The sequence below is a fragment of the Panthera leo genome, chromosome F3 (assembly GCF_018350215.1).
Source record: "Panthera leo isolate Ple1 chromosome F3, P.leo_Ple1_pat1.1, whole genome shotgun sequence".
NCBI lineage: Eukaryota > Metazoa > Chordata > Mammalia > Carnivora > Felidae > Panthera > Panthera leo.
The window spans coordinates 11948409-12020497 of record NC_056696.1 but is presented as its reverse complement, the minus strand read 5'-3'; positions in this window follow the sequence as shown (position 1 = coordinate 12020497).

Sequence of the window (72089 nt, the reverse complement as noted above, 5' to 3'; positions counted from 1 at the left end):
GTTAGCATGTATAACTTTCTCCATCAGTTTACTTAAAACATTTTTTTAGTTTGAGAGAGAGAGAGAGGGAGAGAAAGCAAGCAAGGGAAAAGGCAGAGGGAGAGAGAGAAAGAGAGAGAGAGAGAGAGAGAGAGAGAGAGAGAGAGAGAAAGGATCTTAAGCAGGTTTCACGCTCAGCTCAAAGCCCAACACAGCACTCGATCCCACAACCCTAGAATCATGACCTGAGCCAAAACCAAGAGTTGCACGCCCAACCAACTGAGCCACAGTCACCCTTCCATCCATTTACTTTTAACCTATATTTGTCTTTATATTTAAATTAAATTTCTTGTAGTCAATATAGAGTTGAGTCTTGTTTTTTGGTCTCCAACGGTCTGTCTTTTAAGTGGTGTATTTAGACCATTGATGTGTTCTTTATTTGTTGCCCCTGTTCTTTGTTCCTATTTTTGTCTTCCACACATTTTTTCCTTTCATGGTTTTAGGTCGGCATTTTAATACACACACACACACACACACACACACACACACATATTTAATGTTTATTTGTTTTTAAGATAAAGAGAGACAGAGCGTGAGTGGGGGAGGGGCAGAGAGAGAGGGAGACACAGAATCCGCAGCAGGCTCCAGTCTCTGAGCGGCCAGCACAGAGCCTGACATGAGGCTTGAACTCGCAGACTGAGAGATCATGACCTGAGCCGAGGTCGGTTGCTTAACCGACTGAGCCACTCAGGCACCCCTTAAATCAGTATTTTATAGGATTCCGTTTTCTCTCATTTCTTAGCCTATCGTTTTGTTTTCTGTTTTTTGGTTTTTTACTGTTCTTAGTGATTGCCTTAGACTTTGCAATATACATTTATAAGTAATCTAGGTCCACTTTCAAATAACACTCTACCACTTCATGGGTAGTGCAAGGACATTATAATAACAACATACAGCTTCTTTTCTCTTACATCATCGCTGTCGTTCATTTCACTTATATGGAAGCATACAAAATTGACTATATTGTTGCTATTATTTTGAACACACTGTTATCTGTTGGACCAATTAATAAAAAGAAAAAGAAACTTTTTTATTTTATCTTCGCTTGACCCTTCTCCAACGGTAACTGCTGCCACCATGACAGCTCTCCTTGATCAATATCGCCATTGCCTTTTTAGGCCACAACCTCCTCACTGACCGCTGTAGATACTAAGCTACTCAGAAGCTAGAACAAGAGACCCCTCATCTTTTAATGCCCAGTGCTTAACCCCGTGGCTGTACCATTACACGTAAATATTTGTGGAATGAGTTAGATGAAATCAAAGTAACTAGACTACGATAATAGTTTCTTGGTTGACACTTACGGAGTCCTTTCTATGCATCAGACACTGAGCTGAGCGCTTTAGATACATGATGTCTTTTAACCTTCCATAGAAACCCAATGAGATAGGTACTCTAATTATCCCTATTTTGTAGATGCGGGAATTGAGGTTCAGAGAGAGGTTATACAATTTGCTCAAAATTACACAGTAAATGACAAAGCGTACTTAGTTTCATATCCCAGCATGTGTAAATCTACAACACTAAGGCTTACCTCTCAAAATGTGGACTGACGTCTTCTCAATAGCTAATTTCTGACAGTAACCCCTTCCCCTGCCCCATCAACGATCCCCTAGATTTGAACACCGATTACTATGTTGTCACCCATACAAGGTTGTTTCTGCATCATGGAAGCCCTCAAACAATCCTTACCAAATCAGTAAAACTACAAACGAGAAAATAAAATTTTCACCAGGTCTGAATTTAGCGGCCTTATTTCTGAGTCATCCAATATCCTTGGGGGCATTATGAGAACTAACATAAAGAAATGCTCCTGCAAATGCTCCTCAAGATCTAGGTGTGAATTAGACTCTTGGAGACAGAACCTGGACTATTTTAGGCCATTGTGTAGGATGTTGGAAGCGAATTCTTCAGACTGCTGATTGAACATAACGATGTATATTCTATAGGTACCAAAAAAAGCAAAGGCGTGGAGTATGGTGGTCTCCTTTTTCTGAGACGATAGCGTGGACCAAAGCCTGACATGCAAACCACAGGGGAATCTGATTTGCAGGCAGGCGGTGAGTAGCCCCAAGAGGTTGCTGAATCCTTCCTCCAGGTGTTGTGTTTGCCTTATGGGCCATAAGGTGTGCACAGAGCGCTCCCTCGGAGGCCTTCTCAGTGCCGAGTGGGAGCTTTCATCACTGGAAAACACATACACGATGCATACGATGTGCATCTGAGGTTCAGCAGGGACACAGACACTGTTCCTGGGCAACCTTTTGGATGCGGTCTCATCCTGCAGCCTGGAAACACCCTCTTTAGCTTCGGCTGCCAAAGCAGCGAGGGACAGGGGGCGGGAGGGGCTACCGCATGGTGTCCTTCCAGCGTGTCCTCGTCTTCATAGGTTACTCCTTCCAGATTCAATTCCTTTCCGTTCTAGCTCCAGCCTCCCTGGAGTTTTACTTCCCTCAACCAGAAAGTCAGGAGGTGGACAGCAGGGATGGGAGCTTCTCCTCTCCGAGTGTGAATGTGGGAGGGCTTTGTACATGGAGAGATGCTATGCAAATACTTTCGTATACATTATTATTTGAAGGGCAGATATAGACGTGCAAAGTAACGACCCATGGTTCCCTGGAATGGTGCCTGTGACAAAATCAACCATGCAAAATTAGCCCTGGGAATTTCAGAGAGGCAAAGAGAATTTAGAAATTGAGGCTGAAATGAAAGGAAATGAGAATAAAAATAGGTTTGGGAGACTAGGAAGAATGCATTTTCATTTTTATTGGTCGGAGGGTGTTAACCCATGGTGATACCAACAATTTGCACAACTGGCTGTTTTCTTTTAAAGCCCTTTAACATATCCCTCATCTGATTGGATCCCCGCAGTAACCCTAGCAAGAGAGCACTGTAACCCTTTTGTTCAAACGAGGAAATAGATTTCCAGGTGTCGTCTATTGTCTATTACCTGTTGTCCGTGGGGAGTTTGGGTGAGGCTAAGACTCACTCTTCTGGTTCCAAATCCTTCGTCCTTCTGCTGCAGTGTAGAATCATGATCTAAACTCCCCAGGTACACTTGGAACCCAATGTTATTATTAAATCTGTTTCCTTTCCACTCTGCTGTACCTTAGACAAAGAGGGAGAGGGGTGCGGTCAGCCAAGTTGTATAGGCTTGAGGGGCTTTTGCCATTGGCTTGGAGTCCTTGTGTAGAGTCACATGCAATCATCTCTGGGGTCATGTGTCATCAAGAGACTGTGATCGTAGGTACGTCCCCATGCCCGGAACTGCAGATTTCCGCAGAGGCAAACGCTGCCCCATAACTCGGCCTCACTTTTCCTCCCCCACCAGTGGGACAGCAGGTTTGGTCGACACGTGTGTTTGGGGCCACGGTGCTGGGCCCCTCTGGGACTGGAGGGGAAGTTTGCTACGAGATCTTTGCTCCCCACAGCCTGAAATCTAGACAAAATAAACGCACACACAAACAGGCGTGTGGTGCCAGCTCCTCTTCAAACGGCATTTCAGAGAAGGGAGAGACCGGGGAGAGCAAGGGTGCTTCAGGAAGCTGCAGGAAGGAGGTGTCATTTCAAACAAGCCAGACAGAGCTGAGGAATTAAACAGACCAAAGGGGGAAGCACTCGTTTCCAAATGGAGAGACACCAAGAGCAAAAGCTGAGAGGCCGGAAGAGCCAGGGTATGTGCGTTAAGACAGCGAGGAAGCCATGTGGACGGGGCAGGAGGGCGAATCACTCATCCCATCTCGCGCGGGAGGAAGAACACCGAGGGCCAGGCCAAACCAGAGGCAGGAACAATGAGAAGGCAGCTAGCTTTGGTGACGGTGTAGCAGGGACTCCACCCCCTCCTAGCTGTGTCTGTAATGTTGACCAGGATGACCCGCAGGAGTAGATGTGAGTTTTTTGGAAAAGGGGGGTTGTAGGGGACAGAAGAGAAGGAGAGCGCTAAGGTGAGGGTCGTGTAGGTTTCCACGTGAGCACCGTGCCCCACAGGAAAACGTTTTCCACCAGATCAACCTCCTTCCTTGTCTTTGCAGGTTGATCCCTGCCAATAGTCTTCCTTTGGGAGAGGTCCCGTTTTCTCTCCCCTTCCCTGCTTGGTACATACTTTTTCTTCTTATGGCGGATTTTGTATTTTTAGCCCAGGCAGTTGCTGTGGCAACCACTAGAGCTGAACATTTTGTTTCCCAAGAACAAATGCGCGTTTAAATATTCAAGCAATTTTTTCCGTTGTTCAAAAGAACTGAGATTTCATGCATATTATTCAGACTGTGTGAGAGAAATTGGATTTTTTTTTCTCCTTTCTTTTAAGGGTTCTCACCGTATTCACGCTTTTCCGGAGTCGGGACGGAGGTCAGGATGCATGTTTACATCAAATAGGGCAATCTCTTTGGGGAAGTATAATGAAGAAGAGTGAGATGATGTGTTATTCCCCTCTACAACTTTTTTTGAGAAAATCTTAACCATGAGTGCTCCAGACAAGGGGACAGGGAGCTCATGTCGTCCCTCCTTGGGCAGGGAAGGTGCAGAAAGAGGAATTCTTTCGATAAAGGGATGCCGTCACTCCTGTCTAACTACCCCCGACGATGCTGGCATGGCACTGGCTTTTGTTCAATCTTCTGACCTTTCCCTACATTAAAGAAATGGTAGAAATTGCATTTACTGTGTCTGCCTATTCTTTTCTCCCTCAGATATATGTTATAGATGGCAGATTGCAACCACGTCTCTGTTTCAGTCATTGAGTTTCCGAAGCTTCTCCCGGCCTCCAGATTCCTGTCAAGTATATTGGAGTAAGAAAATGGTTCTCCCACACCTCTAGACAAGGAGTTCTTAACCTTCGGTCCATGAACTTGGATGGAAAAAAATCACACCATTGCCTTTGCTAACTTCTTACTGGGATTTGTCACCTCGCTCTATTAATGATTCCTGGTAACAAACCACAGATAACCACCAGAACCCCACGGTTCTGACAGTTGTTGAAAAGTTATATCAAAATGCTGTGCAGACTCATCACAACTTTGAAGTTATTTTAGTCATTAGACACACAGGCCAGCCCAATCCTGGTGTTTCTGGAGTTAGTAAAGAATATATACGTGGGGCGCCTGGGTGGCTCAGTCGGTTGAGCGTCCGACTTCGGCTCAGGTCACGATCTCGCCGTCTGTGAGTTCGAGCCCCGCGTCAGGCTCTGGGCTGATGGCTCAGAGCCTGGAGCGTGCTTCCAATTCTGTGTCTCCCTCTCTCTCTGCCCCTCCCCCGTTCATGCTCTGTCTCTCTCTGTCTCAAAAATAAATAAATAAATGTTAAAAAAAAAAAAAGAATATATACGTATATTCATTCCTATCACAGATTCGATTTTTAGGACTTTGAGAACTATATTTCAGCTGCTTTCCTTTATAACAACTTAGGTTTCATTTTATGCTTTCAAAACATTATTCTGAGAAGGGGATCTGTAGGTTTTCCAGCCTGCCGAAGGGGTGAACAGCACCCCTTTCATTTTAATGAAAATTAAACAATGTCTAACCTACATGTTTGCACCCAGTGCTATCATTTTCGTACCTATGTCTAGCTGGGCCTTAAAGAAGCGATTTGCCCCATCCTTTTCATTTTATTTATTAAAAGCCCTTAAATATGGAGCCCTGTTCCCCCGTAGCACGATTTAGACCCTGTCAAGGAAACCCTGGCTCTTTTCGAGAGCAGGTGATTTCCTCTTGTTTTGTTGCTGTTGTTGCTGGTTTTGCTTGCGTGTGCGTGTTTGAGGTTTTAATTTTAATTCCAGTTAGTTACCATACAGTGTTATATTAGTCTCAGGTGTACGATATAATGATTCAGTAATCCCACGCATCGCCGTGTGCTCATCACAAGTGCTCTCCTTCATCCCTGTCACCTATCTAACCCATCCCTCCACCTCCTCCCCTCTGGTAGCCATCAGTTTGTTCTCTATAATTAAGAGTCTGTTTCTTAATCTCTCTCTCTCTTCCTTTCCTTACTTGCTTTATTTCTTAAATTCCACATATGAGTGAAATCATATGGTGTTTGTCTTTCTCTGACTGACTTTTTCCGCTTAGCATTATACTCTCTGGCTCCATCCACGCCATTGTCAATGACTAGATGTCATTCTTTTTTATGGATATATATATATCCATTCACCAGTCTAGGGGGACTTGGGCTGCTCCCATAGCTTGGCTATTGTAAATAATGCTGCTATAAACATCAGGCTGCATATATCCCTTTGAATTAGTGTTTTTGTATTCTTTAGGTAAATACCCAGTAGCGCAATTGCTGGACCATTAGAGTAGTTCTATTTATAACTCTTTGAGGGACCACCGTACTGTTTTCCAGAGTGGCCGCACCAGTTTGCGTTCCCACCAACAGTACACGAGGGTTCCTTTTTCTCCATGTCCTTGCCAACACCCGTTGTTTCATCTGTGGTTCTGATTTTAGCCATTCTGACAGGTGTGAGGTGGTATCTCCTCATGGCTTTAATTCATATTTCTCTGATAGTAAGTGATGATGAGCATCTTTTCACGTGTGTGTTGGCCATCTGGATGTTTTCTTTGGAGAAATGCCTGTTCACGTCTTCTGCCCATTTAATTATTTGTTTTCTAGATGTGAAGTTTTATAAACTCTGTAAGATACGTCATTGGCAAATATCTTCTCCCGTTCAGTAGGTTGCCTTTTAGTTTTGTTGATTGTTCTCTTCACTGTGCAAAAGCTTTTTATTTTGATGTAGTCTCAATAGTTTATTTTTGCATCTGTTTCCTCGCCTCCGGAGACATATCTAGAAACAAGCTGCTATGGATGATAGCAAAGAAGTTACTGCCCGTGTTGTTTTCTAGGATTTTGATGGTTTCCTCTCTGATGTGTAGCTCTTTCTTCCATTTTGAATTTATTTTTGTTTAGGACCTAAGAAGGTGGTCCCGTTTCATTCTTATGCGTGATGCTGTCCAGTTTTCCCAACATGATTTGTTGAAGAGCCTGTCTTTTTCCCATTGGATATTCTTTCCTGCTTTGTCGAAGACTAATTGACCATATAGTTGGGGTTTGTTTCTGGATTTTCTAGTCTCTTCATTCGATCTGTGTGTCTATTTTTGTGCCAATACCATACTATTTTGATCAGTACAGCTTTGTAATAGAACTTGAAGTCCAGAATTGTGATGCCTTCAGCTTGGCTTTTCTTTTTCAAGATTACTTTGGCTATTCGAGGCCTTTTGTGGTTCCACACAAATTTTAGGATTGTTTGTTCTAGCTCTGTGAAAAATGCTATTGGTATTTTGACAGGGGTTGCATTAAATGTGTAGATTGCTATAGACACTTAAAAAATATTTTTCTTCCAATCCATGAGCATGGAAGTTGTTTTCTGCATGTGTCTAGATCTCTTTCCAGTTCTTAGTGCCTTCTTCAGTTTCTTTCATCAGTGTTTAATAGTTTCAGAGTACCGGTCTTTCGCCTCTTCGGTTAAGTTTATTCCTAGGTATCGTATTTTTGGTGCAATTACACATGGGATTGTTTTCTTAATTTCTCTTTCTGCCGATTCCTTATTGATGTATAGAAATGCAACAGATTTCTGTAGATTGACTTTGTATCCTGTGACTTTACCGAAGTCATTTATCACTTCTAGTAGCTTCTTGGTGGAGCCTTTCAGGTTTTTTGTATATAATATCACATATTCTGCAAATAGTGAAAGTTTCATTACCGATGTGGATGCCTTTTATTTCTTTTTGTTGCCTGACTGCTATGGCTAGGACTTCCAGTACCATTTTGAATAAAATTAGTGAAAGTGGGCATCTCTGTCTTGTTCCTGACCTTGGGGGAAAAAGCTCTTATTTTTTCCCCATTGAGGATGATGTTATCAGCTGTGGGTTTTTTGTAAATGGCCTTTATTATGTTAAGGTATGTTCCCTCTAAACCTACTTTGTTGAGAGCTCTTATCATAAAAGGATGTTGTACTTGATCAAATGCTTTTTCTGCATGTATTGAAATGATCATATGGTACGTATCCTTTCTCTTATTGACGTGAGGTATCATGTTGATTGATTTGTGAATATTGAACTACCCTTGCAACCCAGGAATAAATCCCACTTGATCATGGGGAATGATTTTTTTTTAAATGTATTTTTGGCTTTGGTTTGCGAGTATTTTGTGGAGGATTTTTGCATCTATGTTCATCAGGAATATTGGCCTGTAGTTCTCTTTTTTTAGTGGTGTCTTTATCTGGTTTCGGTATCAGGATAATGCTGGCTTCATAGAATGAATTTGTCATTTTTCCTTTCTTTTCTATTTTTTTTTTAGAATAGTTTAAGAAGAACGGGTATTAATTCTTCTTCAAATATTTGGTAGAATTCTCCTGTAAAGCCATCTGGTCCTGGACTTTTGTTTGTTAGGAGTTATTTTTTGAATTACTGACTCAATTCCTTTGTTGGTTATCAGTCTGTTCAATTTTCTATTTCTTCCTCTTTCAGTTTTGGTAGTTTATATGTTTCAGGGAATTTACCCATTTCTTCCAATTTGTTGGTGTGTCGTTTTTCTTGATATCCTTTTATGATTGTATTTCTGGGGTGCTGGTTGCTATTTCTCCCCTCTCATTTGTAATTTTATTTATTTGAGTCCTCTGTCTTTTTTTCTTGATAAGTCTGGCTGAACGTGTATCGATTTTGTTGATTTTTTTTCAGAGAACTAGTTGTTGGTTTCATTGACCTGTTATATTTGGTTTTTAGTTTCTGTATCATTTATGTCTGCTATAATCTTTATTACTCCTGTCCTGCTGGTTTTAGGTTTTGGTTGCTGTTTTTGCTCCTTTAGGTGCAAGGTTAGGTGCCTATTTGAGGTTTTTCTTGCATCTTGAGATAGGCCTAGAGTGCTATAAACTTCCTCTTAGAACCACTTTTGCTAAATACCAGAGGTTTGGGACCATTGTATTTTCATTTTCATTTGTGTCCATTTACTTCTTTATTTCTTCTTTTATTTCCTGGTTGACTCATTCATTATTTAATAGCATGTTATTTAACCTTCACGTATTCGTGGTCTTTCCAGATTTTTTCTTGTGATTGTTTTAGTTTCATAGCATTATGGTCAGAAAAGGTGCATAGTATGACTTTGATCTTCTTGAATTTGTTGAGGCTTGTTTTGTGTCCAAATATTGATCTATCCTGGAGCATGTTCCATGTGCACTTGGAAAGAAGTGTATTCTGCAGCATGAGGACGGAATGTTCTGGATATATCTGTCAAATCCATTTGTTTTAGTGTGTCATCCACTGTTTCCTTGCTGATGCTTTGTTTAGACGATCTGTCCATTGCTGTAAGTGGGGTGTTAAAGTCCCCCATTATCATTGTATTATTATTGATTCACTCCTTTTTGTTTATTATTGACTGTTTTATATATTTGGCCACTCCCATACTGGTTGCATAAATATTTACAATTGTTATATCTTCTTGTTGGATTGTCTTCTTTATTATTATATAGTGTCCTTTGTCTTTTGTTGGTTTTTCTTTTAAAGTCTATCTTGTCGAAGTAAGTATTGCTACTTTAGCTTTCTTTTGGCATCCATTTGCGTGATAGATGTTTCTCCATTCCTTCACTTTAAAAAAAAAATTTTTTTACATTTCTTTATTTTTGATAGAACACAAGTGGGGGAGGGGAAGAGGTAGAAGGAGACACAAAATCCGAAGCAGACTCCAGGCTCTGAACTGTCAGCACAGAGCCCGATATGGGGCTCGAACCCACAAATTGGGAGATCATGACATGAGCCGAAGTCGGACGCCCAACCGACTGAGCCATCCGGGCGCCCCTCCATTCCCTCACTTTTAATCTACAGGTGTCTTTCAATCTGAAACGAGTCTCTTATAGGCAGCCTATAGATGGCTCCTTTTTTTTTTTTTTTTTTTGGTTCATTCTGTCATCCTACGTCATTTGATTGGAATGTTTAGTCCATTCACATTCAAAGTAATTATTGATAGGTAGGTATTTATTGCCATTTATTAATTGTTTTTGAAGATTTTCTCTGATCTCTTCTTGTCTTTCATGGTTTTCTGGTTTCCTTTAGTGATAAATTTGGATTTCTTTCTCTGCATGTTTATTAGTGGTTTTTGATACATGGTTACTATTGGGTCTGTATATAACCTCTTCTACATATAGCCGTCTATATTAAGTTGATGATCATTTAAGTTTGAACACTTTTTTTTGCATCTTTTTGCATCTTTTTCCCCCCTTTCTTTTCATCAGGTATATGTTATTATATTTTATGTCATTTTTTTTAGTTCTTTGACTGATTTTTTACATAAATATTCATTGCCATTGTGTTTGTGTTTCCTACCTTTTGCTCTTTCTTTTCCGCTCAGTGTCCCCTTTAATATTTCTTGCAAAACTGGTTTAGTGGTCATGAACTCCTTCAGTTTTTGTTTGTCTGGGAAACTCTTCATTTTTCCTTCTATTCTGAATCATAGTTTTGCTGGGTAGAGTATTCTCGGCTGCAGAATTTTCCCTTTCAGCATTTTGAATATATCATGCCACTCCCTTCTGACTTGAAAAATTTCTGCCAAAAACTCTGCTAGCCTTATGGGTTTTCCCTTGTTAGTTAATGAATCCTTTCGTCTTGCTGCTTTTAATATTTTTTTTCTTTCTCCCTATTGTTTGCAAGTTTATTTACAATGTGTCTCAGTGTCGGTCTACTCTTGTCAATTAAAAAAAAACGTTTTTAATGTTTATTTATTTTTGAGAGAGAAAGAGAGATGGAGCACGAGTGGTGGAAGGGCAGAAAGAGGGAAACACAGAATCCAAAGCAGGTTCCAGGCTCTGAGCTGTCAGCACCGAGCCCGACATGGGGCTCAAACTCACGAACTGGGAGATCACGACCTGAGCCAAAGTTGAACACTTAACGAGCTGAGCCACCCAGGCGTCCCTGTTGGTTTTTGATGGGAGTTCTCTGTGTCTCCTGGACCTGGGTATCTGTTTCCTTCCCCATATTGGGGAAATTTTCAGCTATTGTTTCTTGAAATACATTTTCTGCCCCATTTCCCCTATTTTCTGGGACTCTTATAATATGAATGTTATTATATTTGATGGAGTCATGGAGTTCCGTGAGTCTATTCTCATTTTGTGTAATTCTTCCTCTCTTTCGTTCGTCTTGATTAGTTTCCATTACTCTGGTCACTAATTCATTCCTCTGCGTCTTCCACCCTGCTATTCATTCCATCAAGTGTGTTTCTCATTTTGTTTACTGAGCCCTTAATCTTGAGCAGATTAATTTTTTTTTTTTTTGAAGGAGATGTTTGTGTTGATTTGCCATCATCTGGGACACTTTGTACACTCTGTTTATTGCCTTTGAATGCATGTGTGTAATTGATCATTTAAAAACAACCTTATGGAATAAAGTTATCAGCCAGGGCAGGGTCAGCGGTCTGAGCCCGTTCTGGGTATTTCAAGTAGGAAGGGATTTAATATAGGGAATAAAGGCTGGGGCTGGAGGAGCAGAGGTCATGAAAAGCTACTATCGGTGTTTCAGAAATCAGGAAGCTCGAGGAACTTTCCGAAGCATTGCTGATAACCTTTGCTGCTGCAACACCGAGAAGCACGTTTCAAACGAGGATGGCTGGAAGCTGCCAGTGTCACATGTACTTTCTTCTGAAGTTCACACAACTTACACAACTGGCTGTTGCCGCGGCAGGAGAACTTAATGGCTCTGCTCCTCCTCTGCCTTCCAGATTTTGCACCTGCCTTTCTGGAACCTAACTCAGAACCTCACGGGTTGGGATTCTGAGAAATGTAGATGTTGGGCTTCCAGCTTCTGGAAAACAGAGACAGCGTAGGAGTGGGGGGGTAGAGAGTAGGGAGCAGAACCAATGACATACCTCCCAACGACATCCAAGCCAGATGAAATGCAGGTTTGGATGTTGTGATATCTGAGACCTAACCCTGGCTGTGTGACTTTGGGTAACACACTTGTCTGTTCTGGGACTTAGCTTTTACATTTTCAAGGGTTTAATTTTTAAACTAGACTGCATTATGATTGTGGACTATGGACCACATCATTCAGATGTTCAGTCCCGAGTCCCAATGGTTCTGGGAATGTGGCTGTGTGGAATCCAATACCTTGATATGAAGATTGGCTTCTCTGTTCGTGGGCACTGATGATGGGTGGGCCTGTGAAGACAACCTATCAGGCAATGGGCCAAAGAGTTCTCGAAGGATTCTTAAGGTTTGCTTTTCCGGTAGAGAGAGACTGCTTGTCCTTCCCAGTGCCGCCTTGTACACCCGAAAACCCCACCGGCAGTTACGTGCTAACATCGTCCTCTACGTAACTTGTCTCCACGTTCTCTACGTACCTTATCAGCTGGGAGGCAGCAAAACTAATTCCACGAGCTGCACCTGAGGGCTTGACTGATGTATCTGAGTCTCCTCATTTTGGTGTATTCCTATGAGAGTGTTTTAGAGATCATTTCTTATTAACCCAGAGGTATCTCTGTGGGATGTAATCAACCACCTTGAAGAGCTTCTTGCTAATCGTGTTCATATTCACCTTTTCCACTTTCCCCCCTCACTCCACGTCCTTTCAGTCTTGCCTAGGGAGAAAAAAAAACCCAGAAAAGTCTCAAAAACCCTGCCATGCTACAACCAGTCAAGTTAAGGCCAGAGGGAGGAGGTTTCGAATGGCCAACATGAGTTCTCCGAGCTTGTACCTCCCAAAGTGAAAGGATTATATGTAGCTGAGAGAACTGGTTCAGCAGGACTTTTCAGTCATGAAGGGACTTAAATAGTTGATTTCATGCCTTTACAAAGGGCAGACCTTAGTTTCTACAGCGAGTCAACCATTCTGCTCTTGTCTTGAGAGGGGAGGACCTCTGGGGAGATGTGGGGCAAAGCCAGAGGTCCAGGCTTCCTGGCATCCTTGGCTCTATTGAAAGAAGACAGGTGGCTGGATAGTTGAGAGGGAATGCGATTTGGGGGATCTCTGCTTTACCTTGCCTATTTGCAACCCTGGAGTCACTAAGAGGAAATCAATCCAATTCACGTTGAAAAAACATCTCTAGGGGCACCTGGGTGGCTCAGTCAGTTGAGCGTCCGACTTCGGCTCAGGTCACGATCTCACGGCTCGTGAGTTCGAGCCCCGTGTCGGGTTCTGTGCTGACAGCTCAGAGCCTGGAGCCTGCTTTATATTCTGGGTCTCCCTCTCTCTCTCTCTCTGCCCTCTGCTGCTCACGATGTCTCTCTCTGTCTCTCAAAAATAAATAGACATTAAAAAAAATTAAAAAGCATCTCTTGATGACCTATGTGTAAGGATCAATGCTCGAGCTGTTGGGGATTCAGGGGTGAAAAGCACATGGTTTCTGACCTCAAGATTTCATAAGCTGGTTAAAATGACTATCACATCTAAATAACAGATATAACTCTGTGGTGAGTGTTAAAGTATGCTTACGGGAGAGAAGTTGTTCTTCTGTGAATCTGAAGAGACCTCTTGGAAAATAGAAGATTTGAGGGGACCCTAAAGGAAATGGAAGAATTTAATAAACAAGCAAGTGATGGAGAAGATTAGCAAGGAAGTAAAAAAACATTCCATGTAGAAGCCAAAACTTAAACTGAGGCCCAAAGAAGAAGAGTGAAGGGCATCGTATCAGAAATAATGTGGATAAGTCACTGACAGTTTTGCTGGTGGGGTGGAGGACACAGAATGACATAGTTAGAAAGCGGCCTGTCAAAGACTGGGCCCAAGGGTGTGGAATTTATCCCGTAGATGGTACGGGGTCACTAAGGCTTTTGATCAAGGCAGTGACATGATCAAAGCTGTGTTTAAGGAAGTTAGTTCTGGCGGAAATGTGTGGATTCACACTGGTAAAAGGTAAAAACTGGAGCATGAACTAGAAATGGGTGTTATAAATGGAAAGAGGGAGACGGGTCTGAAAAGCGTCATAGACATAGAGTTGATAGGACAAGAGGATTAGCTGCCAGAGGTTAGCCTATCTAATCCGGGAATTCACAGAGTCATAGACTTGTCTTGTGAACTATGAGAGATGACGCAGTCTTCGAGATAATCTAGTATTTGCTTCATTTTTCAGATGGAGAACTGAGCCTCAAGAAGTCAAGTGCCAAATTAGAACGCATTGTAGCAAAACTGTTTAACTCTTCATATCAATTCTTCAAATAACTTGGAAAGGTAATGGCTAATTCAAAATACACTCTTGCTTGATAAAAAGCCTACCTGAAGCATGAACAGATGAAAATGGGGTTTCCGAGCAGATCCAAGGTATCCAAAAGTGTTCCCCTTCTGCCGTATCATCTCTCAGTGCAGAGAAAGATCCGTTTGGTATTTAGACGTTAACGACAACTCTCTTCCCTATTCATTTTCCTTTCCCACCTTGGTGTCTACTATTCGGTGTTTGACTGTGTTCTTTTTTACCCTAATACATATTACGGCGCAAAACTTGGGCCAGCTTGTAGTTGTGGCCTATTTAATTCCACATGTCCATGGGTACTGGAACATTTCAACTCTTGGCAAAGGCAGAAATAAGGACATCTTGAAAAAACAAAACAAAACAAAACAAAACAAAACGGTTCTCATCTGTGTTTCCAGCCTAAGGAGGACACGAAATTTAAAGGCAAAGAGAACTAGTGAGAATGGAAATTCATTGAGACTTCAAGTTTGTGGCATGGCCTTAAAAACGTGACAGAGATTAAAGCCACAGAGCAGCCCAGAAATGCCCTTTAACCTTGTAAGATATACCAGTAAAAATTGCTGTAGTTTATATTTGTTGGGCACTCATCATCAGCCATGAGGCTAAGTTTTTGTTCTTCTCCCTGGGTTTTTTTTAGCTTGTAAATTTGTTTAATTGATGTATAATGAACAAATAAAATGACACGGTATTTGAAGTGTACAACGTCATTCCCAAGTATAGTTGATTTTGATTATTGCTGGTTCCATACTTGCAAATTCACGTATTCATTAAACTCTGTTTGGAACTCCAGGATCAATATTCATGCCTTCCCGGTCATCCATGGACCTTCAGGGCCAAAAAACATTTGAGTCGTTCAACACACATGTTCTCCAAGATCACACATTCCTTGAGATCAAACGACGGGGTGCTCTGCCTTTTTCTTTTAGCTCTGATACTGTACGTGTGTCCTTTTTGCTGCATATTTATTGCCATATTTTTTTTTGTTTTTTGCATTTTGTGCTTTTTGCTGGTGGTTTCACCGTTTAAAATGCCCCAGGCACAGTGTTGCAATACTGTCTGGTGTCCCTGAGCACGGGACGTTGGTGGACCTCCCAGAAAACACACATAATACGTTGGCTGACTTCATACGGGCACGAGTTATAGTGCCATTGGCCATGAGTTTAATGCTAATGAATCAACGATACGTATTAAATAAGGCATCTTTAACAGACACACACACAAAACAAGGTGACGCATTGACTGGTTGACAAAATTGTGACCAGAGGCTCACGGGGACCTAACCCTGTGTCTCCCCCAAGAGAAATGGGTTCGTGTTCCATAATTCACTGTTTGCAGAGACAGAACACAACTTTGGTCGATGACAAGAATCAACTGTGTTCGTCATCCCCACGCTGGACAATAACAGGACCAAGAGCTACATTTAATTCCTGTGCGCCGTGTGTCGGGCATGGTGGCAGGTGTCAGAGATACAGTCGGGAAAGAGAGACATAGACACCGTCCCTTCTCTCAAGGGGTTTATGGCTCCCAGGGAATATGGATACTAGTCTACCCACTACGAGAGCAATGAGTGCGATGACAGAGGAAATACGGCATGTGGGAAATATGGAAAAAAACTAATCTACAGGTAAGTTCTATGATTGTCCCGTGCTTGGGGGACTTGGAGGCACAGCATGGCTAAATAACCTGTCCCAGGCTCCCTCCTTCCCATTTTGTACAACTGCCTCTAAGGGTAGAAGAGGTTGTGGGGATCAGGAGAGAGAAATGACGAGTAGCCTCACTGTTAATGGAATCTTGCTTTTACTGCGATTCGCTTTAAATATCCGGCAGAGCAATGCAAAGTGTCCGAAGTCACCACAAATGAAAATGGACATGAAGGGCCCACCGGGCTGCAACGGGAACAGGTGTCTGTGAGACGCGCGTCAGTTTTCAGGGCATTTCCCCAGTCACTACTTTTTGGATAAATCTGCTACATAAAGCCAGGTAGTTCTGTGCAGATCCCTTTCTCTCTCTAAAATAGGAAGTTTGTCATTCTCCTTCCTCCTTGCTTTCCCTCCTTCTGTCTAGCACTATTGCTCTTCTCTGGGGACCCTGGTTTCTCAAGCGAGCGGTATTCAATTTTATGATTCAGTTCTGTATCGATATTCTCTGGTTACCAAGAGGAGGAAGATAGAGGAAAGACAAGCCCGGAGTGAATGGTTTTCGCTGCTGTCACTCTCACTTCCCAGAGACTGCATTTGTCTCTGGTCATGGGCCACGACTCTTCAGAGACCTTGGCGACGCCTACACTAGAAATGGAAGAATCTATAGGGAAACACTTGTTTTCCTTGCTTAGGTGAACACGACGGCACCTCCCTGGCCTTGCTTACGAGAACACGACAGCTTGAAGGAGGTGCTGCTTCCCAGCGACAAGGTACAGACGCCAGCGAGGGAGGAAATGCAAAATTCTCCAGCAGGCAGAGAGCTTGGGGACAAGGAGAGGGCAGCTATTGGGTGGAGACCTTTGTGAACAGCCTGGCAGAGTAGCCCCATGTCCAGGCCAAGAAGGACCCCTCCAGAGTCCTCCAAGAGGGCACAGATTCAATTCAACTCTTCCAGGGGCTCACGCCCCCGTTCTACTTTTTGTGTTTTGGAAATCTTCGTTGTTTCCGTTGCGGTCCCGGAGACTCATCCATTTGTACCTACTCTGTGGCTCCACTTGGTGGTACCGCAGTCCCTCGAGCGGGTGGGAATGATTACCCATAGATGTTCTGATGAGAAACAGACCCTTGGAAGAGAAAGGTATTTTTCCAGGGCTCTCTCGCCAGTAAGTGACATAGCCGTGACTTATAGCCTATAACCGTCAGAGGCCACAGAGCAATCAGGAAACACAGACAAGGCAAAGTCCCTCTCTGAACACGAGCTTTCTAATTCACCCTGGGCCGAGGGCTCCGTCACCTTTCTCTTAAAATCAGCTGCCTTAAAGGACGTCTGAAAAATCCTACACTCTACTGTTGTCAACTGTAAGCGTGGTTCAATCTATAGGAAGGACAGATGAAACAAAAATCACGTCTGGAATCCAGTCGCAGGAAGGAACCATTTGATTTAAAAATTCCTCTGCCGCGAACAGAGATTCTATAGGAAAATATAGCTGAGCTGAGCTTTCGGGTTTAAAAATAGGACCCTGGCAGAATCAGATCTCCACATGTGTGGGAGAGTTTTCACAAATGACTATTGCTGTTCAAATGAGAAGAGGTGGATGGCAGAATGCCCAATTAAATTTGAATTTCAAATACACAACCAGTTATTATTATTTTTTTTTTGGTATAAGAATGCACCAAATATTACATGCGCCCAAAATTGCATGGGACATACTTAACGCTAAAAAAAATTATTCATTGTTTCTCTGAAATTCAAACTGAATTTAACTTTAATTTAATGTCCTGTGTTTTTATTTGCTAAATCTGACAACTCTAATCCAGTGGCTGAAAATCAACAGCTGAGTCTGGATATCAGAAATGTAAATAGTATCATAAATATAATGCTTTCCAAAAGCATTTGCCCAATAAATAATTACACAAGCTAACTCAAGTCGAACATCTTCCTACCTAGCAAATATATCTATTTCACAATAACTCTACAAAGGAGTTGTTTTCATCCTTATTTACATGAGGAAACTAAGGCTCAGAGGACTTACCTGAATTTTTCAGGGTCACACAGTTAGTAGGAGGCATTGATGGCATAGTTATCAAAGGTCTTTCTGTCATCAAAACCCATGACTTTCAATCCAAAAATCCAGAAGCTTTGAGACATCTTAGAAGTTAAGGGACAAAGGTTTTAATGTGATTAAATCAACTTTGCCACAGGGACTGGAAACAAAGCTAGCTCACCGGGCCAACTGGAGGTTCACCCTGGAAACTCAGGGTCAACCATCGATTCGGAGAGCTGGGGCAGAGCTTCAAGAGTGCCACAGGTATTTCTTTGCCTGTACTTAAAACCCACAGGCAACGCACCGAGGTAGAGTGCTGCCCAAACTGTAGTTTGAAGACAACAGAAATTTACTTGAGGGAACTTCTTCGTTCTCCAAACATAGGACATTTGGATAAAATACGCCAACGGAAGTTATATTTCTAAGCTCAAAAGAAGGAGAAGTCCGTGGTAGCAGAAATCAAGAGAAGACAGAGAGTGATAGCTTGTAGCTACAGGGGCTCAGGGAACCACTGGTTTGGAGACAAGTTTTAGGGGACGGGGAGTGGCCTTTTTACGTTCACAGAGGCTAGGCGATTAGATCTGAAGCCATTTGAGATGAGCTGTTCTAATGGAGTCTTTTATTCATTGCGAAGATTTTTGAAAGCCCATACCGTCCGTGGAAAGGGGTGAATTAGGAAAACTACACTCACCCAAGGATCTGACTCAAGGAGCTACCCTCCCGCTGAGGCCCTGGAGGGGAAAAAGTGTCCACCATGAGAATTCCGGATCTCAAAATTACATAAGGAAGGGGTGAAAAGTCTAAATTTACCCTACCCATGTGGTGCCTGAATCCCAGATTGAGAAATCAGCGCAATGCTCGTCCAGCTCCGGCGAAAACCCTGAGGTCCCGGCAAAAGCGAATGGGACAGTGCTTTGTAGGTCCCCTGCCACAAGTCAGTACAACAGACTCCCCACTGAGAACCATCTCCAGGAACAAGGAATTCCGGGGATAAAATCACCATGAGCATCAGCAAGACGTAGCAACCACATGCACAGGAACACAGTCACTTGGGAAAAAGGGACTGAGGACACAAATGTATTTAGAACGTGCACCTTAGAACGTTAAACAAAGGCGTAGAAATCAGAAGACAGAAAAATAGGATAACAGAAGAGGCAAAAACACATCGAATTTCTAGAATTAAAAATTTTAGCCATCAGATTAAAATCTCAAAATATGGATTAAGCAGTAAAAAAAGAGAGAGAGAGAGAGAGAAGACGTAATATCTATCAGAAAGTAATGGAGATGAGATTCCAAAAGATACTGAACTGAACTGAAGAAAGGTTTGAGTCCTCGTATTGGAATCGCCCAAGCAATCACAAGCAGGGCGAATTTCATAGTGAAACTGCAGAACAACAAAGACAAAGAAAAATACATTTGATAAGGCATTGGAAAGAAAAGACAGATTATCCACAAAGAAAACTAATGGCCCCTCACCTACTGCAGGAATAATAGAAGCCAGAGCAAAATGGAATAATAGCTCTACAATATTAAACGAGGTTCCCATTGACAGGTATGGCAAAATAAAATTATTTCCACCAAAAGAAGACTGAGTTTACTATGCACTGAAAAAAACCACGACAAGGTGAACCTCAGAGGAAGGAAAACTAATCCAGAAGGAAGGCGAGAGATGCGAAAAACAATAGAAAATAAAGAAATTAGCAAGCAGGCTGGAAAATCAAAATTGTTGATGGTATAAACAACAACAAAAAGATTATTTGGGCAAGTTTAAAAACAAGGTGTTGCTGATATAGAATGACAAAATGGAGGAAGTCTGGAATTAAACCATGCTAAATTCCTCCCATTGGTCAGTAAGGGATATTGATTAAAACTGGCCTTGGGGCGCCTGGGTGGCTCAGTCGGTTAAGCGGCTGACTTCGGCTCAGGTCGTGATCTCACGGTCCGTGAGTTTGAGCCCCGCGTCGGGCTCTGTGCTGACAGCTCAGAGCCTGGAGCCTGTTTCAGATTCTGTGTCTCCCTCTCTCTGACCCTCCCCTGTTCATGCTCTGTCTCTCCCTGTCTCAAAAATAAATAAAAACGTTAAAAAAAAATTAAAAAAAAATAAAACTGGCCCTTATTTGGGGCGCCTGGGTGGCTCAGTCAGTGAAACATCCAACTTTGGCTCAGGTCATGATCTCGCGGTTTGTGAGTTCGAGCCCCGGGTCGGGCTCTGTGCTGACAACTCAGAGCCTGGAGCCTGCTTTGGATTCTGTCTCCCTTTCCCTCTGCCCCAACCCTGCTCATGTTCTGACTCTCTCTGTCTTTCAATAATAAATAAATGTTAAAAAATTTTTTTAAAAAAGGGCTTTATTAGGTTTCCTCCATGTTAAGGAATGGAAATGAAATACACATATATTCAAAAGAATACATTAATAAAGGTGAAAAAAAGAAAATGTGATAGTATAGAGTACAAGAGAAAATAAACCGTTAAGCAGCTTGGAAAATAGAAAGCATACAAAAAAGATAGAAATAATTAGTCCAGATACAGCAGTAATCACAAGTAGCAAGGGATTTGACTCACTGATAAAAGGCAGAGCAATTCAAATTGAATCACAATTATCCATTAGTCATGTAACAAAGAGGTAAGAACAGAAAACATTTTATTTTTTATTTATTTTTTAATTTTTTTTTAACGTTTATTTATTTTTGAGACAGAGACAGAGCATGAACGGGGGAGGGTCAGAGAGAGGGAGACACAGAATCTGAAGCAGGCTCCAGGCTCTGAGCTGTCAGCACAGAGCCCAACGCGGGGCTCGAACTCACGGACCGCGAGATCACGACCTGAGCCGAAGTCGGCCACTTAACCAACTGAACCACCCAGGCGCCCCCAGGAAACATTTTAAAATACAAGAGGTACCAGGCAAAAAGAAAGGTGTATTGCTAGTGGACAAATTTAGATTTTAAGATACAACCATTAACACTTGTCAAAGGGGTTATTTCTCAATGATTGAGAGAATAATTCATCAGGAAAATACAATACTCATTACATATGATAAAGAGAAACTGACAAGTACAGCAAATAACAGCCGATGAAAATAAAAATATCTTAATATTGGTGTTAACAAGCTTGATCTCATAAACACGGAGAGAACACTCGAGCCATCAACCGGAGAATTCAACACATACTCTTCATGTATAAGGAGTTTTCCGGAGAAAAGTGAGGGAAAACTCCCCACACCAACTCATGAAACTATCTTCACTTGAACAGTAAAACAAGAAAGAACAGTCTCAGAAAGAATAATTGAGAGCAAACTCTCACTCGTAAATATATATATATATATATATATATATATATATATATATGAATTTCATGCAAAACTGAACTGACCATTTATTATTTTTTAAAAATCCATCATGACCGAGAAAAGTTTATTCCAGAAATTCAGGGATATATTCCCATTAAGAAATCTATCATGGGGGCGCCTGGGTGGCTCAGGCGGTTGAGCATCCGACTTCAGCTCAGGTCATGATCTCGCGGTCCAGGAGTTCGAGCCCCACGTCGGACTCTGTGCTGACAGCTCAGAGCCTGGAGCCTGCTTCGGATTCTGTGTCTCCCTCTCTCTCTGTGCCCTTCCCCCGCTCATGCTCTGTCTCTGTCAAAAATAAATAAACGTTAAAAAAAAAAAAGAAATCTATCATGTAGGGGCTCAGTTGGTTGAGTGTCTCTTGATCTCAGCTCAGGTCTTGATCTCGGGGTCACAAGTTCAAGCCCCGCGTTGAGCTCCTTGCTGGGTGCAGAGCTTACTTAAAAAAAGAAAAAGAAAGAAATCTATAATGCAACTTGTCGTATTAATAGACTCAAGGAGAAAAATCAGAAGAGCAACTCAATAGGCATGGAGAAGACATTTGATTAAAATTCAACCACTGTGTGGTTAAATACAACCACACTTGGCAAACTCTAAAAGAAACAGAAGCTCCTTAACTTGATCAAGAGACTCTAACCAACGTGGACAGTGGACGTCATCCCTCTGGCAACCTGAAAACCTTTTCCTCTAAGGTTGTAAGGACAGCAAGGTTGTCCTAAGGTTGTAAGGACAGCCTGCTAATGCTATTTCTCTCCATCATCGTACTGGAGGTCGGGGGTGACACAAGGAGGCAAGGCAGTGATACCATCAGGATCAGTTTGGGAGAAACAGAATTTTCTAGACGTAGACAAGCTGTTGGCACAATGACGTGAGATACTTTGTAAGTTATAAGGGCAAGATTAGGACATCTCGTTAGAAGGTGGGGAGAAGGAGCCTTTTTCAGGCGGGGGGGGGCGGGGTCTCACTGTGCAGACATGTAACGGTCTGAACACCCCCCCCCCCATTCCCTCTGTCCCTGCCCCACACCCCTGTTTAGTTTGGTTCCTCTCCGCAGTCTGTCATGTTCCGTGATGGATTCTTTCTCCGGTGAGGTTCCCTGCATTGGGCACTGAATTGTCTGTTTCCCTAACACATTTCTCCCTGTTCTTTTACTTACAGAGGTATAGACTCTGACTGCGGCCCGGGCTGTCACAGAATTTGGGACACTGCAGAATTCCCTGCTTCAGCTAATCCCTACTGTGTTCTTCCGTGAAAGCAATATTACTGAACTTAAGAGGAGGCTCTGTGTGTTTAGGATTCCCTAACGAGGACTACCGCTGGAGGAGGCACTGACAACACATCTTATCCTACTGTGAAGCTTCAGGCAGAGGACCCGGAGAGTGAAATTTATTTGCTCTGATACCTGTGCCGATAGGATGACTGTCACAGCCGGAATGATGCGCGGCGGGGAGAAGACATCACTGTCCCGGGAGGGAAACGTAAATAGATATCACATAACACTGAATTCAGTCCCTGCAGACTGAGGTAGCTCATAGGGTGGGAGGATTTTTTTTTTTCCTGCTCTTGAGAGTGATTTTATCTGTTTTCTCCTAGATTTTCTTATCTTCTTGGTGGCCTTGGGAATACCTGCTTCTGCAAAGTAGCCTTCAGATGCTTGCAAGCCAACAAATCCCAGACATTTACAAGACGTCTTGTGGTTTACAAAGCAATTTCTCCTACGGTATCTCATCAGAGGCTCACAAGATCCCTGGGCGGGCGGGGGGGGTGGGGGTGTCATTCCCATTGGGTGAGGTTACTGACTTTCCTCAAAGTCACGCAGCTCCTTTAGTGGCCAGGCCCGGATTCAAGCGGGTAGACTGATTCCAAATTTAGCGTTCTTCAGCCATTCCTTGGAGCTCATTGAATGACACGGCCAAACAGCAGTAGTCAAGAGATCAGTAGCCATAGGTTTGAGGGAATAGCTTTCCTGGAAGCCCAGATCTCTTCAAGGACAGAGGGACAGAAAACTACCTCTGGGCCTTTCCATGGGTTTCGCCCACTGCCAAGAGCTCTAGTCGGGTCTCTTGGATTTAAGCCTTGACGCCCACAGTGTTTGAAATCTTGGACAATTTATTCAATCTCTCTGATCTCAGTTTCTCTGTTTATTAAATATAGTTCATAACAGTCACCCTATGAACATCAGGATGGTTGTAATTATAAAGTAAAAACTAAACAGCATCTCAGAGACCTTAAAGGGCGACGTAAAGACGAGAAAAGTATTATCTGTGGTCAAATAGCGTAAAGAACAGCACGGTAAGCCTTGGCCTCAGTTAACATTTGACATATGTTCATGGGTCCCCAGGTGAATAGTGAAGCAGCTGACAGGCATCACATGCACTTATTTCCTTAATCTGAAAAAGTAAACCACCGGCATATCAATATAAAAATCATGCCTGTTCCTAATACTGAAAATTGATCTAGAGCAAGACTTTAAGGTCTCCTGAGCTCCTCTGCACTTCCCTTCCCTTTGGCCTGTCGGCCTGGCCCTCAGAGGTCATCCCTGGGCAAGTCTTCTAGTCCCCTTTCCTTTGCTTCCTTGATTTTCATGATGCGTGCTACCCTGAAAAATAATATCGCAACGCAAGTGATGGCCGCACCTTAACATCACGCGGAGCTTTAGTTCATGGTTTCTGAAACACTGGCTTGAGCACGATCTCCTCTGAGAGTCCCTGAGAAGCCTTTATTGTGGCCTTCGTGTTGCAGTGCTGACAGGCCAGCGTGATGATCCTGGACTGAGGGTGCCCTGTAAGCCCCATGCCGGGCGGGCCGTGAGCGCTGACGGAATCATAGTTTATGAAGGGAGACCAAAGTGATCTATCTCGACATCTCTGCGATACAAAGCCGTACAAAGCACAGGGAGACCACAGAAGGTAGAGTGACCCAGTTCTGTCTGGGCCTGGTAGAAGAGAGAACTCGGGAATATTTTCTGTAGGAGATTCTAAGAAAGCCCAATTTTGAACGATATTAGAATCCAGAGAAGCAGCGCTCACTCAAGGTCAGACCGCTAGAAATGACTCCAACTCGGAGAGGGTGGTTCACGTCCAAGGTTTCCTCTCCCCGCGCTCTCCCGCGCAGTCGAAGCAGGTGTGTGTTATGTAATGTTCAACCAGAGTGAGAGGGCTTTCCTAGCTTCACGGACATTTTCGTTCAACCCCTGGAGAAACGTGACTGCCTGAATGGATTCTCAAGTTCATAGGGTTACCAGTTGCTGTCAGAATAACCCTGATTTCCTAGGTCAGGATTGTTCCATCCCGTTGCTCCCTCTGGCTTCTCGGAGGCCCCACGGTGGTAACACCCCCTTGGGGCTGCCTGGGCCACACCGTTTACCCACTAGCAACTCTGAGCCAGTGTCCCACGAGGACACTAATCCAGTGTATGCTGGACTGACGTGATTGGTAGCTAATACTTGTTTGGGGTGATTCCTTGTAGCTAATATGTAGTCCACCTAAGTCTGGGACTTCTAGAAACTACAATCCCTTAACTCAAAAACATAGCTTCCTAAAGGTACAACCTGAGGCATCCACGCTGCCAGAGGGAGGAAGCGTGTGTGCGGTTAGAAGAACAGCAGAAGTGCCTCTGACCTGCTGAGCTGGCCTGTCTGTTTCCCAAGGCAGGGGACTGGTTATTTTGGTGGGGAAGGAGGGGACATGCTTTGTTTTTGTCAGACAGGACAACACGTGGTGTGTTTGGCCCGGAGGGGCTTGTTCGTCTCGGCCTCGTGTCTTATCAGCCCCGTGGGGGTAGGAAGAAGCTTGCTGGGGATGAGGGCCTTGGTAGAACCATCTCCGGTTTCCTGTTCTTCATGGTGGCAGGGGACAGGTAGCAAAGGGGAGCACTGGCTGCCAGAGCCGAGGAGCTTAAAGAAGCCCAAAAGAAGGAGGAAAGAAGCCAGCCCGAAGCCCGCCCTGTTGCCACCAGCAAGCATGATCATTTGCACTGCAAGAGCTCAAAAGCACTTCCCAGGGGAGCCCCGGGTGACCGGTAACAACGCCTCCTATGAAGAGAAGGGGCTAGGGCAGCTGGGTGGCCCAGTGGGTTAAGCATCTGACCCGTGACCTCCGCTCAGGTCATGATCTCTTGGTTGGTGGGATCAAGCACCACGTCGGGCTCTGTGCTGACAGCACGGGGCCTGGGTGTGATCCTCTGTCTCCCTCTCTTTCTGGCCCTCTCCTGCTCACACTCTTTCTCTCTCAAAATAAATCAATAAACTTAAAAAAAAAGTTTAAGAGAAGAGGCAGAGGGAGTGACAGTGGGGAGTTTTAGCAAAGTGAGCCACAAGTTTGGTCTGTCTTCACCTCTTCCCATCTCCACGGGATCCTGCATGGGCAGGCACGGTGTCTGCTGTGTTCACTGCTCCAGTACGGCACTTAGCACAGTGCCCAACACAAAACGGAAAATCTGTACCTATTGTTGAGTGACCTTTATGGCCATCTACTTGAGGCAAAATCCCATGAAACCATTTTCTTCTTTCCCTTCTTTACCTTCTAGAAAAGCATTCAGGCTTATAAACAAACAAAACCTGTGCACAGGAAAAAAAGATTGGAAGGAAATAAAATATCGACAATAACTATCTCGGCGACGTAAATATGTTTATTTCTCTGTGTTCCGCTTTTGTTTAACTTTCTGCTTTTTCTAACTTTCTAACTAATAAAAAAATGCTAATTTTTATAACGACAAACTTATCATGAGAAACTAGCAGGGGCGCCTGGGTGGCTCCATCGGTTAAGTGTCTGACTTTGGCTCAGGTCGTGATCTCATGGTTCATGGGTTTGAGCCCCGTGTGGAGCCTGGAGCCTGCTTCAGATTCCGTGTCTTCCTCTCTCTCTGCCTTTCCCTTGCTTGTGCTCTGTCTCTCTCAAAAATAAATAAATATTAAAAAAGAAAGAAAAAGAAAGAAAGAAGAAAGAAAGAAAAAAAAAAGAAAGAAAGAAAAAAGACAAGAAAAAGTAGCAAACTTCAAAGTCCTTTTGTCGGAATCCATGTATTTTTCTGAAGCAATAACATTGATCTCTTGACTTCTTCCAATGTTTGGGTGGGGTGGAGCTATGGGTGGGTTTATATGCACATGTATATGTGTACATATGGATATGTATACGGTCATATATGTACACATACGTATACACATATGTGCACTGTTCCAAACAGTTCTTCTAGAACAAGAGCATCACATAATTCCTCCAGGAACATTTGCAGAAGTGACCCCCAGCTGACTGATTCGACAGTCTCATCTCTTGCTGAGCCCGCCTCCCCATCACTTTCCCCGACACCCCGCACCCCTGGCATACAGGATTGCTTGGCACCCCCTGGTGAGGCCAAGCCTTCCCTGTCTCTGAGATTGTGCACCTGTCCACCTTGGAAAATAGCCCTGATTCAAGATGCAGCTCACATAGTGTCATATACTACTTGAAACCCTTTCTGACTCCTTCCCAGCCCCAGCCCCCTCCTGTAAGGACAGCTGATGCCCCCTCCTCTGGGCCATGCTTGTGTCCCATGAGGGTCCCCATCAAAGGCCTGCAGCCCTAAACGGTGCGGACCTTTACCCAATTGCATCTTTACTAGACTGTGGCTCCCTGAGGACACACAGCAGCCCTGACAGCCAGCACCCAGCCCAGCCCAGGCCTTGGCACCTGAAAGGCTCTCAGGAGGTGTTTGATGAACGAAGGAACACATCTGACTGCAACTTCTCAGTCCTAGTGACAAAGAATGACACCAGTGAGAGGTAACAGGCAAGTGTGACTGTAGGTCCAAAATGATAACAGAAGGCAGAAGAAAATGAGGATTCATTTTCATTTCATTTTCATTTTCATTTCATTTTCATTTTCATTTTCATTTCATTCATTTCATTTCAAACGTTTGGAGATACAAGATTTGCCACTTGTTTTGGATCTGCCAATGCTCCAGTTTGTTGCTTTTGTCTAGGAGTATCATCTGAGATTACACTGCCCGTATCTGGTATATCACAAGTTCTCTGGTTTGGTGGTAAGAGCAGAGAAACTCGTTTTTATACTGCCAAGGCAATCACTGCCTGTAAACAACAAAACAAAACAACTCTTGTCCTTGAGTCCATTAAAAAAAAAACACACACACAGTTCTAAGACGCTGACTAATTTAGAGGTAAAAGCTCATGCCAAATACCTCAAGATAATTATGATAATGATAAGAGTACTGGGGCGCCTGGGTGGCTCAGTCAGTTAAATGTCTGACTTTTGATTTCGGCTCAGGCCACGATCTAATGGCCGTGGGATCGAGCCCCACTTCTGGCTCTGCGCTAACCGTGTGGAGCCTGCTTGGGATTCCCTCTCTCCCTCTCTCTCTGCCCCTTCCCTGCTTGCCCAAGCGTGCACTCTCCCTTTCTCTCTCTCTCTCTCTCTCAAAAGATAAGTAAACACTAAAAAAAAAAAAAAAAAAGAGTATATTCATCAATTTAACAAACATTTGCAAAGCACCTCCTGTGTGCCCGACACTGTGTGTGAATGCAGGCATGGCTCTTACCATGGGGACTAGGGGTAATGGGTCTTTCTCATTATGGTATTGCTATAGCAGAGCTGACTCTTCCTTTCCACCATCCTCCTGTGGGGCCCCGTGCTCTGACCCCTGCTGGAGAAGGAAAGAGCATTTCACCCCTGCCTGAATAGGTGGGGGAGGGACGGCTCTTCTCCTTTCCTGCAGTCTAAATGGTGATCGATGCACCAACCGTGGGGCTTCAGAGAATAAAGTGGAACATGGCTTCCAGCACCAGGAGGATCCCCAAAGCTCAGGAGAGAGAGAAAAGAGGCTTTCGTGTGCTGACGATGGGGGGAGGGACAGTGAGACAAGAGGTCTGAGAAATGGGAATGGTAAGAAGGAGAGATCAAGACGAGACATGTGTAAAGGAAATGAAATAGAAGAAGATGGGAAGAGACAGACATACAGGTGGAGACTGGAGAAGAGACCAGAGAGAGAGAAGCGGAACTAGGGAGAGCATGGCAAACGGAGAGAGGAGAGGAGCACAGCTACCGTGCTGTGTCTAGGTCATGTGCTCCTCTTGGGGGAATGTGGGACCTCTCACTGTTTAGACACTAAAGCCCAATTTAAGATCTATGCCTGCCTTCCCTCGTCGGACCCAGGTATTTGGCCTTTTGTCTCTTATCATTGCTGCCGCCACTCTTCGTCTTTCAACTTGAGGCTCGGATCCCTCCAGGAGTTGCCACGGTTTCGCATGAAGGTTTCTCAACTCCTCCCCACCCTATGGCCTTTTCAGTGCCTTTCGATTTGGGGAAACGAGGGGAAAACCATTCATTCATTTTACTCATTTGCCAAATGACAGCCTATTAAACTTAAAATCTAAAGAAGTTTCTTCAACGGGCGTACTAGGGCACAACATGGCTCCAACCCCGTTTCTTACCACTCATTCTTCTGCTCAGTCCACACTCGGTTTCTGGCTGTTGAATATACCAGGGAAGCTCTTCCTGCATTTGTTGTCCTTTCGACACTAACACTGGGTATTCTTTTATCCCAGAATGCTCTTGAGGCAGATAATTACATCACTGACCTTCAACGTATTCAGGTCTCTGCTCAGGTATTACCTTCTCCTAAAAGCCTTCCCTAACAAAACTGCTGAAAATAGCTCTCCTTATCAATCTTCGTGGCCATATTCTGATTTTCTCTTTCGTGTCACCTATTTACTATCTAGTTCCCTTCATCCATCCATTCATTCACTGGTATTTTTGTCTTTGTCACTAGAATACAAGATCCGTGTGTTGGGAGACATTTCTCCAGGAGTCTCTCGTGTTTCTGCATGTCCAGACTATCTTTCCTCATACATTTGGAAGGTAGAGATAGTTTTTGCCTCGAAAGCAAACATTTGGAGAGTTTACTGCACATTAGGAAACATACAGGCTCCCTGAGCTCAGGGCACCTCCTCTGTAATTCAGTCTGTTGCATGTGTAACTGTCACCCGATACCCTAAATCTCAGTCCCCACAGGATGATAGGGTTGCAAAAAAAAAAAAAAATGCCTACACTCTTGTATTCATGAAATGTGGCAGGCTGACTTTTGGCTTGCGTTAGGTTCAAATGCTTTCCTTCACTGAACCCGCCCCAACACTTAACACTCAGCTATTTGTTCATATCTTGGTAGAACCCTTCCTGCCCCTCCCACACTGCCGCCTGCACTGGATCTCCATTTCTCTGTTAGGCACATCGGTGTCTAACAACGGTTGGAAACCTGCCCCCCAGGGAAGCATCCCAAGACCTGAGTAGGACCCACTTACGTGTCGTAGCTCTGTGGACTTCCTAACCCATGGGCTCAGTCTCAAGTCTCCCACTTTCCCGGCTTTGCTCACAGAATGTCCATTTAGGTAATTCCCCAACTTTTGCCGAAGGCTCTCAGAGATTTGATTCGAGTTCTAAGGGTTATCTATAGAGCTTTCATTGTTCACAGGCAAGGCTGAGAATTTACAAGGTTGTTTTTGGTCTCTCGGAGCCTCAGCTGTCTTGAGAACATTGGATTCACAGGGCAGTGTTGTAGCTAATGATACAGGATCAGCCTGTGGCCTGGATTGCTATTTCGCCTGAAGTAACCCAAGCATGTTTTAAAAAAAGACGTAAGGATTCACACCAGTTAATAGCAACAAGTCCGTCACATCAGGAACATGATCCCCAAAGTTCAGAAAATGAAATGATCAGGAGTCTTTTCAGTGCTTACCATATCGAAGGCAGGGCCTGCTTTAGAGTAACCCCCCATAAATGCTTGTTCACCTAGATGTGGGGAAGAGAGCACATCTTGTTGGAAGATCAGTGATATTATGGAAGAAATGTTATTTCACACGGATCTGGAGAAACAGGTAGGCTAATGCGAAATTTCTGGGGAGGAGTCCGACATTTTCGTAAATGCGTATGCAAGTGAACAGATGAAGTTGTCAGCCTTTGGTCTCTTTAGAGTAACTTTTCATGCCTTTGTTCTCTCCTTCTCTGCCTTATTACCGAAATGTATGAGCAATTACCTTAGCGATTTTAACTGGCAGTAATTATTGCTAATTAGTGACGTTTCTTATCATAACATGTTACTCATTATTGTCTTCTCTTTTCCAAAGAAATAATTTTCCTGATGACTAATGGCTTTCTGACCTTTTCAGAGCAAGTTGAGAACCAAGTCTACTCTAGGCAAAACTGTAAAGCAAGGAGTTTGTCATTAGCTTTTTTTTTTTTTTTTTTTTAACTAAGGAGCAAACACAACTTATCCAAAGCCATGAATCAAGCTAGCAGCCAACTGGTAGCACCACGTGATGTGAGACTAAAATTTAGGTCTTTTGGTGCATAAGCCATCGTTCTTAGCACTCTCAAGAATTATTGAGTATCTACTAATCTGAACTAATTTAATCTCTGACTAAGAACTGATGTGAAACTGATAGTTAGCGGATCTCATGACACGAAGGAAAAAAATCCTGAGTACTAATCATGAACCAATTACATATTATAATTTTCTTCTCAAGTCACACGAAAAAGAGAACAATTTCCATTCTACAAAACACGAAAGCTAGTGGTTTCTAGGTGAAGTGACTGATCTAAAATAGAAGTTCAGCTGAGACCAGGACTAAGATTATTGGCTTTCCCCTTGAAGTCTTCATCTGAAGTCCTAGAACTTCTTCAGGGGGCACATATTTCAGGCAACACCCCCACCTGTGTGTAAGTTTTAAACTGGTAAATTAATCTGTGCTCAAGTATTAATAAATGGCTCAAGATCATTGCCATCTGAGATACAAAGAGGCAGGGTCTCTACGACCAAGGAGTTTCCATCTGTCCGGGAAGAGGGTATGTTCAATAGGTATGTTCCATTCAGGAAGAAGCAGGTTACGTGACCGTATGATCTGTAAGCTTCCGTCCGTGGCGTCAGGCTAACGATCTTGATGTGCGCACCTCGGAACACATAATAATACGTGGCGCTGAAATAAATAAACCAGAGCAAAACCGCTGGCTCCAGGTTCTAAACGCTCACAGATTTTCTGTCTGGCATTTTCACCCCTTTCCAACCACGTCTTAACGATGCTGACCTTTTTAGTAATTTGATTCTAACAGTGGCACGTTGGCATCAGAGCTCAAAGGCTGACAGCCTGATGTGGGCAAGTGAAAGAAGCGATTACTGCTTTAAATCAACAAAGAACTGCTTGTGTCCCTAGAGCAGGCAGATTTTAGCCTCCCTCCTCCACGCCGTATCACACCCACCATTTCCCGGTGGGTTAAATTCCCAGAGGTCAGAGAAGTTGGCTCCAGGGGGGTGGCCTCCAGATGCAACAGACACTTTGGCGGCCCTTTTGTTTCATCATTGAGTCTTAGGTTTGGAAGGGTCGACCCCCATCATCTCCCCTAACTTTCAACTCTAAGTAGCGTTAGCTCCAAAAAAACTGGACCCTCCCCCCGCCCTCGCGTCTGCTCGAATGCTTCTAGCGATGGAAAGCTCAGCCCCTGATTGAGTCAAGCAAGGACGCCACGCATATATGTATTCTCAGGCAAAGTGTTCAAGATGACCTTGAATGAGTAGATCTCAGGGTCATGGCTCCAGTCTCCTTTGCTTCAGTTCTTTCTTCTTTCCTCCTCCTTCTCATCATGCTCTTCCTCTGAGTTACAGCGTTCACTAAGTATCCATGGAGCATCCAAAAATGTTGATTCACAATTAAATGAAGGCCAATGTGAACATGTGTTTTGGCCACCTAACCATCAGGCCATATTTTTGGAGAAGAGGAGAAAGGCCACATTGAAGATTATTTTTAGCTTAGAATGTGTACGCAAACTCCATTTGCAAAGGCCTAATTGATTCTCTGCCTAGCCATTCCTTATTTCCCCATGGCGTTGTACTTTTCCTGGAAGAATTCCATCAGGCTGGAAAATTTCACTTTTGGTTCGTGACCAGATTCATCTCTGGTCAGTCCCTCATGTGTTTTATCAGCGTGAGCTTTGAAACAAGGAGGAGAAGCCTCATTTTCTCACACCGAGAGCCAAGATTGGAAACCATTTTCCAAACATCGCTGGCCCGACGGTCAAATTCACTTCTTGGGCCCTGTGCTGGACTGTTCTAAATTATCCAGTTTCTTGTATCTATGGATGACACGTCCAAGGGGTAGAGATTGGCCCAACATCTTCACTCCTGGCAATCAGCTGGTGGTTGATTCCCGTAAGGCCACGGTTAACTTATACGTCGCCTTTGTGCAACTTCGCGAAAGAGTCCATCTTTGAGGAGAGGCGATCCGAGGCTGTATAACGTGGCTGGCGGAAGACTTTGTGAGCAGCTAAAAGGCAGTCCTTCCTCTGAATAGATGCTGCTCTCCGCCATGCCCGTGCTTTGGCTTCGCCTCATGTGCACAGAAGCGGTGGTTAAGCTAACACTCGCTGCTGTTAAGACAGGCTAAAAATTACCAGTGCCTCGTTACAATAAAAGTTGGCCTCTCTAGTGCACGGGAATGTTGCTCCTCAACCTCCATCAGGCAGGTGGGAGAAGACGGAGGATGGGGCAAGTCAACTAGCTTCTTAATCTTTTCAGCTTCACTTCCGCTTATATGCTGTTGATAGGAACCGGTCGCTCCCCCGGGTTCAAGGGGGAAAGGCACGCTGGGAAATGTGGTGTTCGCATCTGGGGAGCCACTTTTCAGAGACCAGGAGATGTCGGTGCCTGGTGATTTAAGTAAATGCATTTTGAGTGAGTCAAGGTTGTCATCGTGCTGCCTGTAAGGGAGCTATTGAGCGGCTACTGGCCAATCGGGGAAGCGCAGCTCCCGTCGCCTTCCACACCCCAGCCGCTTCAGGTCATATAGGTTCATGTAAACATGGACTTGGAAGTCAGTCAGGATCGGATTTAAGAATCTTGTAAGTTGCTCAGCCACCCGTTTTCTCAGTTTCCTGACCTATGAAATGAAAAAGAGAGAGAAAGGAATTTCGGTTAAGCATATGAATTGAAGGACTTCTTTGCCTCTGTTCCTTTTTGAGACCTCAGTAAAATGGGTATGCAATGTAAAAACACTATAATCTATGCACCTATGAGGACAGTGACAGCAGATTAGAAATGCCACTACAGGAACTAGAGGGTGTTATGCTAAGCGAAATTAGTGGGTCAGAGAAAGACAAATATCATATGACTTCACTCGTATGAGGACTTGAAGACACAGAACAGATGAACCTAAGGGGAGGGAAGCAAAAATAACATAAAAACAGGGAGGGGGACAAAACAGAAGGGACTCTTAAATATGGAGAACAGACAGAGGGTTACTGGAGTGGTGGTGGGAGGGGGGATAGGCTAAATGGGTCAGGGGCACTCAGGAATCTATTCCTGAAATCATTGTTGCACTAGATGCGAATTTGGATGTAAATTAAAAAAATTAAATTAAAAAAAAAGAAAAAATCAAATCAAGTAAAAAATAAAATAAAAAGGGGCGCCTGGGTGGCTCAGTCGGTTGGGCGGCCGACTTCGGCTCAGGTCATGATCTCACGGTCCGTGAGTTTTTGCAAACACCCTGGGAGCCAAGGAGGGGTGCGACGCCATACAAAACAGGGAGGGGGCGCCTGGGTGACTCACTCTGACTCCTGGTTTGGTCCCCAGGTCATGGGATCCAGCCCTGTGTCACGCTCTGCGTTGAGCGAGGAACCTGCTTAAGATTCTCTCTCTCTCTGTCTCTCTGTCTCTCTCTCTCTCTCTCTCCCTCTGCCCCTCTTCCCCACTGACAGTGGTGCTTTCTCTCTAAAAAACAAACACAAATAAACAAGCAACAGGGAGGTAAAAGGAAGTCTGCAAACCGAATGGTAAGACCCTCTGCTGGGTTTGCAGACTTCAGGAAGTAAGAATTATTTCCTCTCCCTTCTGGCGAAACTTCGGCTGCTGTAACAAACGACCACAAACCTGTCCGCTTGAAATAATAAAAACGACTGTCTTTCCGTTCTGGAGCTTAGAAATTCAAAATGGGCCTCACCAGGCTAAACTCAAGGTGTTGGCCTTCTGGGCACTCATGGGGCTGCCTGTTCCCTTAACTTTTCCTGCTTCTAGAGGCTTGCCACATTCCTTAGATTATGGCCCTTTTCTTCCAGTTTCAAAGCCAGAAACATCAGACCAAGTCCTTTTCACGCAGCCATCTGTCTGTCATCTATCTCTTCAGTTCCCTTTTCCGCTTTTAAACACCCACTAGGTCCTTGTGATTTCACTGGGCCCACCCCAGGTAAAATAAGGATAATTTCCTTATTTTAAGGTCAACTGATTAGCAACCTTAATTTCACCTCCAACCTTCATTCCTCTTTGTACATAATATAGTATATTCACAGGGTTGGGATTAAGACATAGATCGTAGATACCTTTGGGGGCCATTGGACCACCCTTTGTGTCCAAGTCTTATCACCCTGTGAGTGAGCCCCACTGGCTCAGAAGGATTCCCCACATGCAGAGAGAGTTCCTTTTGTTTTAATATGAAATTTATTGTCAGACTGGTTTCCATATAACACCCAGTGCTCATCCCGACAGGTGCCCTTCTCAATGCCCATCACCCACTTTCCCCTCCCTCCCACCCCCCATCAACCCTCAGTTTATTCTCAGGTTTTAAGAGTCTCTTATGGTTTGCCTCCTTCCCTCTCTAACTTTTTTTTTCCCCCTTCCACTCCCCCATGGTCTTCTGTTAAGTTTCTCAGGATCCACATAAGAGTGAAACCATATGGTATCTGTCTGTCTCTGTATGGCTTATTTCACTTAGCATCACACTCTCCAGTTCCATCCACGTTGCTACAAAGGGCCATATTTCATTCTTTCTCATTGCCACGTAGTATTCCATTGTGTATATAAACCACAATTTCTTTATCCATTCATCAGTTGATGGACATTTAGGCTCTTTCCATCATTTGGCTATTGTTGAAAGTGCTGCTATAAACATTGGGCTACAAGTGCCCCTATGCACCAGGACTCCTGTTTCCCTTGGGTAAATTCTTAGCAGTGCTATTACTGGGTCATAGGGTAGCTCTATTTTTAATTTTTTGAGGAACCTCCACACTGTTTTCCAGAGCGGCTGCACCTGTTTGCATTCCTACCAACAGTGCAAGAGGGTTCCCGTTTCTCCACATCCTCTCCAGCATCTACAGTCTCCTGATTTCTTCATTTTGGCCACTCTGACTGGCGTGAGGTGATATCTGAGTGTGGTTTTGATTTGTATTTCCCTGATGAGGAGCGACGTTGAGCATCTTTTCATGTGCCTGTTGGCCATCTGATTGTCTTCTTTAGAGAAGTGTCTATTCATGTTTTCTGCCCATTTCTTCACTGGATTATTTGTTCTTTGGGTGTTGAGTTTGGTGAGTTCTTTATAGATTTTGGATGCTAACCCTTTGTCTTATATGTCATTTGCAAAGATCTTTTCCCATTCTGTTGGTTGCCTTTTAGTTTTGTTGATAGTTTCCTTTGCAGTGCAGAAGCTTTTTATTCATGAGGTCCAATAGTTCATTTTTGCTTTTAATTCCCTTGCCTTTGGGGATGTGTCAAGTAAGAAATTGCTGTGGCTGAGGTCAGAGAAGTTTTTTCCTGCTTTCTCCTCTAGGGTTTTGATGGTTTCCTATCTCACATTCAGGTCCTTTATCCATTTTGAGTTTATTTTTGTGAATGGTGTAAGGAAGTGGTGTAGTTTTATTCTTCTGCATGTTCTGTCCAGTTCTCCCACTACCATTTGCTAAAGAAGGCTGTCTTTTTTCCATTGGATACTCTTTCCTGCTTTGTCAAAGATTAGTTGGCTATACTTTTGTGGGTCTAACTCTGGAGTCTCTATTCTATGCCATTGGTCTATGGGTCTGTTTTTGTGCCAATACCATGCTGTCTTGAGGATTACAGCTTTGTAGTAGAGGCTAAAGTCTGGGATTGTGATGCCTCCCGCTTTGGTTTTCTTTTTCAAGATTACTTTGGCTATTCGGGGTCTTTTGTGGTTCCATACAAATTTTAGGATTGCTTCGAGAAGAATGCTGGTGCAATTTAATTGGGATTGCATTGAATGTGTAGATAACTTTGGGTAGTATTGACATTTTTTTTAAAGCCTCAAGGACCACAGGATATTAGGAAACTGTTCAGAAGTTAGAAACATACACACACACACACACACACACACACACACACACAGCAACAGATCAACATTCCACAAATACTGCACCCACACACATCTACACTTATCCCTGTCACCCCCATACATGGCCCTACTTTGGGCCATTCTGGAAGGAGCAGAGCTTGGGGTATCTTCTTCCTCTTTTCCTCTAAAGTGAGAATAGAAGAAAGGCCAGAGCCACTTATTTAGCAAAGAATAGGGGAAGCTGTGGGTCCACCGGCCTGGGAGTCCTGTGGTCCCAGGTCAGGGACAAGAAAAGTCTTTGGAAGTCTATGAAGGGCATTTTCTGGAAATAAGTAAAAAGGTTGGGTCTAGGTTAGAATCGGAGTATCTAGGTCCAGCTGGCTACAAAGAGATGAGGTCAGAAAAATTGTTAGGTTGTTAGGTAATACGAGAGGCTGGGGCATGGCCAGGGGCACAGTACAGGTAGATCGGTGCTACTCTTTCCTTTCATTCCCTCCTCTTTTCCTTCCCAGTCCTGTTATTTCTCTCCTCCCTCACCAGTTCGCCTTCTTTCTCTCTTCTGTGCTTTTTTGTTTCTATTTTTTACTTAAAGTCCCCATACTATGACAATATCCACTCATTTTTTATATAAATATACACGAGCATCAAAATACCTTTCTCCCAGTTGCCCTAAAAATCAGTTTGATAGAATATTGGCGTTCCCCACAGATGATTTCTCTTCTTTCCCCCCAAGACTTCCAAGGGCTATGTGACCCTGAGGAAAGACTTCTGGCAAATGTAAACGATTGCTTTTCTTTCATTAGGTGTGCTCTGAGAAAGTGGGCTTAAATGGAAGAGGTGAAAGTTTTGTTGCCTTGAGTCAATAAACCTATTTAAAACATTCCACATCGCCCTCAATTTTGCCCTGGGTTCATGTAATCTCTTGGTTACAGTCATTTTGGTAGTGGTGACGCCATCAATGAATGTTAAATGCGAGTGGAGAGGTTGGGGCTAGCTCAGAACATTCTGCACTTATGTTGATGATTCATATCCTAATGCGTGCCAAGAGGAAAGTTTGGATGGTCTAGTTTCCCCAGCTAGGCATTTACTAGAACCATCCACAGCATCCCAATAGGCAAAGGAAGAGGGAGGCTCACAATTTATGAGTTCCCTTAAAAATAAAAGGGAGAAATTAGATGTTTCTTTAATATCTAATTAGATTCAGTTTTCTACTCGGTCCTGCCCAAAATGATATACAAGAAACTTGCGTCAAAACTTCTTAAAGCTCCATACCATTAAGTACTGATGCGTTTAATTTGTTTCACAGCTTTTAATTTAATTTCCGAAGTGTGTCAAATAATACACGTATGTAGTCCAAAAATTCGACCAGTGCTATAAGGTTTATAAGGAAAAGCAGTGACTCTCAGTTCCAACTTTTCCCATTCCCGTTTTCTACTCCAATTATGTGAACCCTTGACTCTTAGCTCTTTCTTGGTTTTTTTCCTCCATCTTTCGAGAAAAATGCTTGCCTTGCTGTTTCTTGGTTTTTCGATTTTACTTAGTTGATTCCCTATGATAGAAAATGAGGATTTAACTCTTCCACTCCCTGTCCCCTCTGCACACTTACACTTCCCCTTTCCTCTTAATCTGAATATATTATTGCCACAAATATGGTTACATCAATATTCAGGACCTGCAGTGTTATGATTATATTAACAGCTGGGCTACATGGAGTCATGGCATTATATTTATTATCCAGATTTTTCTGTCAGTGGAATTAATGATCACTTTTTGTGGTTTTTTGCTTAGTTTTTAATGTCTTACTACTAATTCACTTCCAGACCCTCTATCAGATATGTAAGATTCCTCTCTTCATAGTCAAGTACATCACAAAATGTGCATATATATTTTGCTCTGTTGTGTGAAAATATCACCTCTCGAGCCTTTCTCCCTTTTTCTCCTATCCATGCTGGTTGTTCACTAGCCTGCTAACCAGACATTTTCTTGGGTATTCTCTTCATCAGTATTTTAAAAAATGTCCTTTGGGGGCACCTGGGCGGCTCAGTCGGTTGAGCGTCTGACGCTTAATTTTGGTTCAGGTCACGATCCCAGGATCGTGAGATCAAGCTCCAGGCTGGGGGATTCTGATTCACTGCTCTGTGAATCTCTTTCTCTCTCTCTCTCTCTCCCTTTGCCCCTCCACCACTCTCTCTCTGTCAAAAAAAAAATGTCCTTTGCTTTTTTCTGTGTTGGTTATTGCCTCTTGGATTCTAAACTTCCTGGATGAGAAAACATTCTTTAGCAACTTTCTAAGAAAGAATATGCTACTGACTGTGTCTCTTTCAAATTCATATCAGAAATTTATACCCACTGTGATGGTATTTGGAAGTGAGGCCTTTGGGAGGTAACTAGGTCATTTGAGTGGGACTGATGTCCTTATCAAGAGACAACAGAGAGCTCCCTCACCCTTTCCACCATGTAAGGACAGGGCAAGAAAGCAGTTGTCTATGAACCAGGAAGCAGGTTCTCACTAGATACCAAATCTGCCAGCACCTTGGTCTTGAACTTCCCAACCTCCAGAACTATGAGAAAGAAATTTCTGGTTTTTAAGCTACCCCATGATATTCTTATTATAGCAGGCACAAATGAAGTAAGACCAGGTCCAAGGGGGGGAGGGTAAATGTTTTGAGACTTTGCATACAAATGAAAATCTCTTTATTCTACTTTCTTGTTTTAGTGATAGTTTATCTGAGTATTCCACGGTAGGTTGGAATTGAAATTTTTCTCAGTCTTTGAATTTTTTTTTAATGTTTCTTCATTTTTGAGAGACAGAGACAGAGCATGAGCAGGGAAGGGGCAGGGAGAGAAGGAGATACAGAATCTGAAGCAGGCTCCAGGCTCTGAGCTGTCAGCACAGAGCCCGATGTGGGGCTCAAACACCCTGTGAGAGCTGAGAGATCATGACCTGAGCTGAAGTCGGATGTTCAACCGACTGAACCACCCAGGCGCCCCTAAATTTTTCTCAGTCTTTGAAATGAATTTCTCCATTATCTTCTAAACTCTAGATTTGCTGTTGATAAATTCAGTACCACTCTATTTCAAGTTATTTATGTGTGACCTTTTTTGTTTGTGTTTATTTGCTTGTTTGTTTCCTATCTCAGTAAGTACTGAAGATGTCTTTATACTCAGTGTTTTGAAATTCTCTAATGATGTGCTTCAGTGTGACTTCTTTTTCACTCATCGTTAAGAGACCTTAGTCAAACACTGAGCATGTATAACATAACACCAATTATCATGTGAAGGTAATTTAATAAAGAGACTTAACTTACACTGAAAACTATAGAAAGCTTATGAAAGAAATTGAAGAAGACACAAAAAAATAGAAAAAGATTCCATGCTCCTGGATAGGAAGAACAGATATTGTTAAAATGTCAATACTACCCAAAGCAATCTACATATTCAAGGCAATCCCTATCAAAATAACACCAGCAGGGGCGCCTGGGTGGCTCAGTCGGTTGAGCGGCTGACTTCGGCTCAGGTCACGATCTCGCGGTCTGTGAGTTCGAGCCCCGCGTCGGGCTCTGTGTTGACAGCTCGGAGCCTGGAGCCTGTTTCGGATTCTGTGTCTCCCTCTCTCTGACCCTCCCCCATTCATGCTCTGTCTCTCTGTCTCAAAAATAAATAAACGTTAAAAAAAAATAACACCAGCATTCTTCACAGAACTAGAACAAACAATCCTAAAAATGTGTATGGAACCAGAAAAGACACTGAATAGCCAAAGCGATCTTGAAAAAGAAAACCAAACCAGAAGGCATCACAATCCCAGACTTTAGCCTCTACTACAAAGCTGTAATCATCAAGACAGTATGGTACTGGCACAAGAACAGACATTTCAATCAATGGAACAGAATAGAGAATGCAGAAATGGACCCACAAACGTATGGCCAACTAATCTTTGACAAAGCAGGAAAGAATATCCAATGGAATAAAGACAGTCTCTTCAGCAAGTGGTGCTGGGAAAACTGGACAGCGACATGCAGGAGAATGAACCTGGACTACTTTCTTATACCAGATACAAAAATAAACTCAAAATGGATGCAAGACCTAAATGTAAAACAGGAAGCCATCAAAATCCTTGAGGAGAAAGCAGGCAAAAACCTCTTTGATCTTGGCCGCAGCAACTTCTTACTCAACACGTCTCCGGAGGCAAGGGAGACAAAAGCAAAAATGAACTATTGGGACCTCATCAAAATAAAAAGTTTCTGCGCAGCAAAGAAAACAATCAGCAAAACTAAAAGGCAACTGACAGAATGGGAGAAGATATTTGCAAATGACATATCAGATAAAGGGTTAGTATCCAAAATCTATAAAGAACTTATCCAACTCAACACCCAAAAAACAAATAATCCGGTGAAGAAATGGGCAAAAGACATGAATAGACTCTTCTCCAAAGAAGACATCCAGATGGCCAACCGACACATGAAAAACTGCTCAACATCACTCATCATCAGGGAAACACAAATCAAAACCACAATGAGATACCACCTCACACCTGTCAGAATGGCTAATATGAACAACTCAGGCAGCAACAGATGTTGGTGAGGATGTGGAGAAAGAGGATCTTTTTGCATTGTTGGTGGGAAGGCAAACTGGTGCAACCACTCTGGAAAACAGTATGGAAGTTCCTCAAAAAACTAAAAATAGAACTACCCTACTACCCAGTAATTTCACTGCTAGGCATTTATCCAAGGAATACAGGTGTGCTGTTTTGAAGGGAAACAGGCACCCCCATATTTATAACAGCACTATCAACAATAGCCAAAGTATGGAAAGAGCCCAAATGTCCATCGATGGATGAATGGATAAAGAAGATGTGGTACACACACACACACACACACACACACACTGGAGTATTACTTGGCAATCAAAAAGAATGAAATCTTGCCATTTACAACTACGTGGATGGAACTAGAGGGTATTATGCTAAGCGACATTAGTCAGAGAAGGACAAAAATCATATGACTTCACTCATATGAGGACTTTAGGAGACAAAACAGATGAACATAAGGAAAGCAAAAATAATATAAAAACAGGGAGGGGGACAAAGCATAAGAGACTCTTAAATATGGAGAACAAACAGGGGGTTCGTGGAGAGGTTGTGGGAGGGGGGATGGGCTAAATGGGTCAGGGGCACTAAGGAATCTACTCCTGAAATCATTGTTGCACTATATGCTAACTAATTTGGATGTAAATTTAAAAAAATAAAATTAAAAATGAGAAGGAAAAAAACTAAAAAAAATAAAGAGACTTAACTTTAATTGATTGCAAGCTAGGAAATCATAACATGCATGCTCCCATTTTTTCCCTTGTTTATTGAGGTATAATTGACATATAACATTTTTAAGTATATTTATTTGTTTTGAGAGAGAGAGAGAGCGCGGGGGAGGGATCTCTTGCACATGCGAGCATGAGCAGGGGGAGAGGAAGAGAGAGAAGAAAGAGAGAATTCTAAGCAGGCTCCCCATGTTATCAGCACAAAGGCCAATGTGGGGCTCGAACTCATGAACCCTAAGATCTTGACCTGAGCCAAAATCAAGAGTTGGATGCTTAACTGACTCAGCTGCCCAGGTACCCTGATATATAACATTATATTAGTTTTAGAAATACAGCATAATAATCAATACTTGCGTATGTTGATATATACAAATATAAATTTGTGTGTGTGTATATACATGCATACATATACATGTACATGGAATACACATAAATGGTGTAGAAATGATCACCATAATAAATGTGGTTAACCATCACAAACAGCTACACATTTTTCCCCCTTGGGACAAGAACTATTTTTTCAAAATTTTTAAACGTTTATTTATTTTTGAGAGAGAGAGAGAGAGAGAGAGAGAGCGGGAGCGGGAGAGAGGAAGAGGGAGAGGGAGACACAGAATCCCAAGCAGGCTTCAGGCTCTGAGCTGTCAGCACAGAACCCAACATGGGGCTCGAACTCACAAACTGTGAGATCATGACCCGAGCCAAAGTCAGACGCTCGGCTGACTGAGCCACCCAGGCGCCCCGGGACAAGAACTTTTAAGGTCTACTCTCTTTCAAATATACAATACGGTATTATTAACGACAGTCACCACACTATATATTATCTCTCATGAGGACTTACTTATTTTATAACTGAAAGTTTCTACCTTTTGACCTCCTTCACCCATTTCACTAACCAAGAGGCCTCTGTCTCTGGCAACCACCAGTCTTCTCTGTTTCTGTGAGTTCTGAATTGCTTTCCCCACCACCCTTTACAGGTGAGATTATATGGTATGTATCTTTTCCTGTCTGGCTTTTACACTTATCATAATGCCCTCAGAGTCTGCCCATATTGTTGCAAATGGCAGAATTTCCTTCTTTTTTTGTGGCTGAGTAACATTCCATTGCGTGTATGTATTTTCGATATCCATTCATCCATTGATGGACACTTAAATAATTCATGACCAAAAAAATCCAAGAATATACCATGAGGAAAGGACAGTCCCTTCGCTAAATGGTGTTAGAAACACTGAACAGCCACGTGTAAAAGAATGAAATTAGACCACTATCTTACGCTATACACAAAAATTAATTCAAAATGGATGAAAAACTTGAACATAAGACCGGAAATCCTGGAACGTAGCCAGTGAGCTCCTTGATATCTCTATTCATAATTATTTTTTGTATTTGTTATCAAAGCAAAGGCAACAAAAGCAAAAATAAACAAGTAGGACTACCTCAGACTAAAAGCTCTGGACAGCAAAGAAAATCAACAACAAAATGAAGAGGCAATCTACTGAATAGGAAAAAATATTTGCAAACTATATAATAATTAGTATATATAGTATATTATGTATTAATATAATTAATATAATAGCCCCTGATAAGGAGTTAATATCCAAAATGCATATAGAACGCATACAAATCAATAGCAAAGAGAATTTGTTTCAGTTAAAATATGGGCAGAGGGGGCGCCTGGGTGGCTCAGTCGGTGAAGCGTCTGACTTCAGCTCAGGTCATGATCTCACGGTTCGTGGGTTTGAGCCCCGTGCCGGGCTCTGCGCTGACAGCTCGGAGCCTGGAGCCTGCTTCGGATGCTGAATCTCGCTCGTTCTCTGCCCCTTCCCCACTCGCACTCTGTGTCTGTCTCTTGAAAATAAATAGATGTTAAAAAATTAAAAAAAAAAAAAACGGGCAGAGGATTTGAATAGATATTTTTTCCAGAAGACATACAGACGACCGAAAGATACATACAAAGGTGCTCAAAGTCACAAATCATCAGAAAAATGCAAAGCCAAACCCATTAGAGTAGCTATTATCAAAAAGATAAGAAATAACAGATGTTGGTAAGGATGTGGAGAAAGGAAACACCTGCGAATTGTTGGTGGGAATGTGGAAAACAACGTGGAGGTCCCTCAAAAAATTAAAAATACAACTGTCATAGGATTCAGCAATTCCACTCTGGGTATGTATCCAAAAGAAAAGAAAACACTAATTCAAAAAGATATATGCACCTCTGTGTTCATTGTTGCATTATTTTTAACAGCCAAGACATGGAAGCAAGCTAAGGAACCATAAATGGATGATGAATAAAGAAATGTGGTATGTATATTTTATACAATGGAATAATATTCATTTATTCTTTTTTTAATTAATTTACTTATTTTTTGAGAGAGAGAGAGATAGAGAGAGAGACAGAGTGTGAGCAGGATAGGGGCAGAGAGAGAGGGAGACACCGAATCGGAAGCAGGCTCCAGGCTGTCGGCACAGAGCCGGACTCGGGGCTCGAACTCGCAAACCGCAAGATCATGACCTGAGCTGAGTCAGACACTTAACCGACTGAGGCACCCAGGCGCCCCTAATATTCATTTATTCTTATAACAACACTCTGAGATCAGACCTAGCATTATTTCCCATTTTATATATGGAAAAAACGATGTGCCAATGGTTAGGTAACTTGTCAAAGGTCACGCAGTGAGAAAATAACAGCACTAGGCTATGAAACATGGTAGGCTTGTAATCATTATGCTGCAGTATTAGGAGACCAAAACATGGAAGGGAAATTTCAGAGACTTAACCTATAATTAGGGAAAACCAAAAAATATAACTGGAAGATAATAAAAAAGCAGGATATGAAAAAAGGCAGGGTGCCTGGGTGACTCAGTCAGTTAAGCATCCAACTTCGGCTCAGGTCATGATCTCACAGCTGGTGTGTTTGAGCCCCATGTTGGGCTCTGTGCTGACAGCTCAGAGCCTGGTGCCTGCTTCGGATTCTGTGTCTCCCTCTCTCTGCCCGTCTTTCGCTCACTCTCTCTCTCTCTCTCATAAATAAACATTAAAAAAATGTTTAAAAAATTTTTAAAATGCAGAGTGTATCAATTATTTAAGTGATTGTTGGGATAAAAAGACACTTAGAGGAAATAGAGACATGGTTTATCCAAAAAGGCTTTCTAGAACCAGTAAATTTTTAAGCCAAAAAAAAAAAAAAAAAAAAAAAAGGTTTCAGAGACTCCAACTAAAATTCAACTGTAGTAATTTATGGACAATCAAAATGCAATACAAGTTCTACACACTCACTCTGCACCCACTTCTCATGTCTTAGCCCAACGAAATCATGGATGATAATGAAAGAGTCTCCGAAAAGGTTTGGAATTCAACCAAGCAAATCTTTCCATCCCTCCATCCAATTATTTGTTTATTATCTTAGGCTCTAGGCAACAGAGATAAACAAAGCACAGTCCCTCTCCACAAAGGATTTGTAGACTAATGGGAGAGACAGACACCTCACCCATGCCGTAGATTAATGATAAGGGACAGATATCAGGATTTACCGAAAGAGGAAGAAGAGGCTCTTGGGACCTGGAAGAGTCAACAAGTCTCCACCGAGACGTGATGTTCAAATTAGATCTTAAGGGATAAACTGAAGTGAGACAAGCAGAAGAGGGAAAAAGAGCACAAGATATAAAGGCATCACAGATTCGTGGTACTGAAGCAAAAGGTACACCCCCGGGGGATTAGGGCCAAAGAAGTCAACAGGCATCCATCATGGAAGGCTGTTTACTCCAGGCTGGGGAGCTTCGGGTTATCTGGGCAGTAAAGGGAAGCCATTGAAGGCTTTCCAGTGGGGAAGGTCATTCCAAAACCTTCTACTGTTAGCCCCAGGATGCAGTACCTCACCTTTGTGTGATAGTGGGAGCTACCTCCCCGCCCCACCCCTCCCCCCAGCAGCAAGGAGTTGGATTCCCCCTCTGTTAAGACATTTCCATTCAAACAGGTTGTTCACCCAGCTTTAGCTAGCCTACAGTGACACAAACAAGCCACATCCTGACTTGCTTCTTTTAATGCTGCCTTACGGAACTTCTTGCGTAAGCCTAATACATCGATGGACAATGAAGCAGGTCTCCCAAGCTCGTATCTCCCGAGCCCGCCAGCAACACATACATGAATGTCATTTCTCTTCTTTTCTTACACAAATAGCAGCGGGATCTACTACATCAACCTTTACAGGTTGACTGATTAACAAACATAATAATCTAATTCGCTCTAAGGAACCGATGATTGACAATGATTCACAATATTCAGTCTTCCCAGGAACGTATTTGCTACAATTCTTCTATTCTCAACTCAAAGCCATCCTTAAAGTGGAAATGTCAACCACTTGGCAGGTCGTTGGATAAGGAATCTGTGGCTGGACTTTCCATCACATGTTCCTCCAATCTTACCATGTGGACAGTCCCATACTCTGTTTATATTCAGGATCAGAGTGGCTGAGTTTTCTCCGTCAGGGTGTCTGTGGGGGCTCGAGGCAGCCATCTGTCCTGGGGAAGAGTCTGACCTTCTGAAGAGGGCTGGATCAACCCAGATCTTGGCTCTTTTAAATTGACCATATCTACAAAAGAATGTCTACATCTATGGGTTGCATTGCAAGCGTATCTTGCACTGGGATACTCGAGATACAAGATTACATTCATTCCTAGATGTATATGCTGGTTTCCTAACGTGACCCTTCCTCACTCAAAGTGACCACAAAATGACTACAGAGGTACGCTCTTCCTTGCTGGAGGTGGACCAGAAGTTCAGGTAGGAAGGTGATGCCTATCCTGGCGCGTTCTGGCTGCCATAGCAAAATACTACAGATTGGGTAGCTTATAAACAACAGACGTGTATTTCTCACAGTTCCGGAAGCTGGAAGTGTTGGCACGGTCGAGGGAAGGTTCTCTTCTGTTGCAGACCTCTTGTTGTATCCCTCACGTAGTAGAAGGAAGCAAGGGATCTACCAGGGGCCTGTTTTATAAGGGCACTAATACCATTTATGAAGACTGCTCTCAAGACCTAATCATCTCCTAAAGGCCCCGCCACGTAAGGTTTAGTATTTCAAAGTATGAAATAAGGGGGGTGGGGGGGGGGACACAACTATTCAGACCATCGCAGGGTAAACCAAAAGAGCTGAGAAATGAAATGTATTCAGTCTTCCTATTATTATAGAGTTAGGGGTTTGGAAAGTACTGGAATATCCTAGTTTACTGGTCCATATGGTGACCCCAATCAACTGAATATTTTTCTTCAATCTGCTGAACATTTCCATCTAAAGCTTCTTAATTTCTAAAGTCTACATATTTCTTGGCAACCAAAGTGAATATATCCTAACTTAATTGATAAATGTGACTTTAATTTCACTTCAGTTATAAAAGAAATGGTTAAAAATACCTTTAAGTAGCTAAATTTTTCTTGAAGTATTTTCTATGTACATAAAATAGATACATATATTGGATCAATAATTTTATATATTCTCTTTATATTATGTAGATTATATAATATATATAATATTATAAGATTATAATTATATTTATAATATAAATATATAAGTATATTTATATTGTATAGATTATATAAATTATAAATATATTTAGATTATATAGATCATATAGAAAGAATCCCAAGCAGGCTCCGCACTGTCAGTGCAGAGCCCACGTGGGGCTCAGTCTCACAAACCGTGAGATCACGACCGGAGCCAAAATAACGGGAGGGATGCTTAAGCGACTGAGCTAGGCATCTGGGTTTTTAAAAACTTCCCAGTGATTTTTGTGCACAACCAAAGTTGAAAATTACTGATCTAAATCATACGTCTACCTCTACAATAACACTATCGGTGATTATACAGCCATAATAACCCCCTTAGTGTATCACATGGCTTCGTGTGATTTCATTGTTCTATTTTAAATTGTAAAATTCATCATGTTACTGCAAACATGACGGGCATGTGTTTTCTTCTTCATTTAACAGATAACGGAAACAAGGTTCTGAGAAATGAAGTAGCTTGCCCAAGGTCACATGATTGGCCAGTGACAGAACTTGAAGTCCAGGTGGGGCGGGTAGGTTAATTGAAACGGGGGCTGACTCCATGCCCAAAGTTCTTGCAGGTTGTCCCATCATGATGACTTCTCTTTTGCAAACCCCCCAAGCGGCAAAATTAAAATTCTCAAGGCTATGAGAGAAAGTGATTCCACAACACAAAAATAACAGTTTTTGGGGGTGTTTTTTGTTTTTTTTTTTATAATTCATATCGTTCCCTAACTTTCCTTGTGACTGTTCAAACCCATTGGTCTGGGTCTCACCACTTGTCCTACGTGTTCGAAGCCAAGTTGAATCTTGGAGATTTTCCTGGACAGATCTCCCTAGCCATCTCTGTTCACAAAATCCAAGGACTAAGACATGTACTCATGTTCTTGGTCCTAGCCTTTTCCTCCTCATCCTCTGTTACCGACCCTTTTGATAAAAATTAAGCATCTGACCTTCCTCTGGTTTGTTGAAGTCCTGCATTCTTATATTTTGGGTGCTAATAGGAAGATGATCGCACATCACCAGGTAAAAAGAGTGGAGGGAAATGTAAGGAAAACATATGAAAATATTGCTCAGCTGGTGTTATGGGTTGAATTGTGTCCCTTAAAAAAAGTATATATATATACACATATATATACACATATACATTCATATATATACATTCATATTCGTATATACATATATACATTCATAATATATATGTGTATATATATGTAGAGTATATATATACGTAGTGTATGTGTGTGTGTATATATATATATGTACTTTTTTAAGGGACACAATTCAACGTATATATATATATATGCACAATATATATACACATACACAATGGGAGACATTGTGTATGTGTATATATATTGTGCATATATATATATACACATATACATATATATACATATATATAATATATGCGTGCATATATATATGCACACATACATATATACATATATAATATATACGTGCATATATATACACACATATACATATATATACATATATAATATATACATATAATATATATGTGTGTGTGTGTATATATATGTGTATATATATATATATATATATATACATACATATATATATATACACATATATATATATATATATATATGAATCCTAACTCCCAGGACCTCAAAATGTGACCTTATTTGGAGTTGGAGTCTTCACAGAGATAATCAGGTTAAAATGAAGTCATTAGGTTAGGCCTTAGTCTAATATTGCTGGTGTCCTTACAAAAAGGAGCAGTTTGGATAGAGACAGACACATGGAGTTAGAAGACAATGTGAAGAAACAGGGAAACGGGGAGAAGAGGGCTCTTTACAAATCAAGGACAGAAGCCTGGGACAGATCCTTCTCCCACAGCCCTCGGAAGGAAGCAGCCCCACCAACACCTTGATTTCAGACTTCTCTCACCAGAACCATGGGACATCCAGTTTCTGTGGTTTAAGCCACCCGGCTGGAGGTACTTGGTGTTCAGCAGCCCTAGGACACTGGTAGGTATAGCAGGTGAGTGCAAGGCACTCGGGCTGGAGGAGAGCAGCTAGATGGGGCCGATGTGCTCTGCTTGGAAAACGTGGCAGGCCAGAAGAAGAAGGCAGGGAATGGGAGTCTCCAGGGAGCCCCCGCAGAGCTCTGCATGCGGCGGGACTCTCCCCCTGGATCACTGAAGGAAAAGGCTTCTTGTCTGAGATGCCAGCATCTGGCTCTGCTCTCACCTGGGAGCAACTTAGTCTCTCTGTTGCCGTGGCGACCAGGGAGGACGGACCGTTCAGGTGCTCTCTCTCTCTTCTGCCAATGGGTCACCATTTAGGCTCTCAGTGGGCTCGCCTTCTCAAGATTTCCAATTTAAAATGCATAAGCCGTGGCTTTCTCTTTTTCCCCGATTTCAAGGCATGGTCTATTTCTATTAGCAGGAACACCTCCATGTACCTTGAGAGATTCACCCCAGTGTGTTAGGGCAAGTTTACTAACTAGAGTGTTTTGGTTCTTTGTTGTGCACAGAATGGTGATACTCCCTCAGGCTTCGAGCCAATAAATTGCATTTCTTTCTTTACCTGGCATCACATACACCTCTCTTTGATTCTCTCCTGCCTGTTCCTCCTGTCCCCACCACCTGCCACACCACCACAGGTATTCCTGCGGGAGCTCAGGTGTCGGACTTCGGACTCCTTTTTTTTTTTTTTTAATCACTATGATGATGACAGGGTCATAGCTTATACATCTCCAGCTGCCTGAACAAAGGAAATAGACCACACATACTCACCTTGTGTCCATAAAGTACAGAGACGTGCAAGCATCAATCACGAGGCATCATGATTGAGGCTTTCTGGGTTCCCCAGCAGCCAAACTTCAAGGACACGGAGTAATGTTTATGATCTGAAGAGATTCATGCACACAGTGACCATGTTCATGTTCATAGGCCATGCTTGCGAAGTTCTCAAAGAAGGATGAACTTAAAATATTTATTGACTGAAATAGCAATAGTGGGAGGCACGTGGGCAGAAGTTCTTCAAGAGTGTCACCACAGCAGCCAGAACATCCAGGATGGTGGCGGAGACCTCTCTCTACTTCCTTCCTGTCTCCCATGAATGCTAACAGAAATTATGACCACTGTGGCTTACATGAAGTCAAGAGCAGAAGTAGTGAGTATCCCTGTGCCAAAGTAATTCGACATGTATGCTAAATAAAAGATCATTTTTCTTCCAACTCTCCAGTTTTGGAGAAACATATAAAATTATAGGAATACTCTCAAGCAAACAGCTTTATACAGACAAAGTTGAAAACTGGGGCACCATAGGGTGGCCTGGATTGTGAATCTTGGCTCTCCTCCTTTACTAGATTCTGTGAAATTGGGCAACTTCCTTATTCGGTTTTTTGGGGGAGGGATGTAATAAGGGAACTTTGCTGATAGGATGGTAAGTTGTAAAAACGTATCCCCCCTTCTTCTTCTCTTCCTGAATCTTTCTCCCCTCTCTGAGGACATGGGCATGAAATGAACAATTGTCTGTAAGAAAAAATTACCAAGTTTTTCTTCAGAAAACAATTTAGGAGTTTTCTAAAATTTTCACTGCCTGACTTAGATGCAATGCATTCCTATTCACCTTCCATACTTGATTTTCCTTCATATCTTCTTTCCTCTATTTTCTTCTCACCTTCTAAAATGCTATGTATGTTTGTAACTTGTATATTCATTTTTGTTATTATACGCCTCTACCCCAAGTAGATTAAATGTCTAGCCACACCCCAAATATCTTAAGTGATATTACCTCTGAGCTTTGCTAGATAATTGGCTTATTCATCCAACTAAGACATTGTTTACATAATTTATGTAGTAATAATATAAAGTAGTAATTATATGATTAATGTATATAAAGTATGCAATGCACATAATTAAATAGCCTTATCCATTTATTCACCTTTTGCATATGTTTGATGTACTATTGTACTGGGTTCGTTGGTATCGTTGAACTTTTTGTACCAACACATTTCCACTGGTAACGACTGTTGTCAATGACCCTAAGTTAACTTTTAGGAATTTCAAACCCTAAGGCAGGCAGATATTTTCTGAGAGGTGGAAGTGAACGAATGTTATCCCTGTGAATGGCAGTGAGTTCCACACTCAGTGTGATACAAGGGCACTAAACCGGGACAAATGGAATTCAATTAAGTCTTATAAAAAGAAGGTCCCCATCTGATGCAGGCAGCCCCTGAGGCTGTTGACTAGCAAATGATACTGTGTTAACTTTGCCTTAGCAACAGACCAGCAGGGAGCCCTTCCCGAAGGGTTTGAAAAGTTTCGAAGCCCACCTGGGTTGGTGGCTTCCCAGTGAAAATGTGACAGGGTGCCCAGGAAGCTTGGCGTTGGAGTCAAAGCTCTGAGTTTGAGTTCTGATTCTGCCTATACTATCCGTGGGCGAGCATGAAAAGCGGGCTTTGTGTGTCTAAACAAACATGCAGAAAATTACAGAGAAGAAAATGAGGTCTGTGTGTCTCAAGCTGAAGAATAAGAAAACAAGCCTTCACTTGCCACGTTGATATTGTTGAGAAGGAAAGGGGATACGGATTTTTGATGACGGATATGAAAGGAGATTTCTAGGGAGATGGTGACAAACCAGCAGAGCCAAAAGGGGAAGGCAGTGAGAAGATCTTGACTCTGGTCTTCTGTTCAGTCACTGTGCTCCTGAAAAACCAGCACATAAAATGAATTGGTAACATAAAGGAAGCACTCTGTGTTTAAAGGCGGAACTTTAATTTGCATAGAGAGTGAATATGCCACTTTCAGGTGGGTTGTTTGGCAAATATAGATTTTTTTTAATATCAAATGTGTTTTTAAAGCAGGGTACCCCTCTATATACACAGAGAAGAAATAAGCCCATGAAAATCAATAAATGTGATATACCATATTAACAGAATGAAGGGCAAAAAATCATACGATCTCAACAGAGGCAAAAAAGTGCCAGACAAAATTTGACATGTTTTCATGATAAAAATGATCAACAACTTAGGTACAGAAAGAATGTATCTCAGCCTAATAAAAGCCACCTATGGCCAGCCTCCAGCCAATATCATATTCAATGGTAAAAGCTGAGAACGTTTCCTCTAAGATCAGAAATAAGACAAGGACACCCTCTCTCACCACTTCTAGTCAACATAATACCAGAAGTCCTAGCCAGAGTAATTAGGCAAGAAAAAGAAATAAAAGGCATCTAAATAAGAAAGGAAGAATTAACATTGTCTTTCTCTATAGAAAATCCTGAAGGCTCCACCAAAAAACTGTTAAAACTAACAAAATCATGGGGCGCCTGGGTGGCTCAGTCGGTTCAGCGTCCGACTTCGGCTCAGGTCATGATCGCACAGTCCGTGAGTTCGAGCCCCACGTCGGGCTCTGTGCTGACAGCTCAGAGCCTGGAGCCTGTTTCGGATTCTGTGTCTCCCTCTCTCTCTGTCCCTCCCCCGTTCATGCTCTGTCTCTCTCTGTCTCAAAAATAAATAAATGTTTTAAAAAAATTGAAAAAAAAAACTAACAAAATCAAGGTAGAGCATCAACATACAAAAATCAGCTGTGCTTTTTATACACTCACGGAGAATTATCTGAAAGAGAAATTACGAAAACAATCTTATATGCAATAGCACCAAAAACAATAGACTATACTGTCCTGCTCTCCCTCCCCACCTCGTCCACTCGGGAACAGGCAGCTTCCTGGCAGTGGAAGCACTAGGAGAAACAACGTGCCTAAGTGCATCACCTCTCTAGTGCCATTCGCATTTTGACAGGAGGCTTCAGGAGATGCAAAACAGTAACTCAGAGGAACATATCTCTGATAACCGAGGAGGAATCATTTAGGGATTCCCCAAATAAATCCTCCGGGAAGAATGTTATTTAGCTAATGCACTGTGTTGGTCTTCCTATAACATTGAAATTTGGAAAACATCTCTAATGGTTTGAATAAGGAGGACCAATCGGGGATCCTCAATTTATTGACATTTTTCAGTTCAATTCCCACATAAATTCACACTGAGTGAAAAGGGGAGCCGATGCGGATTTCCGTTAGGACAGCGACACGATCTGATTTATACTTCTAACGTATTACAGCTACGGCTCTCTCGGGACTGTTCAGAGGCAAAGGCAGAAGCAGTGAGAAATGTGGGGGGAATTGCAGTATTTCCCGCAATTGATGATGGCAGCCCAGAGGGACCATAGCCCTAGAAACGGCCAGGAGCGGTAGACATGTTCTGACGGTTGAGTCTATGGGATTGCTTGGCGTATTATTTAAGTGTGAGAGACAAGAGAAGTCAAGGCTATCCCCAAAGTTTTGACCCACCCAGCGGAAGAAGGGTTGTCAACACGAATGAGAGAGGTCGTGGGTACAGCAGGTTTGGGAGGAGGGATGGGGAAAGACTGCAGGTCCGTTTTGGACATGTTGAGTTGGAGAGATCTGTGGACACACAAGATGTGGAGTCAGTAACCGCAAGAGAGCTTCCGGAACCTCTCCAGTGTCTTCCTGTATCTCACACACAGTGGATCAGCTCTGCCAAGAGGCTGGTGCTCAGCACCGTTGCTTCAAATGAAGGGTGGTAACTTTCCCCACCTCTAAAACCATCTAGAGTCTGGTTTCATCCCCAGAAGAAATCTGAGTAAACAGAAAGAACAAGGGACTTGGATATGCCCCCCCCCCGAAGGCACGCACAATACTTAATCATATACAGTATAGGTTTACACAGAATCTGTACAACAACCTAGTTCGCTTTAAGGAATGTCTTCCCTCTTCTTGAGTTAAATTCACAGGTAGGTATTTACCGGTCGGCAGAAGATCACAATGAGTACTTCCAAATCTTGACTGTACTTGCTTTTTAGCTACTGAAAAACAGTGACAGATTATAGAGTACCTGTAGACCTAGGCGGCTTTTTTTGAAAAAAAAAAAAAAAAAAAAAAAAAAAGATGATTAATAATAACGAGAAAGACCAAAAGACAGGACTCTGGAATCTGACGACTTCTTACAGGAACAAAGAAAGACCCTTGTTAAAAAATGCGTACATTAACCTGAGAAACAACCCCAGCAGATCTGCAAACTTATCTCACTATGCATGCCTGTTAATAAAAATGTCTTCGGTGTTCCCCTCCCCCAAAATGTATGTATTTATTTATAATACATGTACAATTGCACTAATATATTATGTCTCACAAAATCTGCAGAAAACAGAAATTAAGTGTAAGTTAATGTAAATGACATCCTAATAATCTCATCCTGCTCCCTAACGGATCGTCTTCACTCTTGGGGAGCAGGCACCCCATTCGAGAGACCGCTGAACACAGCAATCGAATGCGGTAGGAACTTTGCAGCTAACAGCAGCCTCTCTCAGTCTTCCCTGTGTTTCAGCTCCAGATGCCGCCTTGCTGCAGCAAATTCAAAACCACCACCGTCTGCTCCCATCGCGGGGGCCTGAAAGTGACCACCCCAAGAGGCCGGTCCGTCGGACACTGGAGACAGGGAGGCAGCATGTCAGTTGCAAGCACTGGAAGGGGATAAATGCCACAGTCCCGACCAGCTCCTGCCAAGTTCAGAATACGCCAAGCTTTTTGTAGGGCCTTTGAACCCTGCGAATGACTATCCATCTCTGCCAACAGCAATACAAAAATTGCCCCTTTCAGAGGCAACACTTTGATGTTTACACAAGGCATTCTCTCCTCCAGAAAGGCATTTCCCCCTTGACCTTCTGCCAGCCGCTGGCAATCTTGCGATTGCCTATACACACACACACACACACACACACACACACACACACGCCCAGGTCCATGTGACTTGGTTATTTCCCACCGTGGGCTCCTCACATAGAGTTTGCTCTTTTCTCCTGGAGAAAGTGTTATGTGTATTTCAGTCCATATGTGCCCACATACATTCATGCTGTGCAAAAAAAAAAAAAAAAAAACAAAAAACTGCTTGAGTTTGGGTTGAGAGCCGGAGAAAGAAAGAATTGTGTCTTTATTTTAAACAAATGGACAGCCTACGTAGCTGGTGATAGAATAACCGAATTCCCCCTGATAAAAGGAACACATACTCCCAAGTGACTGGAAAAGCATCACGTTTCTGATCATAGGACAGTGTCACGGTTGGTCATTTATTTTTTCCTTTTTAGTGATTTGGGTGGTGGAGGATAGATCAGGTGAGCTGGAAACAACCAAGAGCAGAACCAAAGACCAGAAAAATGAGCTGTGGGTAGATGGTTTGGTTCCCATCTATGAATATTCTTAAAGAGAAAGAATAGTCCGGATCATAAATTCGGGGCATTATTTGTATTTGAATGCAAAGAATAATCATCCCTTGGCTTAATTAAGTCCCTGCAATTATTACCAAGTTTCAGCAAAGTGCATCCTAACTTCCTACCTGCTATGAAATCTGTATAATAAAAATTAAATATGCTCCTGAAACACATGGCCATTTTATAGGAATCATTGCTTGTTTTCAGTCTCGGTAAAACATTTCAAGAAATTATTATTATAGACCATTTAAATGTTAATAGAATTTTAGTTAATACATATTTGAATTTTTTCTGGACTAAAGCCTTTAGCCAGTTTTCACCTTTTTCCAAATTGCAGGTTTAATCAGAGCATCTTTCAAGGAGAAGTAAAGAAGGAATTCAAAAAAATTTTTAAGTTAAAAAATATAGGTTTGACTCACTATGTTGGCAGATAAGGGTATCCCGCACAGCTAGTTTAGTATCCTGGCATATACAAAAATGTATTATGTACTATTTAGTATGAGTACCGTATGTGTGTTTAAATCTACAATGTTCATGTTGCAGATCTGTGAGGTTTAATTATCATACATATTCACACTACTTGTCCTACTCACAAACGCTGAGTTAAGATATATAAAGGTACTTACATATCTGTCTCCAATTCCCCTTAGAGACTAAGAAACTCTTAAAAAGAATAGAAATTACTTTCGAGAACCTTCAAGTTTACACAGGACTTAAGCACCGTCTATTCCAATCTGTTTATTTTATGGTTGAGGAACATAAGGCTTGTCCCAATGACTCACAGCTACTCAATGGCCAAGACAAGACCGGAGACAGAAGGTCTGACTCTTGCCAATTCGCTTTCGTCTTTAACCAAAAATGGGCCTAACCATGGCTGACTCCAAACAAATAACAAAGGAGGACATTATAAATTTTAATAAAGGTTTAAAAAGTTAAGATTTCCTTGGTATAGTTGATTCACTGCTCATGGATATTCACATGCACTATAAGAAGCTGGACAGCAGTTTATTATACTGATAATACGGTCCCTTATTTGGCTTATGTTTATTCTAACAGTACAGATGTCCTAACTAGTTGTACATTCGCAGTCACGTATCTCCTATTGCCGCCAGATACAACATAATGCTGACCTCTTCTTTCCAATGACGAAAAGTTTCCAGTAGACTTCCATTTTCCGCACAGGTCAAGGACTAAGCTCCTTCCCTTAACCCTGTCCATATTTTCAGCCTCACCTCTTACACCGTCTGCCTCAGTCTTTAGTCTCTAACAACCAGCTGTGCGTGGCTCCCATACATCTCATATTGCCTATCGATCTGTGTATACGTTCTTGCTCCCTGCCCCACCCCCACCCCCACCTGACACATCCTCCTCTCCACCAGCTCAGCCCCCCGCCACCCTACAGTTCATTACCCTCCACCCTTGGCCCTACTCCACCAACTGGTTCACACCTGAGGCTCAGCCCTCATGCGACACCTTCTTCAAGAGGCGCTCCCTGAGACCTCCCCCATTAGCGGTCCCCTGGATTATGCACCCAACCTCCATGATTCTGTACTTCTCTCTGCATTCAGACAGATCATTGGCACACATTGTATTACATGTCTATATCATCTGATTCACCCTGAGTTCCTTGAGGGTGGGGTCTGATATCTTATAAGACCTCAGTACAAGCTCAACAAATGTTGTTGGCATGATGAAAGGATTAATCATTCAATGATTCAATATGTGTCAAGTTCGCGGAATAGTACAAGGCATACACAACATACAGAATGCCAGGAAATAAATGAGTGAATGGACTTCAGGATCTGCCACAATCCCGTGTTCATCGTGCTTCAATACGAGTCAGATGGTAGGTAGGTGATCACTGGAATTTGCCAGAGGAATTAGAAAAAAAAAATTGACTTGGAAAACTTCTACGAAGCATCTTTAAGAGTGGGTGTACTTTCTACTGGCGTTGCAGAGAATACTAAGAATGTACTGCGGAAAAATCAGACAGCCTCCCTAAATAGTTTCATGAAGTTCTTGCAGGGTACAAAGAGAAGGACATCCTGCTAGGTGAATCTCCTTCCTAACTCCTCGGCGTTCATAATGTTGGCCTTTAGTTTATGACTTGGGTTTTATGCCCCATGTAGTCACTAGGGGTCAAACTTTATAAAAGTGCATCTCACTGCAGTAGTATTTCTGGCCTAAGGGCGGAAAAAAAATCATTTCCTTCTCGGTTTGAGTAAAAACTGCTGTTCTCTGTGGGTGAGTTGCATAGTCAGCCAACCTACCGTCAGAATTTGGGGACTAGGAATAAATCAAACTTTTTAAAGAGAGTGGTTTTCCTCCTCTCTTATGTTGCTTCCATTCTTATAAGAAATGGGGGACAGGGGCGCCTGGGTGGCGCAGTCGGTTAAGCGTCCGACTTCAGCCAGGTCACGATCTCGCGGTCTGTGAGTTCGAGCCCCGCGTCAGGCTCTGGGCTGATGGCTCGGAGCCTGGAGCCTGTTTCCGATTCTGTGTCTCCCTCTCTCTCTGCCCCTCCCCCGTTCATGCTCTGTTTCTCTCTGTCCCAAAAATAAATAAAAAACGTTGAAAAAAAAAAAAAAAAGAAATGGGGGACATTAGCATTGGGAACTCTAAGACTGTATCTATTTGTGGACTGGTGTATATAAGTTGCCACCTGAAAGCAGCCAGTGGACTCAATCCTTTCTAGTTCTGATTTCATTTCATTTCTTTTCCATTTTACCTTTGTTACATATCTGTTGCATGCTATACATTCAGGGCATTCATGAACCTTCACTGCCCCCGTAAGTGACATTACATTATTTATGAATAGGTAGACTTAACATTTGCACAGTCTTCTAGAGCTGACAAAATATTTTTACAAGCGTTGCGCTAGCTTATCTTGTAAAACTCCACTTAGGTGAATAAGAAACAATAATTTTATTACATTCATTTACAGTTGAAAACGTAAGGTCTCAATGGTTAAGTGACTTGCTCAAGGTCGTACAGAACGCAGCAGGGCTGAAATGAAAGTCCCATTGGTGGAATAGGGTACCTGTGACCTTATTGTCTTGAAATTCACTTCCAAATCAGTTTATATTGATTTTCAAGAGCCTTTAAGTCACGCTAAGAGATAGTTTTCATATGTATTTGTTTCCATAAATTGATAGATTCTCAGAAAGAAGCATTCAGGGGATAATCTAGTGTAATCACAGCCTCTGGGAAGGTAAATATTTGCAAACCTGTGACTGGGACTCGTTTTCTTCTTAATGTACACACTTTTATCGCACTGCCTATTGAAAAGTTATTTTTTTATGTAAAACAAAAATCCACCCCGATTCATCACTATTGGCTCGTACCCACTCTCCGATACAACAGAGAACCAGAACATCAATCTTTTCTGTTTTGGAGAGGAAAATAAAATTCTTCCCATTTTCTTTTTCCGTTTTTCCTTCTCCTTATCCCCATGCCAGCTCTTACTCCGAATCTTTGCCGGCAACATTTCTCATCTCATTGCCGCACGATACCGTGACTTCCTTGCGTCACATGTGGGCTACACTGGGCACACCCTCTTATCCGGCCTTCCTGATGGCAGCCTTCCTCTGCACATCGCAATCAAGCTGCTTCAAACTAGCGATGTCAAGAAAAACGTGGAAACACCCACGCAAGGGGGAGGGGGCATATTATGTGCAGAGAAGGAAAGATAAGAAGGACGGCAGGCTTCCATTTGGAAAAATCCAGGTGTGAAGACGGTAGAACAAACCTTCATTGTGTAAAACAAAAACAGAACCAAGCCTGGCCAGCGGGGGGAGGAACTGTAGGGATACTTCCATTTGTAAGCTTCTATGTGAAGTGATATAAAACCACTAGAACGCTTACTTTGGCCATTTTTTTTAAATTTTTTTTTAACGTTTATTTATTTATTTTTGAGACAGAGAGAGACAGAGCATGAACGGGGGAGGGGCAGAGAGAGAGGGAGACACAGAATTGGAAGCAGGCTCCAGGCTCCGAGCCGTCTGCCCAGAGCCCGACGCGGGGCTCGAACCCACGGACCGCGAGATCGTGACCTGAGCCGACGTCGGGCGCTCAACCGACTGAGCCACCCAGGCGCCCCTACTTTGGCCATTTAAACATGACTACTGTAAGTGCTGAAGCGACCAACGAAAAGTAGCATGTAATTACGGCTAACGGTAAAGAAAAAAAATCCCGGATCCATAGGAGTTCAAGTGTACTGCTTTTATTGTGCTGCACAGCCACTGCAGTCTTAACAAACTGATGACTCAAGCGGGGCGTCAAACCTTCTCCATCATTATTATATTTGTTAGGGTGTGCAGTACTCATGGCATATGGTATATAATTTGTCACAGCGATTGCTGGTCTACCATATATATTCGGTATATCATTTGTTACAGTGACTCCCTAAAGGCTCAGATGATGGCTAGAATTTTTTAGCAATGAAGTATTGTTGCAGGAAGGTACGTGCGTTGTTTTTCAGACATAATACTATTGCATACTTGTTAAGTATTGCATGCTTACTAGACTGTGGTATGGTACAAACACAATTTTGATACGTGCCGGGAAATACAAAAAAGCTCATTTGACTCACTTGATTGCAATATTCGATTTGTTGCAGTGGTCTGGAACCCAATCTGCAATATCTCTGAGGTTTGCTGTATGAAAAGAATTATCGAGCACAGCCAAGTGCAATTTCTCCCAGGTCTGCAAGGCTGGTTCAACATTCAAAAGTCAAGTAATGTAACCCCTCATGTCAATTGGCTAAAATAGAAAGATCACACGATCATATTAGTAGATGCTGAGAAAGCATTTGACAAGATCCAACACCCAATCATGATAAAAAACTCTCAATAAACTAGGAATAGAAGGAACTTCTCAACTCGATCCCACTATCTACAGAGAACCTAAGCTATCCATCATACGAAACAGTGACAAACTCAAGGCTTTCCCACTAATATGAGGCACAAGGCTACAATGTACACTCATTTTCAATAGTGGAAGTCCTTGCTAATGCAATCAGGCAAGACAAGGAAAGAAAAGATATACAAACTGGGAAAGAAAACATCAAACTATCTTTGTTCACAAGTGACATGTTTCTTTATGTAGATAATCGGAAAGGATCCACAAAAAAGCTTCTGAAACTAATAAGCAAATATAATTAGGTTGCAGGATATGAGGCTAATATAAACTAAGTCGATCACTTTCTATACACCCTCAATGAATAAGTAAAATTTGAAATTAAAAATAACAACATTTATATTAGCACCCCCAAAATGAAATACTTAGGTATAAATCTGACAAATGTATACAAGATCGATATGAAAAAATATACAAAATTCTGATGAATGAAATCAAAGAACTGACTAAATATCCCATGTTCACATACAGGAAGACTCCATATTGTCAAGATGTCAGTTCTTTCCAACTTGATATATAGACTAAATGCAATCTCAGTAAAAGTCCCAACAAATTGGTTGGTGGGTATTGACAAAGTGATTCTAAATTTTATACAGAGAGGCAAAAGATGCAAAATAGCCAGCACAAAATTGAAGAACATAGTTGGAGGACTGACACTACCCCACTTTAAGATTTACTATAAAGCGACGCTAATCAAAACAGTGTGGTATTGGTGAAAAAAAGACACAAATAGAGCAATGGGACAAAATAAAGATACCAGAAGTAGATTCACATAATTAGAGCCAACTGATCTTTGACAAAGAAGCAAAAACAGTCGAATGGAGCAAAGATTGCCTTTTCAACAAATGATTCTGGAACAACTGGACATCCACACGCAAAAAAAGGGAATATAGGCACGGAACTCACACCCTTCACGAAAGTGGATCATAGACTTAATGTAAAATGCAGAGCTAGAAAACTCCTAGAAGATTACATAGGGGAAAACCTAGATGATGTTGGGTATGGTGATCCCTTTTTAAATACACCACCAAACACATGATCCATGGGAGAAATAGTTGATAAGCTGAGCTTCATTAAAATTGAAAACTTTTGGGTCACCTGGGTGGCTCAGTCAGTTACATAACCGTCTCCTGATTTCAGCTCAGGTCATGATCTCACGGTTCATGGGCTTGAGCCCCGCATCAGGCTCTGTGCTGACATCGTGGATCCTGCTTGGGATTCCCTATCTCCCTCTCTACCTGCCCCTCTGCTGCTCTTTGTCTCTGTCTCTCTCTCTCCCAAAAGAAAAAAAATTTAATTAAAATTTAAAACTTTTGCTATGTGAAACATATCAAGGGCATTAGAAGACCAGCCACAAACCGGGAGAAAGGCACATTAATAAAAGACTGTTATTCAAAATATACAAGGAACTCTTCAAGCTCAGCAACAAGAAAACTAACCACTCGACTACAAAATGGGTCAAAGATGTGAACAGATACCTTCCCAAAGAAGAAAGAGAAATGGAAAATAAGCATATTCAAAGACGTTCCACATCATAGGTCATGAGGCAAATGCAAATGCAAATTATAACAACAATGGGATACCACCGCACATCTATTAGAATGGCTGAAATCTGGGACACTGACAACGTCAAACCCTGGCAAGAAGGGAGAGTAGCAGAAACTCTCATTCATTGCTGGGGGGAATGCAAAATGGTACAGTCCCTTTGGAACACATTCTCATAGTTCCTTACAAAACCAAACGCACTCTTAACCGTACGATCCGACCACCGCACAACTTGATATCTACCTCAAAGAGGTGAAAACTTTTGTCTACCAGAAAACTCGCACGTGGATGTTTATAGCAGCTTTAGTCAGAGTTGCCAAATCCTAGAAGCAACAAAGACGTCCTTCTACAGGTGAATGGATTAACTGCGGAACATCCAGACGATAGATGATTCAGTGCTAAAAACAAATGATCTGTGAAGCCATGAAAAGACATGGAGGAACCTGAATGCACATTGCTAAGTAAAAGAAACCAACCTGAAAGGCGACATGAGGTATGATTCCAAGCATATGACATTCTGTAAAAGGCAAAACTGATTCCAAGTATACGACGTTGTGTAAAAGGCAAAACCGTGGACACACAGAAACATTAGTAGTTTCCAAAAGTGGAAGGGGTGAGGCAGGGAGATGAATAGGCAGGGCAAAGACGATTTTTAGGAGAGTGAAAATATTCTGTGTGACATGATAATGATGGATATATGTTGGTATACATTTGTCCATAACACCGAGTGGACTCCAAGGTGAACTACCGAGTTTGCGTGATTATGACGTGTCCGTGTAGATTCGGCCTTCACAAAAGATGGCACCATTCTAGTGAGTGAGGTTGGGAAGGCTATGCCTTTGGGGGCACAGGATATATGGGAAATCTGAACCTTCCTCTCAAATTTGCTGTGGACCTAAAACTGCTTGAAAAACGCTAAAATCTTTTAAAGAGTCACATACTGTATTAATTCGTGTGTGCAACAGTTTCAAAACAACAATTTTACAGAGTTGGAAAACAGATGAGTGATTTCCAGGGGCTCAAAATGGTAGACGAGGTGAGTGGGTATGTCTGCAGAAGAGTAGCACGAGGGAGATCTTTGTGGTGATGGAATAATTTTGTATTTTGGTCGTGGTGAGGGTTACACAAACCTCCGTAAGTTATAGAAGGACGGAGCTACACAGATTCCATAGGATTCCATTTACCTTGGAAGTCTTTTTAAAATTTTTAAAAAATTTACATCCAAATTAGTTAGCATATAGTGAAACAATGATTTCAGGAGTAGATTCCTTAGGGCCTATGACCCATTTAGCCCATCCCCCCTCCCACAACCCCTCCAGGAGCCCTCAGTTTGTCCTCCATATTTACGAGTCTCTTCTGTTTTGTCCCCCTCCCTGTTGTTATATTATTTGTTTCCCTTCCCTCATGTCCATCTGTTTTGTCTCTCAAAGTCCTCATATGGGTGAAGTCATATGATTTTTGTCTTTCTCTGACTGACTAATTTCACTTCGCATAATACCCTCCAGTTCCATCCACGTAGTTGCAAGTGGCAAGATTTCATTCCTTTTGATCGCCGAGTAATACTCCATTGTATAAATACACCACATCTTCTTTATCCATTCATCCATTGATGGACATTTGGGCTCTTGCCATACTTTGGCTATTGTTGATAGTGCTGTTATAAACATGGGGGTGCATGTGCCCCTTCGAAACAGCACTCCTGTATCCTTTGGATAAATACCTAGCAGTGCAATTGCTAGGTCATAGGGTAGTTCTATTTTTAGTTTTTTGAGGAACCTCCATACTGTTTTCCAGAGGGGCTGCACCAGCTTGCATTGCCACCAACAACACAAAAGAGATCCTCTTTCTCCGCATCCTCGCCAACATCTGTCGTTGCCTGAGTTGTTAATGTTAGCCATTCTGACAGGGGTGAGGTGGTATCTCATTGTGGTTTTGATTTGTATTTCCCTGATGATGGGTGATGTTGAGCATTTTTTCATGTGTCAGTTGGCCATCTGGATGTCTTCCTTGGAGAAGTGTCTATTCATGTCTTTTGCCCATTTCTTCACTGGATTATTTGTTTTTTGGGTGTTGAGTTGGATAAGTTCTTTATAGATTTTGGATACTAACCCTTTATCTGATATGTCATTTGCAAATATCTTCTCCCTTTACGTCAGTTGCCTTTTAGTTTTGCTGATTGTTTCCTTGGCTGTGCAGAAGCTTTTTATTTTGATGAGGTCCCAGTAGTTCATTTTTGCTTTTGTCTCCCTTGCCTCCAGAGACGTGTTGAGTAAGAAGTTGCTGCGGCCAAGATCAAAGAGGTTTTTGCCTGCTTTCTCTTCGAGGATTTTGATGGCTTCCTGTCTTATATTTAGGTCTTTTATCTCGGAAGTCTTTTTTACAGAAATTATCAAGCTGATTCTGAAATGTATATGAAAGTTCAAAGGACCTGGAAGAGCTTTGGACAAAGTCAGATGACTGACTAATACTACTTGATTTTAAGAGGTATTATAAAGCTACAGACGTCAATGTAGTATTGATGAAAAGATAGACAAATGGATCAATGAAACAGAGTCCGGAAATAAACCCACATATATATGTTCAATTGATTTTTGACACAATTTCAAAGGAGTGTAATGGAAAAGAGTGGTCTTTTCTGTAAATGGTGCTGGTCATCTACACATTAAAAAAGGAACTTAGATCTGAATCCCATGGCATATACAAAGATTAATTCGAAGTGGATTATAGACCTCAATGTGAAACTAAGTCTATACATCTTCCATTGGAAGACAAGAGAAGATCTTTTGTGAACTTGAATTAGGCAAATATTTTTTAGATATGGCGCTAAGAATGTAATTCATAAAAGAAAACAATAGATAATTTGGACGTCATGAAAATGGAAACCTTACTTTGTGGAAGACCTCGTCAAGAGACTAAAACGACAAGGCACAATCAGAGAGGAAATATTTTCAGATGAAATATCTGATAATGGTTTTGTAGTCAGACTATATAAAGAATTCTCAAAACCCAATAATAAGGAAACTAAAAGGCATGGGGGAAAGACCTACACAAAATTTCACCACGGAAGTTGTGTGAACGGCAAATAAGCAAAATCAAAGATGTTCGATAGCATTGGTCACGCGGGAATTACAAACGGAGACCACAGTGAGGTCCCGCTGCACATCTATTAGAACGGTTACAATTTTTTAAAAAAAAAAAACCTGTCCATAGCTTGTGTTCACAGGGAGTGGGGGAACAGGAACAGGGCTTTTGGAAGTCTAAACTGGTCGAAGCATTTTGGAGAAAAACTGCCAGTTTCATCAAAAGGTAAACATATACCCACCATCCATTCCAGGCATGCCACTGTCAGGTGCTTACCCAAGAGAAGTAAAAACATACCCAGAAAAGACTCGTGCGTGAATATATCCAGAGCAGCTCTGTGCGTAATAGCCTCAAACTGGAAATGATGCCGGGTCTTTCAACGGGTGAATGAATAAACTTAACAGCGGTACATCCGTGTAATAGAACAGTATTCAGCAATAAAAAGGAATGAACTGCTGATGCCATGGATGAATCTTAATCCACAACATAAGAGGGACCTGTGGTAAGAGTCCGTCTTGATAAAAGTCTAGAAAACGCAAATGAACACAAAGTAGATCAGCATTTGCCTAAATAGGCTACGGTAGGGGTGGGGGTGGGGAGGGGTGGAGGGAGAAATCACACAGGGACACACAAAAATTTCAGGTGGTTGATGGCAAATAAGTCATCTTATTCCGTTCGTTGTCTCGTTGTGGTCATGGTTCCAGGGGTTTACGTGTAAGTCGAAATGCATCAAATCGTACACTTTAAATATGTACGATTTACCGCACGTCAAGCACACCTCAGCAAAGCTGCAAGAACAAAACAGTAAAAGGTTGAGGGGCGGCCCACCGGCAGAGAAACAGCAGTAATAACATAAACTTCGCTAAAGGCAGACACAGCAAGCGCCGTGTGTCGCGTCTGTTGCTCCGTCATTGCCGCCTTGTCCCTCTGGGATGGAGGCTGCTGTACCCTGGGTCCTGCCCCTTCGACCTTGGTCAAAGCTTGGCTCCTTAACCTTCCTGTCAATCTTTTACTGTCCTTCGGTTATTCCCAGCAGAACACAAACGGGCTTTTGTTATCTTGCACTTGAAAAAAATAAATAAAACAGTCTTTCTTAACTGAATATATCCCTCTAGACACTGCCCTCCCACACACATACATGCGCGAGCCCAAGCACACACACGCACGCGCGCGCGCGTGCGCACACACACACACACACACACACACACACACATCTATGCAACATACAGAATCCCGCATCTGCTCACAGCCCCTTTTGTAACCTCCCCCACACTTTGTCACCTCGGACGTGATATCTCTACCACACTCGTCCATTAATGCGCGGCGAGAAAGGTTAATAATAAAACACTCTGTTGATACACTCGCCGTGGACTTGGAGATCAGATAGACCTAGTTTTGAATCTCGGCCCTGTGGCAGCCTGCTACTGTGCCTTTGAGTAGCTTATGTAACTCCCTTAAAAGTGTTTACTACCTGTCAAATGCATTTAGGCGACCTGCCGGATCTATTTCAAAAAAGCCTCTGAAAGGAGTCCGTGAATCGTGTTTTCCTGCTGCCAGGAATACTTTAGACTCTGTCAGTATCCAATTGCTACCCTTCTGCCTGCCTGGCCCCCAGAGACATGATCTTCCTCCAGTTTCTCTCCTCCCCTTGCTTCCAAGGGGGTTAGTTTGTTTCAAGGTGTGTGAGTCAGCACAGATCGGCCCCTCAGCACAGCTTGCTCGCTTCGTTTTCCTCCCAGGAGCCGATCTGTCTTCAAGCCCAGTGAGCATTGCTAGGCTGCAGGGCTCGCCCCCACATCCCCTCCGGGAACGCGTGCTGGGCACCTGGCTTACTCAGAGCTTTTAAATAGCTTCTCCCTCCCAACCTAATGCCCGGTATCACCCAAAAACATTGATTGCTTTAGAGCGACTTCATCTCCCCGCACCTTTTTAAAAGCCCCTTCCCTGCCATCGATCAATATAACAACAAAATAAAATATAAATAAATAAAAATAAAAGCCCTTCTCCTAGAGTATTTATTAGGTTTGGGGGTTGGTTGTTTTTTGTTTTTTGTTTTTTTTTTTGGGTTATAGTTGTTTTGTTTCATATCTTCCCTATGACTGCACGATCCTTGAGGGGAAGACCAGTTTTCTTTCGAATTATATAAAGTGCTTAACACGGTGTTGAACTCATACTTGTTCCATTAATTCTGATGGCACCAACTGGAGGGTCGTGGGTAAGCAAACTGCTTCCTCTTCTCCTAACTCACAGATGTCTTTACTACTAGATTCCTCCTCTCTCCGGAATTCCTTTCTTTTTCATTTCTATTCCAGAAGGTAGAGGCTCAGCTTAGATCACACCTCCTCCGTGAGACTTGCTTCAGTTTAAACTATTCTCCCCCCCCCCCACTGCTCCCGTCCTTCCCCTCGTTCTCGAACGGGATTTGAAAGATCCGTAAGCCCACTACTGGCTGTGGGAACAGGGGCGAGACATCTCACGTCTCTGAGCCCCGGTTATCCAGCCCTCTAAAGTGACAATCATCATACCTATCCCACAGAGCTCTTGTGAGGGTCAAGTGAGGTCCTGTACGTGGGAAGTCTTTGTAAACCCAACCAGGCTCAACAAATGAAAGGGATGATGAGCTCCTTATGGCTCTCCATCTCGGCCTGCCTTGGACGGTAGTCACGTGTCAGTGGATCCGAACCGGTTCGGGGAAATCCTGAAAGGGGAAGGACGGATTTTGCGCGTCTTGGTAACTTCGTCTGTGCTGTGCGCGCCGAGATGCACACTGGAGTGTGTTGAATTGAAAGTGTTAAGTCCACACTGGAGCCAGGCCCTTCTTCCTACGGAGAAGCAAATGTCTGTCACAGCGTTTGTAATTTCATAGGTAGCCACAAAGGAAAACAAGAAAAGGGGAAGAAAAACGGAAACACAGAGAACGCAAACATGCTTGCCCTTCTTTAGGCACCAAAAGACGCTTTTCAAAGGGGCAGGAGGGAGTCATCTCCCCTGATAAATGCCACATGCTCCAAGACTGCAGAACAAGCAACTAACACAATTCATCAAATGAAATTATAGGAATCCGGGAAACAGCACGTCCTAATTAAACCAAAACGACAATCCACACCAGACGCACACTCTATTTTCAAGCTACGAGCTTGTGTTTTAGTATCCCACAGGGTTTTGGAGTCGGGACTTGTAGCAGAGGGGTTGAGCTGGGAGCCAGCCTAGGAAGATGGGGCCAGCTCTCGTGGCGGCTCTCGTGGAGGGGTCTGACCTGGAATGTCACAGGTTCATATCCCAAGTCCGGGGCCATCTTCCAGCCAAGGGAGGGATAGTGCTCTTAACTGACCACCTCGTTTCCTGGATCCAAAGACGGAAGAACAATGTTGAAAAATCCGTTACAAATGCTTCTCTTTCATGTAACTTCTTTAGGAGGTCTCTTCTGACCCTGCTGTCAGAGGTGGGCCATTTCTCTCTCTGTTCCCATCGTTCTGTGTTCCTGGAGCCACAATACCTTGTTTGGGAACAAGAATAGTCACCTGACCCATGTCGGGCCAATCAGATTTTCAGTGAGGCTTTGAACAGAGACTAGGTTAGTCAGATGATGCTAAGCTTGAGATCCCCAAGACGCAATGTGGACTAGACTACTGGGGGTGACTTTGGAGACCTGAAAAGACCTGTGGGCTAAAAATAGACATTAGTTCATCAACATCATGTAGATGGCTAGCCATGTGGATGGAATCTTCCAGGGTAAGAGACTATGGGGAGAAGGGAAGGGGGAAGGAAAGGGGAGGGGAGAGGAAAGGGAGGGGAGGGGAGGGGAGGTGGCCTCAGGACTCAAAGTTACTATTTATTTACTTGATGAGGGACTTCAGGCAAAGACCTTGATCACCCTGGGTGACAGCTTCACTTTCTGAAAAAGAATCATTCAAATACTCATTCATTCGGCTGTCCAGTAATTTTCTAAATGCTTATCATAGGCCAGATGCTGTGCGTGATATTAGGGACACAGTGGTGACCACGACACAGACTTTGTCCTAAAATGTGTGTATAAATCCAGAGGGAGACAGAGATGGATGGAAGCCACCACCGAGGGCAGCCATGATGGTTTGGGTGCCCTTTCCAGAGGCAACCACTCTAGTCCTGGGGCATCAGAAGTTTCTGGAAGAAAGACATCTAAGAGGAGGCCTGTGTTATCCAGGGGAAGGTTAGGAAGCAGGTGGAAGTGAACAGGGCAGAGGGGACAAGTGCAGAAGCCCACAGGCAAGAGGGGGACATGGGGAACTTTGAGGTGTAGCATTTCCATATGACCCAGGGAAAGAGTATGCAATGAGGAGAGAGGAGAGAGAGCCAGGCTGTGTCCAGATTACGAAGCGTCCCACAGGCTGGCTGTCCAAATAATCTAGATACAGGAGGAAGGTGCCCTGAATCAAAACAGTGGTTGTAGAGATGGGGGGCGGGGGGGGGGGGCAGGGGAAAGTTTGGGTTCCAGAACCAACGAGAGGGCAGGACACTGCTAGCGTTCCCGGGGTGAGCAGAGTCAGGAGAGACGACTTCTGCAGGGAAGTGGCATCTGGGGTCGGCGTAGCAACCAGGAGCTGCCACAGTGACCTCTGACCTCCATAAAGCGTGTGTGTACGTGTGCTTGTTCGCCGAGCACCCTCCGTTTTCAACCGTGGAGACTATGGACTTCCTCGTGTCGGCATCCAACCTTGCTTCCTTTCCTTGCCCGGAAAAGAGAAGCTGTGTTTCTTACACCCAATCTCTCCTCTGTCTCTGGCACATTCAGACCCTCCCTCTCAATGGGATCCTCTCCACTGGCATTTAAACACGATCGTGTCTTATCGCTTCTCGGCCTTTTGGCTGAGATCAAGTGTAAACGTGATCATGCCATCCCCAGTAACGAGCAAAGGACTCAACCCCGAGCCTTCGGCCAACCCGTCTTTCTCTTGCCCTTTCCTACCAAATATCTTCAAAGAATGGTCTAGACTCCCTGACCCCCTTTCCTCCTCCTTCACCTCACCACTCAGTACACTTGAGTCTGACGTCTGCTCAGAAACCCTTGTATTTGGGCTTACAAACTGTTCTTTAAATGTTAGAACGGGGGGGCGCCTGGGTAGCTCAGTCGCTTCGGCGTCCAACTCTTGGTTTCTGCTCAGGCCGTGATCTCATGGTTTGTGAGTTCGAGCCCCGCGTCGGGCTCTGTGCTGATGGCTCGGAGCCTGGAGCCTGCTTCGGATTCTGGGTCTCCCCCTCTCTCTGCCCCTCCCCTGCTCATGCTCCGTTTCTCTTTATCTCTCAATAGTGAATAAACATTAAAAAAATTTTTTTTAAAAAGAAAGAAAGAAAACTCTTGTTAATGCCACAGTCTCCTTCTGTTCCCTCTCTCTTCATAGGGTGGGCGTGACCAGGACTTTAATGGATAGCTTCTCTGTTCATGTCCTTCTCTCTAGGGTGAGAACAGCGCCCGGCACATAGCAGCAGTCAGCAAATATTGGTGAATAAATGAGAAAAAAGAATAGTTTATATTGAAGTGCCTAGGGGAAATGGTGAAGAGTGTCATTTTTCTGAGACAGACGGGGAAAGATACGTTACCTGGGGGAAATACCTGCCTGTAAAAAAACAGGGCCACAGACTCACCTTGGGGACCTCCGGAAGCACAAGGCCAGTCGGCAGGCGTTTCGCCGGCATGGTTACAAAATCCGAACTTTTGGTCAGAAAAGCCAAGCTGTCTGTCCCCTTCATTGACAGGTGCATCGCTGCTTCCTAAAGTGACTCGTCCCATACTCCTTGCTTGGAGATACTGGGTCTCCTGCTTTCTCTTTGAGACCTCTTTTCAGGTATTTCCATAGCGACCCCTACACATGACATGTGCTTAGCTGAAACAGACAGAAGATTTTCTCCTTTCAAATAATGGTGACACATCTCATGAAGGTGGGGGGGGAGGGGTTCCTTGAGTACATCGCTGCCAGGGTAAAGTGATGTGCAGGAGAGAGGGAGGAAGGGAAGAGAAGAAGGAAGAGAGAGAAAAATGTGAGCAAAGATCAGTCAAAGAGATGTTCAAATTACACAATTGGAAGCCTACAGCTTACACACACACACACACACACACACACACACACACACACACAGAGACATGTGTATGCACACACACAGATCTATACGTGTAAGGACAAATGTGTACAAGTAGGGAGGAAAGCAGATTTGGGACTCTATACTTGTCCCTAAGCCCTGTATTTCAGCAAAGTATTTATGCCTGCTGGTTGCTATGGAAATACTCAGGAGCTTGCCACATGCCTTCTGTCTAGCCTCACAAGGGAGATGCTCACTAATGCAAATAACATATAGGTTTAAGAAAAGATTAGAAAAGCAGGGTGGCTGGTTATTATTTCATTCCATAGGCTCGAAAACTTCTCAGTGCTACGCATCCAAGGAGTCTAAGTAGCCACAGATAGGAATAGGTTTTTCACTAGTTTTATAAGTGAAAGGCTGCAAGGCATCTTAATTTAGCTAGAAAACGGCATCAGTCTCTATCGTTTTGTGGGCCAAAAAGTTTATGAGAAAAGAACAGACCAGGAGACAGGAAGTCTGTCTTCTAGTACCAAATCACAACTGTGCACCTATTTGACCTTGGATAGGACAGTTCCCCTCTGTGGCCCCATTTTCTCAATTCTCTTTGTAAATTGAGAAGAAAACACTGGGTAGTTCCAACAGATTGCATCATTTAGGAAGCTTTAGGTTGTAAATGATCCAAAAAACCTTCAACCTGGCTTCAAACTAAAGGAAATGTATTGGATCGGGAAATGGAAAACTCCAGAAGCGGTCTGCCTTCAGATAAAGTTTAATTTAATGTTCAACAAGGTCACCGAGGACCCGGTTTTGTTATCGACTTCACCCTAAGTCTGCTTCCAAGATGGTGGCCAAAAGTCTCAGAGCTACATCCCCATCGTAGCAGGAAAGAGAGAATGTGTTTGCATTGGATTCCCAACAATCGTTCTGAAAGTGATCATAATTGAACCAGCTGAAAATAGCAAACCCATCCCCTTGACGATCACAATGGCCTGGGGAATGACACGTACTTACTGGCTTAACGTAAGCCATACATGCTCCAAATCTGGCGCCGACACAGGATTCAGTTTCCTT